General features: G+C 41.9%; 1 protein-coding gene across 4 annotated transcripts; it reads left to right on the forward strand.

Moving 5' to 3' along the window:
- Nucleotides 1-21,249: 21,249 nt before the first annotated feature.
- On the forward strand, nucleotides 21,250-59,831 carry ZNF507 (zinc finger protein 507). 4 transcript variants are annotated; one of them, XM_005588730.5, is made up of 7 exons: nucleotides 21,250-21,414; nucleotides 22,869-22,962; nucleotides 28,448-30,573; nucleotides 32,238-32,355; nucleotides 36,142-36,256; nucleotides 57,297-57,431; nucleotides 57,547-59,831. In XM_005588730.5, the coding sequence occupies exons 3-7, from the start codon at nucleotides 28,450-28,452 to the stop codon at nucleotides 57,911-57,913; spliced, it is 2,859 nt and encodes a 952-aa protein (XP_005588787.1). In that variant the 5' UTR covers nucleotides 21,250-21,414; nucleotides 22,869-22,962; nucleotides 28,448-28,449; the 3' UTR covers nucleotides 57,914-59,831. The 4 variants fall into 4 exon arrangements, 2 of the variants coding, with proteins under 2 accessions (XP_005588787.1, XP_005588788.1); XR_012427399.1 differs by lacking the exon at nucleotides 36,142-36,256; XM_005588731.5 differs by lacking the exon at nucleotides 22,869-22,962.
- The last annotated feature ends 1,117 nt before the right edge of the window (nucleotides 59,832-60,948 follow it).

Here is a 60,948-nt window from a genome sequence, read left to right on the forward strand (position 1 = left end):
TAGGAGGCTGAGGTGGGCGAATCACTTGAGGTCAGGAGTTCAAGACCAACTTCCCCAACATGGTGAAACCCTGTCTCTACTAAAAATATAAAAATTAGCCGGGCATGGTGGCGGGCGCCTGTAGTCCCAGCTACTTGGAAGGCTGAGGCACGAGAATTGTTTCAGCTGGAGAGGTGGAGGTTGCAGTTAGCCAAGATCACACCTCTGCACTCCAGCCTGGGCAACAGAGTGAGACACCATCTGAAAAAAAAAAAAAAAAAAGAAAAGTCTGCAAAAGAAAATTTTTACAAAGCAAAAATCAAAAGAGAATTTAGTTTTACTACAGCATGAGTTAAATCTCAGCTTTTGCACCATTTATCCACGATTTCTTCATTTTGTTGTTTTAAGCATGCTTTTAAGACATACTGAATAACTAGTAAAAATTGTATACAATTTCAAATGACATTTCAGATAAGTTTTATGGACTTAATGCTCTGATAATAAAATTATAACAATCAGTATTATTCTGATTGATTGCCATTTTTACTTTCACTTTGTAAAGGACTTGGTGCATCCCAGAATTGAATGTAATGTTGCTGCCATCTCAAGGTCAGTCCCTGAAAATGAGGTGGCTCACTCCAATCTAGTGCACTAAAGCACATAAGTAACTGAGGGCTTTATGGATGAAAATACCACTTTGCGGTCACGTCACGGTAAATCTAAACTTTTATTTGCAATGAAACAATGGGTTTTATACACAATTTTCAATGCAAACATACTCCAGTAATGCTACTATGGCAGTGTGAGTGCTGGATCTGTGAGAGAAAAGGCTTTTACGTCGCAGTCCAGGGGAAGAAATGTCAGTGCATGAAATTGAAGAACCATCTGTGCCACTGGCATATTGACACAGCGTCATCCAGATACAGTGGTTTCTTTAGAAAGAGACCTCGTCCTTGAGTTTATTTTGCGTTCGTAAAGCACGCTTGGCTATTTTCCCTCCCGCTTCAATCTTTCCCAGTTGGTGACCTCCATGACCCTGACACTCTTCCGTCTGGATTTATCAAAACTACCCTTAACATGAACAAACAGTTCACGGAAAAGGAAATGCCAACAAGCCGATTCAAGGAGATACATGTTTTGCCTAACAGATTGTCAAAGATCAACTCTCGATCACACTGGTTTGGCAAGGTAGTGCTGTAAATTAGAAAAGAGGAATATGTGGTGATAGTTTCCAAATTTTAAAATGCATATACCTTCTGACCAGCGATCTCATCTCTAAAAATGTATCTGTCAGATCTATACATACGTGTGCACACAGAGATGTATGTACGAGGAAATGTATCACAGCAAAAGACTGGAAACAAACTAAATGTCCATCAACGGAAGACATGTAAATTATGGTAAATCCATAAAATGGAATACTGTACAGCCTTTGAAATCAACAAGGCAGCTCTATATGTACCAATATGGCACAATTTCCGAGATCATACGGTTAAGTTAAAAAAAAAAGCAATGTGCAAAACGTTGTGTATAGTGTGCTTAGAGTGTATGTATTTGCATAGAATCTCTGTGGAAAAACACAATCAACCACTAACAATGGTTCCTTTGTAGGAAGAACTAGGGGACTGGTAACAGGGTGGGAGACACTTCAAATTCACTATACACTCGTTTTTGTCTTGAATGTATACCGTATATATGTATTAACTACTTGAAATGTATACATAAAAATAAAACACTTCAAAAACTGCTTTGGATTGTAATTCAAATAAAAAGTCAATATTTACGAAGAAAAGACCGGCCAGGCTCAGTGGCTCACATTTGTAATCCCAGTCTGTTGGGAGGCTGAGGCAGGAGGATCACTTGAGCCCAAGAGTTCAAGATTAGCCTGGACAACAAAGTGAGATCCATCTCTACAAAAATATAAAAATTAGCTGAGCCGGTGGTGCACACCAGTAGTCCTAGCTACTCAGGAGGCTGAGGCAGGAGAACTGCTTCAGCCAAGGAGGTCGAGGCTGCAGTGAGCTATGATCACACCACTGCACTCCAGCCTGGGCAACAGAGCAAGATCCTGTCTCAAAACAAAAAAAAAGAAAGAAAGAAAAAATAAAATAAAGAAGGAAGGGAGGGAGGGAGGGAGCAGAGAGGGAGGGAAGGAAGGAGGGAGTCGGGGGAGGGAAAGAAGCCACAGAGGAGAGGACAGAAGTAGAAGGATACAAGAAGGGCGGGTGAGGGCTGCCACTGGGGGCCAGGGATTTGCTTCCCTCCACCATCCTTCCCACATCCCCCCCTTGACAGTTTCTCTGTTCTAATCCAGCCTGAATTCACATTTCTTTTTCTTTCTTTCTTTTCTTTTTCTTTTTTTTTTTTTTTTTTTTTTTTTTGAGACAGAGTCTCACTCTGTCACCCAGGCTGGAGTGCTATGGCATAATTTCGGCTCACTGCAACCTCTGCCTCCCAGGTTCAAGCAATTCTCTTGTCTCAGCCTCCTGAGTAGGTGGGATTACAGGCATGTGCCACCATGCCCAGCTAATTTTTGTATTTTTAGTAGAGATTGGGTTTCTCCATGTTGACCAGGCTGAGGCTAGTCTCAAACTCCTGACCTCAGGTGATCCACCCGCCTCAGCCTCCCAGAGTGCTGGGATTACAAGCATGAACCACCACACCCAGCCTGAATTTGCATTTCTTCCCTAATCTCGCCCCTTCTTCCATTCTCCTCTCACTTCCCATTTACTCTCCTCTGCATTTCTATTCACTCTCCTAGTGGTCAATTCTCATTTCAGTTTCCCTGGTTTCTCACGTTCTGCCTGTCTCTGAGGATTCTCCCCAGCCCCCTCCATGAGGAGGACCAGAGCCAGCCCTTCTGTGCTGGTGCCAGTATACGACCGGGCTTGCCAGGTACACACTGCGTGCACCCGGGACGCCCGAACAGTGTGAACAAGCTGCGTTGCGGTTAACAGCCCCATCTGTCATCTGCCCTCTTCTGGGCCTCAAAGTGCTCAGCAGAGAGTTGTCTGTTTATCTTCTTCTCTAAGTTCAGATACCACAGTGATGAACAATATATCTGCCCCTTGGACAGCACTGGTCAACATGTAGAAGAAAGGCATCCGGGATGGGGTCTAGAAATCTGGAGATATTTCACGCATTTGGGGTGGGGATTCCACCCACAGTCTTTCAGACAGGGACCCAGGAAAACCCAGTACTAGCTGAATGTGCTGAATACGTCAGCAGAGGTGGTAAGAGAATGCCACACACAGAGGAGAAAACGGAGCCGGTGGTAAGAGAACGCCACACACAGAGGAGAAAACGGAGCCGAAGGAAGGAGGCGAGGACCTCCAACTGTTCCGCATCATGCGTTTACTGCACTTAACTTGCCTTTCCCTTTTTCCTCCTTTATTAAAGCAAATCACCCGCTATGTTTATAACTCCTTTCCACAGTACATCATTAACAGTGAAGCGAAAATTCTGTTTAACATTGCTCAATAATTCAAATTCCATCAACCATCCATCAAAATACTTTTATAAGCCACTGATATGAGGCATTTCAAAAAGGTGCACATTTCATCTATCCAAACCCACATAAAAACCGGTTGGTTTTCTTTTGATATTAATTTGAAATGCTAGAGTTCAAAAGATTAGGATTCCTGCACCAACTCAGTGAGTTTTCCAACTTGATCCACCTTGAAAACAGACACATTGTTTTTATTCTATTTGACGGTTATTGAAAAAGCTACAAGCAAACCAATACACACTTTATTTCCTCTTAAAGAGATGCCTTGGTAGATGTCTGGCCTATGGAAATCCTTCTCCATTTTTCTCACAGAGATCCTCCAAGAGAAGGTGAACATGCTAAGCCCTGCCACACCATGTTACAGCGGTCCTCCAGAACGGAAAATGGTGCAGAAACTGGGTCCTTGGCAGGATGGTTGAGTCCAGGCCTCTGCTCCGTGGGCCCCCAGCTGCACCACCTCTCTGCTTTTCCCATCCCTGAGATCCTTCCAGCTCTAAAATTCTACAACATTAACTCTGAGATAAACAATAGAAGAAGAGCAGGACAGCAAAAATGGAGAGCAATGAAAAATACGGCCAGGCACGGTGGCTCACACCTGCAATCCCAGAACTTTGAGAGGTGGAGGCAGGAGGATCGCTTGAGCCCAGGAGTTCAAGACCAGCCTGGTCAACATAATGAGCTCCTGTCTCTACAAGAATATTTTTTTAAATAGGCAGGCATGGTGGTACCTGCCAACAGTCCCAGCCACCTGGGAGACTGAGGCAGGAGGATCACTTGGGCCCAGGAGTTTGAGACCAGCCTGGGCAAGATAGTGAGATCCATATCTCTACCAAAAAAAAAAAAAAAAATTAAAAATTAGCCAGGCGTGGTGGCACATGCCTGTAATCCCAGCTACTCGTGATGCTGAGGTGGGAGGATCACTTGAGCCCGGCAACTGGAAGCTACAGTGAGCTATGTCATGTCACTGCGTTCCAGCCTGGAGGACAAAGCAAGACCCCAACTCTGAAAAAAGAAAATAAGAGTATAGAATGCATGCAGGGCTTAAAACCTAGATGACAGGTTGATAAGTGCTGCAAACCACCATAGCACATGTATACCTATGTAACAAACCTGCATGTTCTGCACATGTATCCCAGAACTTAAAGTAAAATAAATAAATAAATAAATAAATAAATAAATAAATAAATAAATAAATGGAACTGTGTTATAATAAAAGAGACTTGAGGGACTGGAAAACTCTGGAAAAAAAAAAAAAAGAAAGAAAGAAAGAAAATTTAATCAAGCCTGAGTCCCAGTCAGAGACAGGAAATGGGCTTCCATTGTCTTCCCAATTTTAGGGGTTTTACACAGATATGAATTAAGAGAGACTATTTTTCTTTTGCCTCCAGGTCCCTTTTTCCACCTTCTGTGTGATCATCTGCAATCATCTCAATCATATATAACAGACACTTTTTAAAGTACCCCCACCTCAGGAGGTGTCAAACTGGGCTCTGAGATGGCACTCTAGAAATCCAAGATCTCCCTCCTTAAGACGCAAGGCATGTCATGAAACGAGGGCGCAATGGCAGATGTGACTTCTGAGTAACGGCTGGGGCTTCAGGAAACTGACCCCTGAACCAAACAAGCAAGCATGGTGGCTGAAGAATTAAGGCCCGTGAAAGAACCAAAGGGTGGGATTAAGAGACAGATGGACTCCTGGCTGGGTGCAGTGGCTCATGCCTATAATCCCAAAACTTTAGGAGGCTGCGGTGGGAAGATCCCTTGGGCTCAGGAGTTCAAGACCAGCCTGGACAACATAGTGAGAGAACCCCATCCCTACAAAAAAAATAAAAATAAAAATTATCTGAGCACAGTGGACCATTCCTATAGTACTAGCTACTCTGGAGGCTGAGGCAAGAGAATCACTTGAGCCCAGGAATTCAAGACTGCAGTGAGCCATAATTGCCCCACTGAACTCCAGCCTAAACAACAGAGCAAGACCCTGTTCCAAACTGGGTTTTGAGATGGCACTCTAGAACTCCAAGAAATTTTGTTTGTTTGTTTGTTTTTGTTTTTGAGAGAGAGATAGATGGACTCCTAAAGACAGTACTTGGGAGTGGAGAAGGAATTATCTAGAAGGGAACAAATTAAGAGAATGAATGCATTGTAGGGCACCGACCTCATCAACCAAGGAATCTGAGATGAGGCCTGCCGTGAACAACACTGGTAACCACCAATCTGATGTGGGGTCTCCCCGTTGACTCTATCCCAGCATTGTACAGAAGTGGATTGGACAGAATTACTGCAACCACCGGTGTTACAGGGTTTCGCAGACTTTTATTCTGCATTTAAGAGATTTACAGGAAATCTCCAGGCAGTTAAGCTGAGGGGCTGAGCGTGCCTCTCAGCTGGCTGGAAGCCAGTCATTTGGAGGGTCATTCTAATTCCTGGGATATGCAGTCATACAGTCAGGAAGCAGCCCTGACCCCACTAAGGTCAGTGTCGTGGCCAACTACCCTGAGCTCAATTTAGAGACATAACTATGGCAACGACTGTGCCCAATCGGTTATTAGAGGAGATTTATTGACGGATATGCTTGAATAGCAGAGCCATTAATTGCAATTACCAGACAAGACACTTTGTTCATCTCAGGGAACTGAATGCCAAAATGCCCTAACAACTTTAAAATCCCATTTGCTCTTGGGCGCTCCGCTGGTGTCACTGCACCTGCCCAGCTTTCCAATCCTCAGATGGGGAAGATAAGGGGCTGAGCCTGACATGGCACCAGCTGGAGAAACCCACAATGTTGGGTCCTGAGGCACCAGGCAGAGGAACCTTCCATAGACCCTGCAAGGCCCTTCACAGAGGTGAGGGAAGTATGAGCTGTCCCGCTCCACCCAACGCCCCTTCTCCTGGCCTGTTCTCACACTGCTATAAAGACATACCTGAGACTGGGTCATTTACAAAGAAAAGAAGTTTAATTGGCTCATGGTTTTGCAGGCTGTACAGGCTTCTGCTTCTGGGGAGGCCTCAGGAAACTTACAATCATGGTGGAAGATGAAGGGGAAGCAGCCATGGGAGCAGAAGGAAGAGAGCAGACTGGGTGCGGTGGCTCACTACTATAATCCCAGCACTCTGAGAGGCCAAGGCGGGCAGATCACTTGAGGTCAGGAGTTCAAGACCAGTCTGGCCAAAATGGCGAAACCCCGTCTGTACTAAAAGTACAAAAACTAGCTGAGCATGGTGGCGGGCGCCTGTAATCCCAGCTACTCAGGAGACTGAGGCAGAGGAATCGCTTGAACCCAAGAGGAGGAGGTTACAGTGAGCCGAGACTGCGCCATTGCACTCCAGCCTGGGCGACGGCGAGACTCCATCCCCTCCCAAAAAAAAAAAAAAAAAAGAAGGAAGAAAGCAAAGGGGAAAGTGCCACATACCTTTTTTTTTTTTTTTTTTGAGATGGAGTCTTGCTCTGTCGCCCAGGCTGGAATGCAATGGCGCGATCTCGGCTCTCTGCAAGCTCCGCCTCCCGGGTTCAAGCAATTCTCCTGCCTCAGCCTCCCAAGTAGCTGGGATTACAGGCAGGCACCACCATGCCTGGGTGAATTTTGTATTTTCAGTAAAGATGGGGTTTCACCATGTTGGCCAGGCTGGTCTCAAACTCCTGACCTCAGGTAATCCACCCACCTCGGCCTCCCAAAATGCTAGGGTTACAGGCACGAGCCACCACACCCAGCCCAAAGTGCCACACACTTCTAAACAACAGACAGTGCTGGGGGATGGTGCTAAACCATTAGGTACCACCCCCAGGATCCAATCACCTCCCACCAGGCCCCACCTCCAGCACCTGGGAATACAAAGGAGCATGAGATGTGGGTGGGGACACAGAGCCAAACCATATCAGATCTCACCAACAGAGCACTGAAATATCTTCTGCCTTTCCTCTGCCAATCCACACCTGTCATTTCCTTTGAGATTTCCCCGAGTGGCCCTGCTGTGTTTGGTGGTGTTCCGCCCTGGCTCTAATCACTTCGTGGTCCCCTGAGCCTGGAAGAGTCCAGTCCCTGGATACCAGCCTTCTGGTCTTCCTCAGTGCTGCCTCCTCTGAACACCCCATTTCTCTAAAACAGAACCTCCACCTCCCTCATGTACCTTCCATCCCCTCACTCTGTTCTAGTTTCTTCCAGCACTGAAATTACACTTTGCATTGGTCTGCCTCTTTGCCTGTTTATTTTCGTCTCTTTCACTAGATTCTAAGGTCTAGGAGAGCAGAAATTTGGTCTATTCCTTCCACCACTGTATCCTTGGCGCCAAGTACAGTAGCCGGCACACGGCTGATACTCAAGAAACATTTATTTTTTGTTTGTCTGTTTTTCTCTGTTGTGTTCTTGTTTTTGAGACAGTGTCTCGTTCTGTCGTCAAGGCTAGAATGCAGTGACATGATCATAACTCACTGCAGTCTCGAACTCCTGGCCTCATGCAATCCTCCCACCTCTGCCTCCAAAAGTGCTGGGATTACAGGCATGAGCCACTTCTCCCCATTCATATTTGTTGCATGAATGAATGGACTCGGCACATTCTGAAGTTGTGCTTACAGGGACCTTCTCTATCCAACTAGATCATGGCTTCTGTGAAAGCATCCCTTCTCCCTCAGCACTGTGCACATCTTAGATGCTTTAAAACTTAAGTAAGTGGGGCCAGGCGCGGTGGTTCATGCCTGTAATCCCAGCACTTTGGGAGGCCAAGGCAGGCGGATCACCTGAAGTTGGAAGTTCGAGACCAGCCTGGCCAATGTGGTGAAAACCTGTCTCTACTAAAAACACAAAAAAACAAAAACAAACAAACAAACAAAAAAACTCTAGCCGGGTGTGGTGGCAGGCCCCTGTAATCCCAGCTACTCATAAAATTCACAAGACAACACTAGGAGGTAGGAAATAGAATTCTCTGCTCGTGACAGGTGAGGACTTGGGGTTACACAGTTAGCAAGTGACAGTGATGGAAATAGGTCCAGGCACTCCAGACAGAATCTCTGTCCTTAACCCCCGTGCTAGGCTTTCTCTTTCTCCCGACTTTGAAAACTAGGATAAATTCAAAAATAATTAGAAAAACATCTCAAGAGAGGACTTTGGGTGCTAACCCTCTGCTCTACAACCTTGAGTTTATTTTTTATTTTTTCTTTCCAAGTAGATTGCAAGTGACAAATCCCTGCTCCAAATTAAGATGTCACATGATAATCTCTCCCTTACAGGTAAAACTTCAAGACTATGCTTAACCTGCGGTTAGTGAGGCACATGAAGTTCTTTCCAAGAGAGAGTTGAATGCAGCTCTTCCCTGAGCTGTAAGAACGCAACCCCAGGTTAAATTGGCAGAGCGAAGGCGGGAGCAGGCAGAAACAGCTTGGACTCTCTGCCAAGGGTGTAGAGTACAAGAATTTCCAGCTAACAAAGATGAACTTCTCCACTGATGCAAAACTGGCCCCCTCAGGTGTCCCTGTGATTTACAACATTTCAGTGTCAACATGCAGGGGGGCCTTTGATAAACGAGACCCCTTAAGTAACTGGAATTTTCTATACTCAACACTGATGCCCGCTAATGTTAATTAAGTATTCATTGAAATAAAAATTTCTGGCCTGGTGTGGTGGCTCATGCCTGTAATCCCAGCACTTTGGGAGGCTGAGGCAGGCGGATCACTTGAGCCCAGGAATTCAAGATCAGTCTGGGCAACATGACAAAACTCTGCCTCTACTAAAAATACAAAAAAATTAACCAGGCATGGGGATGCACACCTGTGATCCCAGCAAGGGAGGCTGAGATGGGAGGATTGCTTGAGCCTGGGAGGTGGAGGTTGCAGTGAGGCAAGATCACACCACTGCACTCCAGCCTGGGCAACAGAGTGAGACCCTATCTCAAAAAAAGAAAAAAGAAAACAAAAAGAAAAGAAAAAGAAAATCAAGATTTCCTCAGTGGATCCAACAACCCACATAAATATAACCCTTGATAACCCAACCAGTCTACCATGGATGTCTACCATCCAGTTCTCTATTTTACACAGTTAAATGGAGCAATGTGATATTGGGTAGACAGATCTGAAGCACTACAAGAATCTACTAGCACCATGCCAGATGCTGATACAACATTGTGGATGACCCCACAGAATCCCCAGTCTATAGAAGGGGATGGCCATTCATCCCCAAACTACACAGATAAACTGCAACTATAGCAAGGGGCACACGGTGTTAAGAGCGGGTAAAGAGATTTAAATCCGGTCACAGAGGTCAATGAAGGCATCCCTGAGAAAATAGCTCTTTCATTAAGACCTGAAGGAAGAGTAAGAGAATGAATGGGGAGTGGGGAGAGACAGTGAGGACACGGAACTTGGTCTGGTTGGAAAACCGAAGTGTAGATTGGTGAAGATGGGCAGGTGTGATGGCGCGGAGGCTGGGGCAGTGCCTAGGGACATCAGGCTGGACCTCGAAGATGAGATGAAGGTCTGGATCTTTATGAGTAGCCACTGGGAACCTTTAGGCTCCTTCAGAAAGGCACAGATTCGAGGACTATGTAGAAGTTGAAACTGACAACCTGCTATGCATCCGTTCGGCACACTCTGCTTGCTGAGGCAGGAGACTAGACAGACACACTAAAGAGAGAAAAAGAAAGGTCAACAGCAAAGGCTGAATGAAAAGGACTTCCTGGCCCATCTTAAGGTAAACAGAAAATTAAACACTGAGGGCACACATCTCCAGAGTGGTACAGTCAGGCCAAGTTTCGCTACTCTCAGTTAACTGCAAACGTACACTTCTGCAAATGGCCCAGAAACAAATCTCGGAGCTTAATAACAATGAGAATCAACCCATCTTCAACCACGGAGATGGGTTCTATTTTGCACTGCTCTCACTAAAACAAAACAAAACTCTAGGCAGACGTGAGGTCTGTAATCCCAGCACTTTGGGAGGCCAAGGCGGGCAGATCACCTGAGATCAGGAGTTCGAGGCCAGCCTGGCAAACATGGTGAAACTCCATCTCTACTAAAAATACAAAAAAAAAAAAAAATAGCCAGGCGTTGGTGGCACAGTCCTGTAATCCAAGATACTCAGGAGGCTGAGGCAGGAGAATTGATTGAAACCGGGAGGCGGAGGTTGCAGTGAGCCGAGATCGGGCCACTGCTCTCCAGTCTGAGTGACAGAGTGAGACTCGGTCTCAAAAAACAAAACAAAACAAAAAATTCAAAAATCTATAACATAGCTATTCTTGTGATGACACCAACATTATTATGCATCCATAGAGCAGGGTACTGGTCTTAATCTGCACAAAAATCATGGAATGTTCATGCTGGAAGGAAACTTAAACATTATCTGAATATTTGTGAACTTTTCCAGTATTCTCACATATGTTTTCATATATAGCTTATTTTCTGTTAACATGTATGTTTGGTATCCTCTAATTAAACTATGTGTTTTTCATGTGGGCTATACCATGTGTACTGCCTTTCAGGTTACCCTCATTCCCATCTAAGCACCAGTGGAACACACATACCCCCACCCACCCACTCCCTTCCCCCCACCCCCACCCCCCTACACGACTGTACTCAGAGGAGCTTAATCAACACTGTTAGTTGACTGACTTACTGACAACAGACCAAAGGCTGCCTCTGCGACCGATGGTCAAAGACATAAAGTCAAGAGATTTATTTAGTCTCCATTTAAAAGAATCTGATTCGGCTGAGCTCAGTGGCTCACGCCTATAATCCTAACAATTTGGGAGGCCAAGGAAGGCAGATCACCTGGGGTTAGGAGTTCAAGACTGGCCAACATGGTAAAAGCCTGTCTCCACTAAAAATATAAAAATCAGCCGGGCATGGTGGTATGCACCTGTAATTCCAGCTACTCGGGAGGCTGAGGCAGGAGAATCGCTTGAACCCAGGAGGCAGAGGTTGCAGGGAGCTGAGACCATGCCACTGCACTCCAGCCTGGGCAATAGAGCAAGATTCTGTCTCAAAAAAATAAAAATGAAAATGAAAGAATCTGATAAAAATATAAGGGAGCCAGGCACGGTGGCTCATACCTGTAATCCCAGCACTCTGGGAGACCGAGTCAGAAGGTTTGCTTGAAATCAGCAGTTTGAGACCAGGGTGGGCAACATAGCAAGACTCTCATCTCTACCAAAAAAAAAAAAATTAATTAGCCAGGTGCAGTAGCGTGCACCTGTAGTCCTGGCTACTCTGGAGGCTAAGGTGGGAGGGTCACTTGAGTACAGGAGTTGGAGGCTCAGCTAAGAGTCAGTAGCTAGGATCATGCCATTGAATTCCAGCCTGGGCCACAGAGAGAGACCCTGTGTCAAAAACAAACAAACAAACAAACAACCACAGGGGAGAGATGAAATGAACCACCAAAGACTTGCTCCACCGGCTCTTCAAAGGATGGGAAAAACCAAAAGGGGCTAGAACCTGAGGCCCCAGCCCCTCTCCGTGCAGGAAAGTTGGTTCTGTCACTCATGGAAAGAGTGGACCTGGATTAAACAGGAAAGCTGAGAGGGATGCCACATCCCTGGTTAAAAGGTCAGGGGGAAAATGAGTATATCAAGCAAACTGAGAGGTGTTGCAATTTCAGAAGGAAAGTAATTTTCTTAGATGACAGCAGAAGCCACTTTCAGCTTTTTCTTTTCTTTGATCCATCAGCGTTGCCCTGGCCACCAACCAAGTTCACACAGTCCAAGCAGACATTCTGGATTGCATCAACATGTTAGCACTCTTCATTTTCAAAATGTAGACCATATATAGCTAAGATTAAACCTGTAGCAACCAACCCCTAGATGTCATTGTTGCTGCTGAAATATCAACTCTTGAGTCTTGGAATTTTTACATCTGAAGAGATAGCAGTGTTCATCTGAATAAGCCCCTTAAATAATGCAAATTCAATTCACTTTCGGTTTTTCAAAGCCAAGTCCAAAGTCTTCTGGACTTCTTAACCAAAATGCAACTAAATCTTAGGGTGTTAGCACACATTCAGTTGCCAACAAAATCCGCATTCAGGAAAAATAGGCTGAAAAACCCACGTAGTCGTATGTGACATTCCTAACGTGCTCACATCAAATTCCACGACATAAGCTGATTATGGAGTCGCTGGGCGATTCTGCCCTTCTTCTTTTCGTGTGTTGTCTGACTTCTGTGCCTGCCTCTGTCATCGGTGTCTGGAGCTCAGAGCCGTCTGTGCCTTGCGAACAGCAGCTTCCAATCAAGGGCGTGTGGAAGAGCAGAAGCGCCCACCCTGTTTCCAACAAGCCATCGAATGCGACATATTCTTTGTTCATAGTGTCCTTCAACTCCAACTTTTCCTTCCATTTCATATCATTCCAGTCCCAGTCTTTGCAATAACAATACTTTATTGCTTATTGATTGCTTTCTATGAGTCAGACATACATTCGGTTCTTTAAACTTTTCAGCAGCCCTGTTAAGGTAGGTATGAAGTAACTGAGGCACAGAGAAGTACAGTATCTTGCCCAGGACACACAGCTAATGAGTGCTAACAGGTTTTGAAGCACAGGGTAAGTGAAAACCAGTCCACAGACTGGATTCTTAGGACCTTTCTGTGGCCAACTCCCTTGTCTCTAACCGGGTGCCATGTTTATTCTCTTTCCAAGCCTCCGGCCCTCAATCTCACGCCCTGTCTTCCCAAAAGATGATTTTGAGTGGCTCCTCCAATAAACTTTATGCTTGGGAGTATGTCTGCTAAATGAAATCACTTTTTTCTTTGATCACTCAGTGTTTACTGAATGTAGCTAAATTTTAGGCCCTGTTCTAGGCCGGGAGGGTAGGAGAGATATTGATGAACAAAACTGACAAGCTCTCCTGGGCTCTTGAAGCTCATCTCCCACCAGGGTAGACAGATGTTGAGACAGTGATTACACACAGAATTAATGACAAGAGAGTGAAGTCCACAAAGATGCAGTATATCACACAAGCAGAGCCCCTAACATGGGCCCTCCATCGGAAGGCCCTCAACAGAGGCCTGCTGCCTGTCTCCGTCTGGCTCAGTCTCAGCCCCAATCTGCCTTTCTGGTCAGAGCTCTTCCTGCTCCCCATACTGAGTCCTTCAACCCCAGCAGAGGGGTCTCCACGATCCAAATAGATGCCCTCTGTCCATGTGCACCTCCCTGCTCCATTCAGGTTGGTCCACTTTCTTCCACATGCCAAGGTGACCCATTCTTGAACTTAGCTAGCTCAGGTTTTGCCTTCCCATTACCTGGTCCTAGAGATGTCCCTGCAGGTGGCCTAGAGATATGAGCTGAAGGAGGAGACCTGATGCAAGAGAGATGGATGGCATGGCAGCCTGACCACCTACTCATGAAGCTTCATGCACCTCATAGCTCCACTCATGCCTAATTCGGGATGCACCACTTATACCTGGTGATAGATTTCTACTGGGCCCTCCTGCCTTATGGCCTTGTGGAGCTGATGAAGAGGCCAGAAGGGGCATGCAATTTGCTATTTGCAGTGTGAATAATACGGTTTGGCTCTGTGTCCCCACCCAAATCTCATCTCAAATTGTAATCCCCACGTGTTGGGGAAGGTGCTGGTGGGGGGTGATTGAATCACGTGGGCGGACTTCCCCCTTGCTGTTCTCACGATAGTGAGTGAGTTCTCACGAGATCTGGTTGTTTGAAAGTGTGTGGCATGGCCGGGCGCGGTGGCTCAAGCCTGTAATCCCAGCACTCTGGGAGGCCGAGGCAGGTGGATCAGGAGGTCAGGAGATCGAGACTATCCTGGCTAACATGGTGAAACCCCGTCTCTACTAAAAATACAAAAAATTAGCCGGGCGTGGTGGCGGGCGGGCGCCTGTAGTCCCAGCGACTCAGGAGGCTGAGGTGGGAGAATGGCGTGAACCCGGGAGGCGGAGCTTGTAGTGAGCCGAGATTGTGCCACTGCACTCCAGCCTGGGCAACACAGCGAGACTCCATCTCAAAAAAAAAAAAAAAGAAAGAAAGTGTGTGGCACTTTCCTCCTCACTCTGTCTCTCTCCTGCTCCAACCATGGTAAAATGTGCTTGCTTCCCCTTGCCTTATGCCATGATTGTAAGTCTCCAGAAGCCTTTCAGTCATGCTTCCTGTTAAGCCTGCAGAACTGTGAGTCAATTAAACCTCTTTTCTTCATAAGTTACCCAGTCTCAGATAGCTCTTTAGAGCAGTGTGAGAATGGACTAATATAGTGAACTTTCTCTGGGTACGACATGCATTTTTTTCCTCTTCTTTCTCACTCATGTCTCTCTCTCAGTAAAAGAAACATCCCAGGCTGGGCACAGTGGCTCACGCTTGTAATCCCAGCACTTTGGGAGGCCAAGATGGGTGGATCACTTGAGGTCAGGCATTCAAGACCAGCCTGGGCAACGTGGTAAAACCCTGTCTCTACTAAAAATACAAAAATTAGCCAGGCATGGTGCCACACGCCTGTATTCCCAGCTACTCGGGAGGCTGAGGCAAGAGAATCGTTGGAACCCAGGAGGCAGAGGTTGAAATAAGCTGATTCAGGATCGCGCCACTGCACTCCAGCCTGGGTGACAGAGCGAGAGTCAGTGTCAAAAAAACAAATATAAATAAATAAATAAATATTTAAAATAAAATGAAGCAACATCCCAGAAGGTCAAATACTATGTTCCCTCTGCTTGGTCTTCCCCAGTATGAAGAGCTCAAGCTGGGAACCTTAGAGGACAGACTCCTTGCAATCTACAGTTATCCATTTGCTGATGTCTTAAAGAAGCAAGAAGTAGAACTCCCAGCCAGTCAGTGATGATGCCAGCAGCTCCTCCTAGTCTATCACCTCAAGAGGAGCTGTCAAAATAACAAATGACATATTTTTAAGTTGCAGGATTACCCCTTAGCTGGGCTCTCTTGGTTTGATTAGCAGTTACTCTTTCTTTTAGTGTCTTTCTTCATCTTCTCCTCCTTCTTCTTTTCATTTTCTTCCTCTGCTCCACTCATCAATAAAGGCCACTGTTTTCAGGAAACTGCTTCTCTAGGAAGAATTGAACAGTATCCTATTACAATCACATTGTCTTGTTCAGAAGCAGGTGGTATTACCTGTCAACAGGGGTTTGGGGCAGAGCAAATAGCTCCCACCCAGCTCGGTGGAGCCACTCCCTGGCTACTGGGGAGAGAAAAATGGCCAAAGGAGAGAGCTCTTTGGAGGCCTCAAAATCTCATTTTCATTCCCCTTGCAGAGAAGAGACTGACTTTATTGACAAAGACGACTGAAAATTGCTTGAGCGTTCCAATAACCAGTCTGCGTTGAGGCAGAAAGACAGTCTGGCGGAGGCAAGCTCCCTGCTCCACCACTAGCTCCGCCGAGCCACGCTTTCCTGCAGCACCAGTCTGTGGCATATGCAGACTAGACTGAAAGGAGCCTCCTGTCGGCCTCAAAAGCAGCCCCCCTCCACCTCCACTCCCAGCCTGCTGGTGCGTTTCCTGGATCCCAATCACAAATCAACACGAATGCAGGGAATCTCTGCCAGACACCAAACTCTTAGGCTGATTCAGGAGCTTGGGGTCAGGCCTCAGTTGGCTTGGACCAGGCACAGGTCCCACTTTCCACTGGAGTGCCCTGTGGCTTGGCTGCACATTGCAGGTGGGCCGCTAGATGTCACCATTATTGATTCTTGTCCTTATACCCAGGTCCTGAGTCTAAGACAGGGTCTCAGGGCTAGGGGAACTCTGGAGAGAATTCTGTCCCAGTGTTGACTGCAGGACTGCTATATTTGCTATGTCTGAGTTCCTCGGTGGGCCTTTTCTAAATAAGTTAGCATCTCAGCCCCAAAACAGCAGAGCTGCAAATTAAGCAAAGTCCAGTGTTAGCCAGAGCCAACTTTCACAATCACGTCCCCTGCCCTTTCTCCTCCTCTTCGTCGTCATGGTTGATCATTATGTATCCTTCTGGTTTACTTGGGCCCTCAATAAGAAATCAATTAATATGTATGCCTCATAGCACCAGGGATTTTAGATGTCGATGTGCTGTTGAAAAAACGTAGGTCTGTGGCTTTTAGCAGAGAATGAATGACAGATGGATAGTTTATGATGGTCCTTGAGACCTGAACTATAATTATGAAGTATTTCTAGGTGTATATTCAGGATGCAAAGTATAAGGAATCCAGAGCTAATGTTAATTTATTACTGACAGCTGTATATATAATAATATATCACATCTTTTCATCTTACATTCCTTCTGACTTATATCAAGCAATCTTTTCATTCATTAATAAAATCAAGTCTTGCCATTATTCTTAATGATAGAGTTCCATCTTGAACCCAGAGGACTCCTATCATTAAACTCTGTGCTTCTATATACCAGTCACCTGGAGCTCAAAAAAAGGATAAATTGAACTTCTTGTTTTACAAGCAAGGTGAAAACATCGGAAAGACGGAGCCCACTTGCTCACAGTCCCACAAGAGCTAAGTAGCAAAGTCAGGGACAATTTTTGGGTTTATTTTTCTCAGCTCACACTACCACATCCTTTTTTCCCTTTTAGCTCTTTTGCCTCCTCTCACCCTTGTACCATCTCTCCTTTTTTGAGGCAGTGTATTTTTAAAGGTCACGATAAAAATTACAGCTTAAAGAAATACGGGCCACACGTCTCGTCCAATTTTCTGTGCTGTGCCAAAGACTTACATGATTAATTCCTTCAAAAGAAATCTAATCTTATTACACCAAAGACAAGGTGTCCTTCATAAGTATTGTGGCTGGAAACAAGTAGGTCTTCCTCCAGTTTCAACTGGTTCATTGTCTCATTCAGTTTACAACCAGTCATCACCTTGGCAACTTACTCGAGGCACTGTCTTCAGTGTTCCCAAAATGTAAGCAGTGCTCCAGTTCAACTTGTAAAGCACTATGTGTCATCAAATTCCATGGTGACTTTAGGAGATACGGAGACCTATGATACTTGTAGGAGAAGCGAAACCTTTAGCCTCATCAACTAATTAATGGCCTCAAAGTAAAATAATGAGGTGTGTGGAGATAGGGATTCAGTTACCGGGTCATCTCTCATCTGGAGACACAATCAGATTCCACTGAATAGGCGCTAGATAACTGAGTAAGCGAGTTTCCTATCTATAATACTAAATCTTACTAGGATTGTTTAATTAAATCATGATAAATAACACTCTGTGGCAGGTGAGAGGTGCTGAGAAGAGTTTAGGTGAGATGTCCACAAGTTCAGTGGAACTACATCTGAACGCCTTTGCATTCTTCTGACTTAAAAATGGTGACTGTAATTTTCCAGCAAATTCTTTTCTAGGAAAAACAAATACTGAGGTTCTGTGTCCCAGGCTTTTTGAAGTTGACTTGGTTTTCCTATCAGATTCTGCACTGTATACTTTCTCAGTCTTCAGGAATTAAGGCCCTAATTCTTTCATTATCATTCCTTTCTGCCTATAATGATTTCTTCTTAATGGCTCTGGCTGTTGCAGGTACATCAGAGTAGGGAGTGGGTATCAGTGGCTGTGTCATGCTACAGTAACAAACAGAGTTCTCAAAGAACTAACATTAGAATTACCATTCCACCCAACAATCCCACTACTGGGTGCATACCCAAAGGAAGATAAATCATTTTACCGAAAAGACACCTGCACTCCTATATTTACTGAAGCACTATGCACAATTGCAAAGACACGGAATCAACCGAAATGCCCATCAATGGTAGACTGGATAAAGAAAAAGCAATACATATTAACAGCAAGGAATACTATGCAGCCATAAAAAAGAACAAAATCATGTCCCTTGCAGCAACATGGATGCAGCTGGAGGCCATTATCCTAAGCAAATTAATAGAGAAACAGAAAGCCCAATACTGCATGTTTTCACTTATAAGTGGGAGCTAAACATGGGGTATACATGGACATAAAGAAGGGAAAAATGAACACTGGGGACCCCAAAATGGGAGAGGCATGGACGGGGGAAAGCTTTGAAAAACTACCTGTAGGGTACCATGTTCACTATTCGGGTGAGGGAATCAATGGAAGCCCATATCTCAGTATCACGTAATATACCATGTAACAAATCTGCACATGGACCTCCCAAATCTAAAATTGAAGAAAAGGAAAAAAAAAAAAAAAAAAAAGGCCAGGCCAGGTGTGGTGGCTCACGCCTGTAATCCCAGCACTTTGGGAGGCCAAGGTGGGTAGATCATCTGAGGTTGGGAGTTTGAGATCAGCCTGGCTGACATGGTGAAACCTCGTCTACTAAAAATACAAAATTATCTGGGAGTGGTGGCATGCACCTATAATCCCAGCTACTCAGGAGGCTGAGGCAGGAGAATCGCTTGAACCCAGCACGGGGAGGTTGCAGTGAGATGGAATCGCACCACTGCACTCCAGCCTGGGCCACAGAGTGAGACTCCGTCTCAAAAAACAACAACAAAAAATCAGCTCCAAAATCATCAGAGACTTGCTCACCCTACATATCCACCACCATGGGTCAGCTGGGGACTTAGTTCATCGTTGTCCCTCTAAGATGCTGGCTGACGGGGTGGCCGCCACCTGAAACATTGCCAGTCATCAAGGCCAAAGGGAAATGTATTCTGGAGGGAACTGCACTGGCAATTAAATGCTCCAGCATGAAGGGAATGCCCTCACTCCCACACACCATCCATTCACCAACACCAGTACTGGCCACACCCCCAAGCCACAGGGCCAAGAAGTTCTATCTAACCTTATGCCAGAAGAGGGACAATGGGAACTAGCTGGTGAATACCAGTAATGACCACCACAGGAACTTCAGACAAAGATACACTTTAGTTCGCTTGTTGTGGAAGTTCTTTATTTCCCTGGATTATATTATACTGTGTTTCTGCACTCTCCCTTGATCAAATAATTCTGTCATTTTGTCTACCTACTTTCAGATTCATGGACATTACGCTTAAGACATGAGTAATGAAAAGGCTCTCTTCAGATAATGATAAGCTAAGATGGTTTGTGCCAATAGCCCTAGGGAAGGAATTGTTCATCTTACTTGTTTGTTCTCCCTTTCAACACTGCGTATTTCTGGTTTTCCTTGACTGTTTTTTCCTTCCACCCTTCTATGCTAGTCTCCTGCTCAATCTCTTACCTTTTATTGAAAAAAAATTACTCAACATTTTATTTTTATTTCTTCATAGCTCTTTGGTCTAATTGGCAAAGGATTCTGTGGAACGGCAGAATTCTAACTTTGCGGACTGGTGCGGTGGCTCACGCCCATAACCCCAGTACTTTGGGAGGCTGAGGCGGGTGGATCCTGAGGTCAAGAGCTTGAGACCATCCTGGCCAATATGGCGAAACCCCATCTCTACTAAAAATACAAAAAAATGGCCGGGGGCGGTGGCTCACGCCTGTAATCCCAACACTTTGGGAGGCCGAGGCGGGCGGATCACGAGGTCAGGAGATCGAGACCATCCTGGCTAACATGGTGAAACCCCATCTCTACTAAAAATACAAAAAGTTAGCCGGGTGTGGTGGCGGGCGCCTGTAGTCCCAGCTACTCGGGAGGCTGAGGCAGGAGAATGGCGGGAACCCGGGAGGCGGAGCTTGTGATGAGCCGAGATCACACCATTGCACTCCAGCCTGGGTGACAGAGTGAGACTCCGTCTCAAAAAAAAAAAAAAAGAAAGAAAAAAATTAGATGGGCCTGGTGGGGCACGCCCTGTAGTGCCAGCTACTGGGGAGGCTGAGGCAGGACAATCACTTGAACCTGGGAGGCGGAGGCTGCAGTGAGCCGAGATTGCGCCACTGCACTCCAGCCTGGGGAGAGAGTGAGACTCTGTTTCAAAAAAATAAAAATAAAAATTCTAACTTTGCTGGTTTCCTAACCCCCAAATTCAGATGAATTTGTATTCCGAAATACAGTAACAGGAATTATCAGCCTTTCTGATTCTAAATTTTGTTGGCTCTTCCTCCCAGGACCGTGGACAGCCCAGCCAGCTGTAAAGGCTTCTAAAAGATCTGGAATAGATCCCCAAGAGGTATCTCACCAAACGAGTCCATTCCATTACAATGGCCAGAATCTTCAGTTTTACTTCCTTGCTCATGTCCACCGCTCACCCAGAGTCCAGAACCAAGCACCACGCTGAGTAGTTCCTAATACGGCAAAACTATCCAGCATTTTTGGTGAAATTGGCTGGAAAGCTTCACTCAGTCCGTTTTTCACTGTTAGCAGGGGAACCACCCTAGTATCTTTCATAAAACAGATCCGAATGACAAACACCATCGTGCCCTCGGAGGGCTGAGGTTGTGTTACTGGGTCTGGTCCTACAAACCCTGAAAATTCTGAATCTCTCAAGCAAAGAGATTTCCCCCCCAGCCCTTGTCCTTAACAGGCACCCCTTAAAGCCAAGCTGCGAATCTGGCTAGGACCTCTATATTTTAGCCAAGAACACCTCAAAATGTACAGTCCTACCAAAAGAACTAATACAAATCTAGAAGCGCAAGTCTAAAGAAAAAAAAAAAAAACAATGCTCATTGTTGAAAACCAATTGCGGGGTGAGTGGGGTGATAAGGCTAGCCCAGAGCGGATTTAGGCGACATGGGGAGATGCCAAAGTGAATACAAGGTGACTTCTAAACCTAGACGTCTGGAAGGGGCCGTAAGAGCCAGACAACTGGGCCTGAACCCCGCCTGAGAGCCGGGATTTGCAAGGGCCTAAGCCGCCTAGGAAGCCTCCCTCTCGCAGGTCCAGCCTCAGCGGCCCGGGTTGCCCGGGGGCGGGGCCTGAGCCTCGCCCCGCCCCCGCTGCCCGCCATTCGGGTCACCTGACCCACTGGCGGCTCACGTGATCCATCCCCAGCGCCGCCATTTTGGAGCTCCGGATGAGGAGGGGGAAAGCGGGGGAAAAGAGGGAAAAGAGCCGGGAGAGAGGTGGGCAAGGACGAGGGCGAGGGCACGGCCGGGTCCTGGCTGGCCAAACGAGGCTCGCGGAAGCAGCAGCCGCCGCCTGACTGCAGGTACCGCGCCCCGGGGCCGCCCCTCCGCCCGCTGTTAGCGCCGCCGCCGGCCATGTGCATCCTCCCCTCAGGCCTCTGCCGGCGCTCGCTTCCTCCTCAGCCGGCCGAGCCCCTCCCGGTGCTAGCCACAAGCCCCAAGTTCCGTGTCCCGGTTCTGTCTTCTGTGCAGCAAGGCCTGCGGAGACTCCGGGCTTGCCCTGCAGCTGGGGGTGGGGGGAACCCGCTGCTCCCCGCATACTGTCACCAGCCCTGCCCGCTTGCAGGCCCGCCCGCAGGCGTTGCTTCCTTCTGCGGACGTGAGATCGTTTAGGCTAGCCGGGATGGACCCAGCAGCGATGTTCTCACAGCATCTTTTGATTAATTTTCTAAGCCCCCTCATTCCCCACCCATCACCTCAGTCCTTTAGCCAGTGTGTGGTGTAGAAAAAGCTAGTACGGAAACGCAGTCCTGGTCTTCTGCATTTATTACAGTCCTCTGGAGATAGAATGATATCTCCAGAGATCACGGAGACCATCAGGGAAAGTTCCCACCTCTTAAGACCTGGGGCATCGGAATGAATGGTTTGTGTAGAAGGCCGGGATGATTAATAAGGTGGAGGCCACTTTCCCAACCCCAAGGCGGTCTTTTTAAGTTTCTGCAGTGGGCTGTAATTTGCTATCAGTCTGCATCGCTCTTCTCAGGCAATTACTGGATTTATCACCTCTTCGAGTTTGCACTTCCTCCAGTACTCTGCTCTCACTCAGAGTATGGGTTGCATTATTGATTAAAAGAAAGCCTGGCCCTTCATTCCTTTACCTCACTAACTCGTTGAAAATTAACTTCAGGGGAGCCCTAAAGATGTTTTTTCTGCCCTGGCAGTGAGCTATTTTACTTAACTGTAATCGATAAGGTAGTTGCATTGTAGGTGAAACGAATAAGCATTTTTTTATCTTTTAGATTTATTCTAGCCAGTATAAGAAACAGTGGCAAAGAAATGTAGGACCAGAGTAGGAAACTGCATTAGAAGATATATAGGTCACACCACTGTGTCATATCTTTTTACGCTGTTTTTCTGCCTATTGTGCTTGCAAAATTTGCAGAATCACTCGTTAGATTGTGTTTTTAGTTTAGATTAAAATAGCAATGTGCAATTTATTGTTCCATTCTCATTAGAAAATGGTGTCAGTAAAAGCAATCGTGTAGAGTCCAGTACGTAAATTCTGAGGTAAAACAAAACACACAATTATTGGGAGAAGTTTCTAGAGCTATTTTTTCCTAACTTTTGCAAAACCCTCAAGTCGGCTCGTTAGATAAATTATTTAAATTTGCATTACATAATGGGGTTGCATGAACATTCCTCTGAATTTCTTTTTACATGGAATATTGAGACATTTTTCACTGCCAAAAAAAATCGTTACTTTGTTTCACCAAGAAAGAAATGTTTTGATACTATATACTTTCGTTCTTGGCCACAGCTGGATTTTGAAGATTGATCCAAGGGACTGTGTTAATATCAGGAATTGATTTGAAAGACACTGGCTCTGCCACTTAACAGCCATGTAACCTTGGGTAAGTCACTTAAACCACACTGAGTGTTTCCTTATTTATAAGATTGTATAACCCACCTAGCCTGTCCCAAAGAGTTATGAGGATCAGATACCACTAACATGTTTGATAGAGCCTAGCTGTAAGGAGCTGTTACTCTTTTCAGTATTGATATTTTGTACATGTTTAGTCTCATTGAGCATTAAGAGGAAAATTGGTGTATTAGAGAAAGCATGGCTTTAGAATGAGATCGGCCTGGATTCCTGTTCTTAAACCAGTTACCACTTTGTGTCTGTGAGTCTCAGGTTCCTCATCTGCAAAAAAAAACCCACAAAATTTGAATATTACACAAAATCTACAGAGGCATTACTCCCTAGACTTGCACCTCATGAGCGAGGATTTCCTCAGTCATTTTTGTAGTCTCCAGCACTCTGGTTGGCACATTATAGGTGCTCAATAAATGATAGTAAATCTGAATATTGGTTAATGTTAGTTAGACCTTATGTCTTCATTGCAGCTGCCAAATTAGAATATTCTCTCAGGCTATGTGCCAACTAAGAAACTCTAGACTATGAAACTCCGTATACTTGTGATATTTATACTCATTTTTTTCTTAGTGGTAATTAATAATTACCTTGGACTCAGAAGATTTTAAATCAGATAAATTATAGCCAATATAGTGAGTTAAATCTATAAATAATGTGTAAGCAGTTTCCAGGTAACTTTATAGACAGTTTATAATTCAGGGACCTGAAAGTTCATCTAGCTTCACCCTCTTGTTTTACATCTGAGCAATCTAAAACTCACAGAGACAGTGACTTGCCTAAGGTCACACAGCTAATTGAGGGCACTTTAGGGGAGGGACCCTTGAGCTTATGTCCCCTGCCTTCTTTTGGCTGGAGCAAAATAAATGTGTCATATTTTAGAATTACAATAATCTGGAAGAATGGGGAATTTATTGGCCATTACTTCTATAGCACAATTTTTTTTTTTTTTTTTTCATTTTGGAAAAAAATTCTTGTTCTGAAAGAGAAGGTTCTTTTGTATTGTATTGTACTGTTCTTCATATATACACAGAAAATTATAGCCTTTTCTCCAGGCCCAGATAGATTGTTCACCTTGATTTTACTCATGATAACCATACTACTGTAACTATAAGGAACTAATTAGATACACAAATCACCAAATAGCAAATTATAAGGAAATGAAGACAACTGAAATAATTTGGCTCCTAACTTTTTGTGAGAAAGATATTAATCAGAAGCGTTTGCCTGTGGAATACTGTTGTCAAGGAAAGATTTGAGAGAGTTGGTGGAAAGGGTTATAGAACTTTTCTGGTTTGGGATAAAACTTTTGTTTATTACTTATTTATTTGTAACAATTTAATATATTTAATGTTGTTATGTCTAAACATTCCAAACAAGAAATCTCCTGTTTTGCTAATGCCTGTCGTCGTCTTTCCTCCTAGTGAACTTTCATATTCAGCCGTATCGATCTTTTCACTCACCCCCAGATAGCATGCTTATTCTCACTTCTAAAAATACAGTCACGTCATGGCTGCTTTTCTGGTCACTGCTAACCTTGTGTCAACTTGTATCAGCAGTATTCCAAGGAAGCAAATGGCACGTTGAAATGAGGATAATTCAAGGAAGGTATATTTACAAAGATATTAGTAATAAAGGTGTTGGACTTCAATAAGCAAACCACAGCATAATGCAGTTATCTGGAGCTAGCAGCATTAGGAGAGGGAGAGGTATCAGAATCCGAAGAAGGGTCTTGGAGAGCAGCCTACCTGGAAAGAAATAGCCTTCTATTGAGGAACATGGCCAATCCAAGGTGACTTAGAGATAGAGAACCAGGACAATGAATATTCTGATCTCACTCTGCTACCTCCCTCTGATCTGTCATGGTTCTTCATTGGCTGACCTCAACCAGAAAGCAGAGGGCAGGGGAGCCTAGTGATGTAATCCCTCTGACACAGAGCAGAATGGAAAGGAGGATACAGTGAGCCTGGAGGGCAAATGGATGATGTTTGGCATGCTACCCATCCTTTGGGAACCAGTGGACATTTTAACCTCTCCACGAAGCTTTTGCTTACCTTGCTAGCCCAAAGGAGCTCTTCAGTCTCTTTCGGGATTTAGTCATTGACTGTTGCCTTTTATTTTACCTTGTGTACTATTGCATTGTTTAAACGCCGTTACTTTTTAACTTCCAAATGTTTGCCTTATCCATTCAACTCAGTTTTAAACTACAAGTATGAAGAATATAAAATTTTTCCTGATACTTTGCCTTGCGCCTTGCATGTAACAATTTGCTTGTTACATGCACACACATATTTGTATTTCTGCATTAGTGGTCTAAGTAAAATTTCTGGGATTCTAAGTAATCAAGAAATTTGAAGAGTTGGCCATAAGGTAACTTGCCCTCTGTGTATACTTTATTATGAGCTGTTTAGCCTTTTTATTATGAAAAATGTTAAACATTTATATAAGTAGAAAGAACAGTGAATTCCTAGGTACTCATCATTCAACTTTAATTACAGAATTAGTCATTCTTACTTTATTCTCATCCTCTCCACCCTACCACTGCACTATCACCAAGGTAATTGTTTTACATGGATCTCTTGGAGGCCAAGGAAAGTATGCAGATTGTCATAGTTTATGTTGTCATCACTATTGAGCCACTGACATTGTGTGTGTACTCCTTATCTCATCTCTTTTGTTCAGATTTACTTCACTTGACACGCAATCTCATATATATGTGTATGTGTGTCACACACACACATACATATCATACATATATGTATTTCTGCATTAGTGGTCTAAGTAAAATTTTTGTGAAAATTGGAAGAGTTGGACTTAGAGTAGCTTCCCCTCTGTGTATACTTTATTATGAGCTGTTTAACCTTTTTTTTTTTTTTTAAACAGAGACTCGTTTTTATGAGATTAACCTGTGCATTGGTTTTGCATGTGGACCCAAACTGGTTTTTCAGGTGTTTCCTGACGTATTTTATGTTGTCATATCTGTTTTATAGCTGCCATTACTGTACTTATCCCCAAATGTATGCAGCCTTTAAAATGAGATACTTACATAAATGTTCAGGGAAAATTGGAGCATCTGCTGCAAATTTCCATTAGCTCTTAATGCCTGAGCAGACACAACTTTAAAAATCTGAATGTTTTGTCAGATTCTTTTGTATTAGTCTTTTTCTTGAGTTCAGATGAACTCCTCCTTTTCTTCATTTCACTTTCTTTTTAAGGTACACACTGAAATATCCACAGGGAGCAATTTGCACTGGTCTGTGTCACTTCTCTTATATCATTAAGTAGAAGAGAGATAACATGAGTCACCTTCGTAACCCTATGGGTGTGCAAAGTCTCTTGAACAAACATTCACTTGTTAACCTCCAGATGATCAGTCAGCCTACGTGGGTGTTACATTTCATGGGGAAGGAGACCTTAGATCTACAGTAGAGAGCCGTATCATGTTCAGAAAATTGAATGTTTGGGGATTCCTATTATTAAACTTATTATTTAACCAATTTGCATTTAACCATTGAACTGACAGAAATAAGGCCTTAAGTTAATCACCTTAAAGGGAAATCAGTAGTCACATGAAGAGCCCCAGCTCCCCTTGGCCTAAAAATGTGGAATTGTAAGACAATAAAGCAACTTAGGAAGTCACAAAAGGGTTTTTCTAAGGAAACAAATTGTTCCCCCATTGGTCTCCTCTTTAATGACTTGCAGCTGAGCGAAGAGATCTAAAAAGACTTTTGTTCCTTTTACCTGAGAAAGATGAAACAGAACTAGTATTTTGAGAGATTGTTTAAGGGAGAGTGGCTGAAGGACCACAGGCCTTTGGGAGCCAGGGTAGCTGTCATTGTTGGAATGGCCATGGAATGCATTTTCTGCTGTGAGGGCAGCAAGAGACAGCTAGTAGCAAAGAGAAAAAAGCTGATGCCATAGGGCAGAGTATTGTTAGGAAGAAGGGAAGAAGTAGTACTGAAGAAGCCAAGAGTAAAGTGTTTGCATTTTTGCCTGATGTGGACATAGATCTAGAAAGCTGGCTTGCCAGAAGGAGTAGAAAATGAAGAAAAGCCATAGCTGCTGCCCAGAGTTGTGGGCGACCTGGCACTGAAGCTGGTCAGCACTGTGTGTGTGGGGGGGGGGGGCGGTGGGGAGGAAGGGCGGAGCCTGGCAGGACATTAGGTATCATCTTGGCAGGGCCTGAAGGGCCCTTATATGTTGATTCAGCCATGCGGGGAAGAACAGCCATGATTCACCACCTAAAATAAGAATTCAGAGCCTGGGACTGAAGTTTAAGAATAGTGTGGTCTCTGGTCTATAGCTAGTGCCACTAAAAATTTTTGTTGGCATTTATTGAATGTTGTGAGTAAGATTCCAGAATGCACCTAAAATGTGGAAAAACAAAACTTGTTGCTGGAAAAAAGCCTAAACTTAAAAATGTGATCCAAGTCAACAAATTAATCTCACTTTAAGCCAAAGGAAATGTTTGAGATGAAAGTACTGCCAGGAAATATAAAGAGTATTCTAGACTTAGGCAGGAAGATTTATGGGTATTTTATGTTTAGTGACTTCCTCAGCCATAATGCATTATTAGAACGAACAAATAACCCCTTCTAAGGAAACTCTGTTCATATCTGGACCTGAAACACAACTGGGATATCAATTTTTTCCTTCTCTGATGTCCCTTACCCTTTCAGGAAAAAAAAAAAACAAGAGAAAACAAAAAAAACCCCCATATATGTGGATATGAGTAACAGTTGGCCACTAATATGACCTCTAGAAAAAAACCACAGGATAGTTTGTGGTTTATCTTCAGGAAGATGAAGGAAGTAAAAGTAGGAACTAGATCACTGCTTTTATTTAATTTCATTTATATAGTACTTTCCCAAATTCACTATGCCCTGTACAAACTACATGACTGTAGTTTCACAATTCCAAAGATTTAGGGAGAAAATAAACAAATCTGTGATTTTAGTAATAAAACTGCAGCTGTATTTAGTATAAGAAATAGTCTCTCAAGAATTGTATCAGTCATTGACTTTACAGAGTGATATTTCACAGTAACTGGAGGGGTTTCACATGCCTTGAGAATGGCTATGCTCCTTTAATCAAGGAATAGGAGTCTTTTTTTTTTTCTTTCTTTCTTTCTTGGCATTGTGCAAAAGGGAGCGAGTCCTTTTAGTCCTGCTGGATGCTGAAGGCAAAGAAAGTGAAGAAAAATGGAGAAAAAGATCATCATTTCCAAAGAAATAAGTGATAGAGGGGAGTATCTTTATCATTAGTCTTGATAGAAGATTGCATTCTAAAGAGAAATTCTAACCAATTTAAATCTATACTGGGGATCGCCAGGTGTGTGGACGTGGAGCTTCCAGCGTGGAAAATACTTAGGTTAGATTTGACACTAAAATTCGCTTATATTTCCTAAATACATGCCTGTAATTATCCTGTAACCTGGAATTTTTGTTTTACATTATCCTTTTTAGATATGGAAGAAAGTAGCAGTGTTGCCATGTTGGTGCCAGATATTGGGGAACAGGAAGCTGTATTGACTGCTGAAAGTATCATCAGTCCTTCATTGGAAATTGATGAACAAAGAAAAACTAAACCAGATCCATTAATCCACGTTATCCAGAAGTTAAGCAAGATAGTGGAAAATGAGAAGTCACAAAAATGTCTTTTAATTGGGAAGAAACGCCCACGTTCAAGTGCTGCAACGCACTCTCTTGAAACACAAGAACTTTGTGAGATTCCGGCTAAAGTAACCCAATCACCTGCTGCTGATACTAGAAGAGCTGAGATGTCACAAACAAATTTTAACCCTGACACTCTTGCCCAGAATGAGGGGAAGGCTATGTCTTATCAGTGTAGCCTTTGTAAGTTTCTGTCATCATCTTTTTCCGTGTTAAAAGATCATATTAAGCAGCATGGTCAGCAGAATGAAGTGATATTAATGTGCTCAGAGTGCCATATTACATCTAGAAGCCAGGAGGAACTTGAAGCTCATGTGGTGAATGACCATGACGATGCCAATAGCCACACCCCATCCAAAGCCCAACAGTGCGTAAGCCCCTCCAACTCTTTATGTCGGAAAACCACAGAAAGAAATGAAACCATTCCAGACATCCCAGTAAGTGTGGACAATCTACAGACTCATACTGTCCAAACTGCATCTGTGGCAGAAATGGGTAAGAGGAAATGGTATGCATACGAACAGTACGGCATGTATCGATGCTTGTTTTGTAGTTATACTTGTGGCCAGCAGAGAATGTTGAAAACACATGCTTGGAAACATGCTGGGGAGGTTGATTGCTCTTATCCAATCTTTGAAAATGAAAATGAGCCCCTAGGCCTGCTGGATTCTTCAGCAGCCACTGCGCCTGGTGGGGTCGATGCAGTGGTCATTGCTATTGGAGACAGTGAACTGAGTATCCACAATGGGCCATCAGTGCAAGTGCAGATTTGCAGCTCAGAGCAATTATCATCTTCATCTCCTTTAGAACAGAGTGCAGAAAGAGGAATACACCTAAGTCAATCAGTTACCCTGGACCCCAATGAGGAAGAAATGCTGGAAGTGATTTCTGATGCAGAGGAGAATCTGATTGCTGATAGCCTACTTACATCAGCACAGAAAATCATCAGCAGCAGCCCCAATAAAAAAGGGCATGTTAACGTGATAGTAGAGCGATTGCCAAGTGCTGAAGAAACCCTTTCACAGAAGCGCTTCCTCATGAACACTGAAATGGAGGAAGGGAAGGACCTGAGCCCGACAGAAGCCCAGATTAGGTGCGAAGGAACGGATGATGTTTATCGTGCTGATAAATGTACTGTTGATATTGGGGGATTGATCATAGGCTGGAGCAGTTCAGAGGAGAAAGATGAGTTAATAAATAAAGGACTGGCCACTGATGAGAATGCTCCACCAGGCCGGAGAAGGACAAATTCTGAGTCTCTTCGATTACACTCATTAGCTGCAGAAGCCCTTGTCACAATGCCTATAAGAGCTGCAGAGTTGACAAGAGCCAACCTGGGGCACTATGGAGATATAAACCTTTTAGATCCAGATACTAGTCAAAGGCAAGTAGATAGTACATTGGCAGCATACTCAAAAATTATGTCGCCACTTAAAAACTCTTCAGATGGATTAACTAGTCTTAACCAAAGCAACTCCACCTTGGTAGCACTCCCAGAGGGTAGGCAGGAATTGTCAGATGGGCAAGTTAAGACAGGCATCAGCATGTCCTTACTCACTGTCATTGAAAAATTGAGAGAGAGGACAGATCAAAACGCTTCAGACGACGACATTTTGAAAGAGTTGCAGGACAACGCCCAGTGCCAACCCAACAGCGATACAAGTTTGTCCGGAAACAACGTGGTGGAATACATCCCGAATGCTGAACGACCCTACCGTTGCCGCCTGTGTCATTACACAAGTGGCAACAAGGGCTACATCAAGCAGCACTTACGAGTCCATCGACAGAGACAGCCTTATCAGTGTCCTATCTGTGAGCACATAGCAGACAACAGCAAAGATTTGGAGAGCCACATGATCCACCACTGTAAGACAAGAATATACCAGTGCAAGCAGTGTGAAGAATCCTTCCATTATAAGGTAAGCATTGGTTCAGGAAGTCTTTCAGAGGACCTTAGCATCTTAGAGTGAGAAGGGAACTTTGTAGATCTAGTCCAACCACCTCATTTTATAGATAAGGAAACTGGGTCCCAGAAAAGTTGGATAATTTGCCCAAGGGGATCCCAACTTATCAGTATTAAAGTTGGGACTGAAATCTAGGTCTTCAGAATTTCTGCTGTAGAATCCTTTGCCCTGCCTGCTGCCTCCTTAACAGCCTCTGTGTTTTGAGTGTGTATAGTTTATTTAAAGTGTTGATTTTCTGTTGCAAGAGAATTATAGGGAGTGTGTAGTGGATTGACATCATACATACGTTTGACTTAAATTTAACCGTACATCATCACGACAAAAAAATACGTATTTTTCATCTTATATGGCCCCAAAATAACAGGCATTCAGTTCAGCTTCTGCACAACCAACAGTGATGTGTGTCATTGCAGAAGGAAAAATGGGCTATAGTGGACCTATTGAAAGGCACTGTCATGGAAATAGAATCGTGTGTCATGTTTTATGGGCAGGGTAAAGAACTTTCAAAGTTATTTTGACTGTCTGATTTTTATCAAGTGCTGACCTTATCAAAACCAACATCCTGTATGAAGTGCTATTTTGTAAAGGAAACTCGTTGAATCATTGGTTTAGAACTTTTCTTCTTCAGTGGGCCAGGTGACTCCTTGAAAATGTATTACAAGTGTTATCCTAAGGGCTAATTAGAAGGTAGACTTTTTCCCTCAGATTACCGAGAGCTGGGGTCTAGCTGTAATAAAAAGGTAACAGGAGGGAGGCCGAGGCGGGCGGAGCACAAGGTCAGGAGATCGAGACCATCCTTGCTAACACTGTGAAACCCCGTCTCTGCTAAAAATACAAAACCTTAGCCAGGCATGGTGGTGGGTACCTGTAGTCCCAGCTCCTCGGGAGGCTGAGGCAAGAGAGTGGCGTGAGCCCGGGAGATGGAGCTTGCAGTGAGCTGAGATCGTGCCACTGCACTCCAGCCTGGGCAACAGAGCGAAACTGCGTCTCTAAACAACCAGACAAACAAACAAAAAGGTAACAGGAATAAAAAAGCCCTTGAGTCTGAGGTTCACTGCTTCTCAGATTACACTCATGAAATTCCAAGGAGGACATCCACATAGGCTGCAAAGACAAGTTCCACAAGTCTCCAGGAGTTTCTTTTGCTGCTGAGCTCTTCATTCGTGGGAATGGAAGTAGAGGAGACAGGATGTCCTTGGAGGAGCACTTCCAGTTAGGTCTCTTACACATTAAGATATTTAAATGAAAAATTAGGAGTCTGGCGATTACAGATTGGATTTATTTTTGTGAAGTTGCATTATTCTGAACACTGCTGGTTCCTCTGGGCCTACCAGTGTTTCAGTAAATACGGACACGCCCTGCGTAATCACTTAAGAAAGCGGTGACTTCCTTTCAGAGAATATGAAGAGGAACTGTCCATTGCATGATGTTATGATTTGCTAATGTACCTCTTTCTATAAATTGTCAAATGTGTCAAATGATCTTTTAGCAGACTTGATTTTAAAATACGGTAATTCGTTGTACTAGGCCATGAAAGCAATGAACTCGTTCTTCTACAGCCTCCTAAGAGTTGGACATGTATATTTATTGAAAATTACATATTTCTTTCCACTTTTTAGAGTCAGTTGAGGAATCATGAGAGAGAACAGCACAGTCTTCCAGATACCTTGTCAATAGCAACTTCTAATGAGCCAAGAATTTCCAGTGATACAGCTGATGGAAAATGTGTCCAGGAAGGTATCTATGTATTTTGTTATATAGGCTGCAGTGACTCGCACATGATGTAAAAGTGCCCTTAGTTGTCATGACTGGTTATTTTCAGGGCAAAAGCCTATATTCTTCTCCATTTTTGTACCATGGATGTGAGTGAATCTGATCTCTGTTTCTGACGAAATGCCAAGTACTGAATGAAGCAGATGATTACTAGGTCCTAGGTGAGAAGCCCTAGATAGTAAGGATTCATCTTCAGCTTTGTAGGTAGATATTGCAGTTGAAACTTAAGCGCCCCTTAGAAGGTGAGTACCAGAAAGCCAGAAAAGCTACAACATGGAAAACAGGCCTCCCTTCCCTCTCTCGGCACCAGTTGACCTACTGAGAACAGAGCTTTTGCAGATGGTAGGCCCCCACCCCAAACTTTAACTGGGGCTTCCCGCTGTGATCTTATTCTTACCCAAGTATGACTGCCAGATTTCATCTGCATTATTTAAAAAAAAAAAATACTCACACATAGACACACAAGATCTTTTTATGTACTAGTTAGGTAGCAGTCTACCGAGTTTCTGGTAATAGGAATATTAGAATCAAAAGATTTAATTAGAGCTCCATGAAAAGGCGGATGCCACATCCAGAGAATTAAGTATAAAGTGTACTAAGCTGTGCCGCTTTGGTTCAGCTCACTTAAATTGATATACTTTAAATGTCTCCAGTGTGGCGCATAATGTTTATGGGAGATAAAACATATTGGGGTGACTTTCCTTTTTAGATTTACTAAGAATTAAAGTTAGAAACGACTACAGAGTGAAATGTTTTACCATAATGTTTCATTAAATTATACCCCAGAAAGCATAACTGATTCTAGAATGTTTCTGAAAGAACTGATTTTGACACCACTGTAGCACCAAAATTCTCATGTCAAACAGATGTCATCCCTGTAAAACTCTCCAAAACAAAAGGAGTTTATGGCGTAGCATCTGTTTCTGCAGTAGATGGCTGAGCTAAAACAGTTTTGTTTCCTTTTTACAAAATAGCCCTCAATGCCTCCTTTTATTTTAATTCATTATGTTTCCATATCTCCTTTAGAGGAGACATTAAAACGTTTGATATGATTGGACTATAAATCCCTAATGAAGGGATGAAGTAAATACTACTCAGTAGCACCACCTGCAGTTAATATCAGTGTTGGAAGATGTCTTTTTTAGCACCGTCCTAAAAAGCAAACATTTCAAACTGTCCAAATGAGTTAACAGGTTAAAATTCACAATTTTAATAAAAAGATTAAAGCGTCAGCTCAAGATTAAAATAACCACTTCAGACTTTACAGTATTGATGTATGTTTACTATATTTTATGTTGCAGCATCTTTTCTTTGTGGCTCATGCCTTTTTTTAAGGGTTACATGTATGGATTTTTAAATTGCCTGCCATGCCTCTTTTCCTCCACCTGGCTCCATTTGCTTTTTTCTCTCAGTACTGTAGCAGTTCAGATGACTGCATATTTATACCTGGATGGGTACTTTATTAGCTCACTATTAGATATTTTGAAATCTGGTTGTCAGGTCAAAGAAAAAATTTTTAGCTCACAAATAAGGTAATAATAATTCATGCTTTGTTAAAACTTCTTTAACCATTTAGTAAACTTGTTAAACAAGAAGAGAGATGTGTGCCTCTGTGATCCCCAGTCTCTGCCATTCTGACAGCACAGATACCTTAGGGCATGTTTCAGCTTAACATTTGCTTGGCCAAAAGGTGTGCCTGCCTCTCTTGAGCTAGATACTGTGCTAGGTGCTGGGAGTGCAGTGAAAGGCATCACTGCCCTTCAGGAACCCAACTCAGTGAAGAAGACAGAACGAGGCTGATGGTATGTCAGCAGATACCACAGGAGCTCAAATAGAGCCGCAAGCAAAGCCCTTTCGTATGGTGTTACTCCATGAAACCTAATTAAATTGGTTTTTATTGGAAACCTATAATTTGCCAAGCCCTGGGGATTCAGTCTAAACAAAATAAGCAGATCCCTTATCGTCAGAGAATAGACATTTAGTGACAGGGCAGAGATTTTACCGAGACATGCAGGTACAGTACAGACTTTGCTAAAGGAAAAATGTAGGACTTACTAAACTATGCTGTGAGGTTCTAGCATTTCCAATTTGTAGATGAGAAAACTGAGACTTCAAGAGGCAAAATAATTTACCCATGATCATACTAGTAGAAAGTGGCAGAGCGAGGACTAAGCCCAAGTTTTTGAACTTTAAATCCAATATTCTTTCCATTGGAAACAGTTGCTTGAAGTATCACAGGCTCTCATTCTGTGCTATATTAAGTTTTTCCATCTGTCAGTTTTATTAGTTGTCATTGATCTGTAATATTTCTCACACAAAACCATTATCCAATATTTCACACTTCATTTTTTAGGGTTTTTTAAAAACTGTATGTGGAACAGTGCCATTTATAATCAAGTCCAAGTTTTTAACCTACCAATTAAGAGCAATACTTAGATTATAATTATGATTAGTGTGTATATTAATGTTATAGATTTATACCAGGAAATTAGGACATTTTGTTCTGCCTGGCAGTAGTTATTAGCAAAAGAAAATTTCAATTTCAGAAGCTGTAAATTTAACTTAAGGATTTTCTTTGTTGAAATTTCAGTGTGGGTTTCCCTTTGTATAATACCACGGATTTTACTTTTATGCAGTGTATACAGGTGTTCTACCTAAGCTTTCTTCCTGCCAAGAGATACACAGTTCTTCCTGCTCTGCCTTTTTCATGAGCTTCCATGCTTGTTTTGTTTCTGAATATAAAGCAGAGTGTGAATAGCCTGTGGACTGTATGCTGACAGACAAGTACATGAAGCGTTGAATATCTTCAGGAAATCGTTTTATATGATCAAGTCACTCAACTCGTGTTGACATAAGCTTACCCCAACTTGAATTACTCAGCCCTGTTGTTGCAGAGTGAGTTTAGTAACATGGCTTCTTTTCATTGGATCCATGTTTCCTGCGTTTCGGAGAGCTGCATATTCATGTCAGTCATAACCTTTGTCCCTGTAACCTGTCAGTTAACTAGAAAGAATTATACATTGCATAGCACTTAAAAATTTGCGGCTGCTTTTCCTTTCTTGTTGCATTGATAGCTAACGTTTAGTGGTAAACAAAGAAAATGCACTGGGTGAAAAGGCCTTAGGCTTTTTTTTGCAGGGTGAGAGTGGGGGAGAGATCTGTTGCTCTGTTGCCCAGGCTGGTCTCCAACTCCTGGCCTCAAGCGATCCTCCCACCTTGGCCTTCCAGAGTGCTAGGATTATGGGCATGAGCCACCACACCCAGCCAGCCAGGCTTTTTATATTGAGTTGGTTATATATGCTTCATAGCTACACTTTATAATATTGGAGTATGGTATTAAATTACAGCTTGTTGGCAAGTCAGTGTTTCTTTAAGACAGTATATCCAGTATTGGTTAGAGTAACACCTATTTGGTGATACAGATCGACAGGGTGTCTCTGATTAATTTAGCTCCTACACAGTCAGCCGGAAGCAAGTTCATTATGATTTAGAATATTGTACACGGTTATGCAGAAATCATCCCAACCTATCTGTGTTTATAGGTCAGATGATGTTCAGTTTATATCTGCTGATAGTGTATATGCAGGAAAACCTATAAAACCACTTCAGACTTGTTAAAACAGCAAGAAAGCCGTAATTGAAATACTAATACAACTATGTGGTATAAATTTTCATTTACAATGGAATGTAAATGCTGTCATTTGAATCTTGTCAAAGCCTGCTACTAAAACTCTGAAATACCTTGTCTAGGGAATAAGTCTTCAGTCCAGAAACAGTATAGATGTGATGTGTGTGATTATACAAGCACAACATATGTTGGTGTCAGAAACCACAGGCGAATCCATAACTCTGATAAGCCGTACAGGTAAGTGTTATGATTCTAGAATTTTAATGCTTGTATTAAAATATTTTATAGTAAAAAAATAAAATGAAATCATTAAAAATGTATAGCACTTATTGAAACACAGGTTAAGAAGTAAGAAATTTCCACTAATTGGTTTTATATTTTGTTGTTTATATATTTACTTATTTTTTAAGTCAGGGTCTTGCTGTATTGCCCAGGCTGGAGTGCAGTGGTGTGATCATAGCTCATTGCAGTCTCGAACTCCTAGCCTCAAGGGATCCTCCCACATCAGCCTCCCAAAGTGCTGGAATTGCAGGCGTGAGCCACTGCACCTGGCCGCTTTTATAAGTATTGTTTGGTTTGTTAAGATGTGAACTTTAAGCTTGAATCTTAGGACAGTAGGCATTTTGTCTAGTTGATATATAGGAAATTGTCTTTATCTGTCAATTTTATGTTTTCATTTCATATGGGTATAAATTTCATAGCAATTTTCAGTGCCTTAGAGTTCATTTCAGTAATTTGGCAGTAAGGTACTCAGTATTCCAGCAAAAGATCCTTAAAACTTAAAGGCAATAAAATTTCCTATTAAAGAGTCCATTTTTCAAAATTAAGCTAGTATGTATAGAATAAGTCATTTAATGTTGTTACTTGATTTTTCCCAAAAGCCAATTCAAATATGTATTTCAGAAAATATAGGCATTCTCAGTGATAGTGCTAGGCCATGGGCATGAACTCTTTCACCCCCTTATCAGAACTTTTGCAGGTTTTAACTCTCTCCCCAGAATTTATAGATATACAAGTGAGTGTGGGAAAGTTATTCTATTAATCTCAATGAAAACCCGATAGACTGTGCCATAAAAGGTCATTGTTTAATCCCATAGTGTGGTGATCTGTGTATGGTTTCGAATATTTAATACGTGCTTAGTTTGCAAACCAGCAGATTTACTTATAATCACTCTTGAGACAGTACATCTGTTTGCAGAGTCTTAAAACTGTGGAAGATGTTTGACCTTGCCTCAGTCTTCATCAGTGTCTTTCTTTCTTTCCTTCTTTCCTTCTTTTCTTTCTTTTCTTTCTTTCTTTCTTTCTTTCTCTTTCTCTCTTTTCTCTTTTCTTTTCTTTTCTTTTCTTTTCTTTTCTTTTCTTTTCTTTTCTTTTCTTTTCTTTCCTCCCTCCCTCCCTCCCTCCCTCCCTCCCTCCCTCCCCCCCCCGGGCCGGATTGCAGTGGCGTGATCTTGCCTCCTGACAACCTCCGCCTCCTGGGTTCAAGTGATTCTCATGCCTCAGCCTCCCAAGTAGCTGGGACCACAGGCATGCTAATTAGAGACGGAGTTTCACCAGGTCTTAAACTCCTGGCCTCAAGTGTCTACCCACCTCAGCCTCCTAAAGTGCTGGGATTACATGGTTACACCATGTCCAATCAGTCTATTTAATTGGTGGGACTGAGTATGTATACATTCGTGATTTATACTGGGAAATGATTAGGAGAATGTGATGGAAACAGGGAACACTAGTTTACCTGATAGGAGGAGAAAGCTTTGCCTTTATATTTTTGGTATCCTTGAATTTAGACGTACTATGCCAGATTCATGTGATTTAAGTAAGAAGAAAATAACATTTCTCTGGGTCCAGAATTAGATTGTTCTTTCATTCATGGAGAAATATTTATTGAGCAAATATTATGCTTCAGGGGCCATGCTAGATTCTTGGACTACAGTCATAACAAAACAGACATCATCTTTGCTGTCATGGAACTTGTAGACAAACAGTATGCAAGTAGACCCACAAATACTTAGGATAAATGTATGCAATAGGTGAGTGATTCCGGTTCTGTTGAAGGTTTCACATCTACTTTATTAGGTCAGTCTTGCAGCTTAAAGATTCATGTTGATAGCTGTCAGTGCCTCAGGGATGTTTTCTTATGTTCTCAAAATATTCACAGATTCATAGGATTCGTTGCAGTTGTCCTAGGGTCTTCCTACTAACGGGCAACATCCTGTGAGAATCCTCTTTGTGTAACATCAGAGAAGTCTCAGTCTGTTATTTTCCAAATTTATTCACACTGCACTTTGTCACTGGGTTTGGTGTGTTTATGCCTTAGAAACAATTTTGTCATACCTCCCTCTTTGTACTTATTATCAGTTTTTCCTCGTAAGTCTGATTTTGTAATGTCATGGCTCTCCTTTTAACCTTCTTTAAATACTCGCTATCCTTTGTCTTTATGGGATTTCTGGTCACAGAGCATTATGGATTAACATGTTCTATTCCAGGATGTTTCTAGGACTTTGTCCTTACTGTCCTATACTCTGTACCTTAAGCTGAGCTGGTAAGTGTAGGCTTTATAATGCCTGACTTAATTCAAGGATCACAGGAGTTTCTCTGGCTCCTTGTGCGTCTGCTTCATTCAGTTTCGTTGCCTGGTGCACTTATGGTCAGAGTTTGGGCTTGGTTTCTCAGAGTTCATGCCATACTCTATGCATTTCTGATTCCCTACATTTCGTTAGGAAACATGCTCACAAGCAGCAGTAACGAGTTCTTATAGAGCTGCAAGGTCTTGTTGCACAACTTCTAAATTTTGCAGAAGGGCACAAAAGGTTTATTGTTTATTTTAGTGTGCCTGTTACATAATAGGTTTTCTGTAGTGGTGAAACCTGTTCCTTTCTCATGCTTTTGTTTTTTATGCTGTCATTCCAGTCCTTCAATGACCCCATCTTTGTGGTCTGGGCAGTACGGCTTCATGGATCCCTAGTTCTAGGGGCAGATAGTCCTGAGATTGAATCTGAGCGCTCTCACTTGTGGGATTTGTTTCACCTCTCTGTGCTTGGTTTTGTCGGTAATAGAGTGAGGATATTAAGGTTGTGAGGATGAAATGAAATACCATATAAGGTACCAGCACATAATAAGCAGCCAGTAAGTGGTAGCCGGTAGTTACTGGGCCCAGCTTTTATCTTCTCAATAATTCATTATCTAAACAAAGAAAAGTACTAAAAGGCTGATGACCTCTAAACACTAGGGAAACGAAGAATGAATTCTGTGCCAGGGTAGGCAGGCAGAGCTCATTTTACCGGAGAGATGCTGGGCCCAGGCAGAGTGCTGTCCCTGCTGAGGTCCCCGTTCTATGTCTGGCTGCTTTGGAGTCACTCTAGTGTCTTGGGAGCATCCCAGGCCTGGACCACACACTTCCTGTGCCCGACTGGTGGCCTTGGGAATGTTATGCTACACTAAGCCTCTTTTCCCATACAAAACCGGGGAGAATACTTCCCTGCTCATAAAGCTTTGTGAAGATTAAGTGAAATTATATTTATGAAGTACCCAGCGTGTTACTTGGTTCATTGAAGGGGCTTGTTCCCATTTTCTGCTCATGAAGTTGTCAGATTATCTCAGAAGCCCTGTTCTTACCCAGAAAAAAGAGAGCTGTTTTCCATTCCTGTGGAAGGCAGGTAAAGATTAAAATGACATCATTCCATCCCAGTCCCTACTAATGCAGCTATTAATAACTTTGTTTTTATTCTGTGTAAACCATACACCAATTATAGTTATACCTGACATTTCTTTTTTTTCTTTTTTAAATTTTATTTTTCCATAAGTTATTGGGGTCCAGGTGGTATTTGGTTACATGAGTAAGTTCTCTAATGGTGATTTATGAGAACCTGGTGCACCCATCACCCGAGCAGTATACACAGCACCATATTTGTTGTCTTTTATCTTTTGCCCTCCTCCCTCTCTTTCCCCCCAAGTCCCCAAAGTCCATTTTATCATTGTTATGCCTTTGCATCCTCATAGCTTAGCTCCCACATATCAGTGAGAACATATAATGTTTGGTTTTCCATTCCTAAGTTACTTCACTTGGAATAATAGTCTCTAATCTCATCCAGGTCACTGCAAACGCTGTTAATTCATTCCTTTTTATAGCTGACTAGTATTCCATCGTATATATGCATATATCACAGAGTTCTTTATCCACTTGTTGATTGATGGGCATTTGGGTTGGTTCCACAATTTTGCTATCGTGAATTATGCTGCTGTAAACTTGCGTGTGCAAGTATCTTTTTCAAATAATGACTTCTTTTCCTCTGGGTAGATCCCCAGTAGTGGGATTGCTGGATCAAATGGTAGTTCTACTTTAGTTCTTTAAGGAACCTCTGCACTGTTCCATAGTGGCTGTACTAGTTTACATTCCCACCAGCAGTGTAGACGTGTTCCCTTCTTGCCACATCCACACCAACGTCTACTGTCGATTGATTCTTTGATTATGGCCATTCTTCCAGGAGTAAGGTGGTATCACACTGTGGTTTTGATTTACATTTCCCTGATCATTAGTGATGTTGCATTTGATTTGCATTTCCCTGATCATTAGTGATTTTTTCATATGTTTGTTGGCCATTTGCATATCTTCTTTTGAGAATTGTCTATGTCCTTAGCCCACTTTTTGATGGGATTGATTGTTTTTTTCCTACTGATTTGAGTTTGTTATAGATTCTGGATATTAGTCCTTTGTGAGATGTATAGATTGTGAAGATTTTCTCCCACTCAGTGGGTTGTCTGTTTACTCTCTTGACTGTTCCTTATGCAGAAGCTCTTTAGTTTAATTAGATACAGCTATTTATCTCTGTTTTTATTGCAATTGCTTTTGTGGTTTTGGTCATGAAATCCTTGCCTAAGCCAGTGTCTAGAAGGGTTTTTCCAATGTTATCTTCTAGAATTTTTATAGTTTCAGGTCTTAGGTTTAAGTCCTTGATCTATTTTGATTTGATTTTTGTATAAGGTGAGAGATTATACCTGACATTTACAACATTGACCCCAAAGTTTTACCGAAAAGTTCCAGTCAAAATTTTTCATAATAGATGGTCATCGATTTAGTTTAATATTGCACTGCTGGACCTGCTCTGATTTACATCTCCCAGTACCACTTTTGTAGAGAACAAGATGGGAGAACAAAACGTTGTCCTGAGAGTATCAGTTTCTTTTTAACCATATGGCATGGAACCCATTTTCCCTCAGAAACACAGCTGTACTGTGCTTAGGTTCTGAAACTACACTGTGGCAGGGGGACAGTGTGATGTCAAGGGAAGTACAGGGGCTTTGGGCTCAAGTACTCCACACACTGCCCAGGACATAGTACGTACACAGTAAATGTTGACTGATAGTTGTCCATATCCCTCAGTTTTTCCTATCTATAAAATGGGTCTGATTCTTTAAGTTTTTTGTATAAGTTTAATTTATTCTTGAAAATAAATGTGTAGTGGTATTATTATACCTTTTTTTCCTTAAGTAGAATAACTGCCCAAATAATATAAGATGATTTTTTTTAATACCCAGTCCAAAAATACCCATTTTTCCCTAATTTTTTCAAAATGTACTTTTAGAGGTAGCTTTTTCATATCGAGAACCAAACAAGGTCCAGCCACTCTATTAAGAGAGTCTCTTAAGTCTCTGTCTCCCTCCTTCCCTCTAAATTTTTTAAATAGATTTTATACTTGATGTTCCTATGCCTCCTGAAAACTGCGTAAATCATAACGGTACAGCTGATGAATAATGACAAATTAAACTCATGCTCGTAACACAAACCATTATCAGCTCTTCAGCAGCACCCCTTCGTGGGCCTTCCAGTCTTTAACTACCCCTCCCCTCTTTCTGGTAACCACTATCTTGACTTGTAACATTATCAATTAGTTTTTTCTGTTTCTGAACTTAATAAAAATGGAATCATACAGGACATGTTCTACTTTATGTTTAGATTTTTTCACTCAACGTGTGTGTGTATAGTTCCACTTAGCACAAATGCATTTCATTGCTGTATAGTATTCCAGTGTTAAGACCACCACAATTTATTCATTGTGCTATGGATAGACATTTGGGTTATTGCAAGGTTTTCCTCCCTGACATGATCTGATACCAGTTTGAACATTGTTTTACATGTTTTGGGGCGTATATATGAAATGAGTCCATTTCCATTGGGTTTATACCTAGGGGTGGAATTTCGTGGTAATTGGACATGTATATGTATTCAGCTCTGGTAGACAGTGTCAGTAGTTTTCCAAAATGGTTGTACCTATTCACATCCTCAGCAGCACTTTGTGTTGTCAGTCTTTAATCTCTATTGTTTTGGTAGATGTATAGCAGTGTATTATTGTGCTTTCGTTTGCATTTCCCTGATAATTTCTGAGTTTGAGCATCTTTTCATTTATGGGCTATTACCCACTTCTTTTTTGCTTTGTCTGTTGTATTTAGCATTGTTATGAGGGAATACGTATTCTCAGGCTGGGTAGTTTATAAAGAAGAGGTTTATTTGGCTCGTGGTTCTGCAGGCTGTCCTCTGCTTCTGGTGAGGGCCTCAGGAGGCTTCCAGTCATGACAGAGGTGAAGCAGGAGCAGATATGTCACATTGTGAGACATGGAGTAAGAGAGAGGGAAGGAGGTACCAGGCTCTTCTTAACAGTCAGATCTTGCAGTAACAGAGAGAACTCATTATTCATGAATGGCTACACCAAGCCACGTTCCTAAGGGATCCGTCCCCATGACCCAGTCGCCTCTCCCCAGGCTTTACCTCCAACATTGGGGATCAAATTTCGACATGAGACTTGGAAGGACAAATATCCAAACTATCATCTGCTGTTTTCTTACTGATTTGCAGGAGCTCTTTATGTATTCTGAGTACAAGGCCTTTGTGGGACATATTGCAGATGTCATCTAAACTATGGCTTGCCTTTCTACTTTCTTAATGATGTCTTTTGATGAACAGACATTTCCAGTTTAATATAGTCAAATGTATTAATCTTTGTGTTTAGGACTTTTTTGTCTTTATATTCTGAAACTAGTTTTGATTTTTTGAAATAGTCTGTTGAGTAAGGTAGATGATGATACAGAAACAAAAATGTGTGCTGATTTTCAGGGATGGTGCATCAACTATGTGTGCTTAGGTATTACTGAGCCTGGTTTACTATAATATGGCACTAAAGCTAAAAAAAAATCTAAACAGAAAACATTTCAGAAAGGCTTTCAGCAGTGGGAATGACAGTTTGGAATGGAAATAATAAGGTTGCCTCTCAGTGTAGTCAGTTATTGTATGGGATTTGTATAAATATAAGTATATTAGAAATGATAATAACAGCTGATATTTTTGAGAAGATTGTTTTTGGGCCAGGCCTGGTGTGCTAAGCATTCAATACATGTCAGTTCAGTCCTCACAGCAGCCCAGTACTTAGGAATATTACTACCCCAATTTTATAGACATGGAAACAGAGGCTGGGCTAGCTTAAACAACTTTCCCCGTGTCTCAGAGCTGGGGCTTGAACTCTTGCTTCTAATAACTGTGTCATCCTGTCTGTCTGTGCTACACCAGGGAGATCTCTTTATGAAGTGTGCTGCTGCTGCATGCCAGCAGCCCACACCAAATCAGGGTGTGAAACAGAAGCAATTTCATTATGCTCAGGGATTCTGTGGGTCGGTCAGGAATTTGGAAAGGACACAGTAGAGACGGCTTGTCTTTGTCCCATACCGTCTGGGGTCTCATCAGAGAAAGCTTGAAGGCTGGAAGTGACCCAGACAGCTGGGGGTTACAGTCCTCTGAAGGCTGCCTCAGCACAGGCTGGTGCTGTGCTAGGCATTGGTTGGGCCCCAGCTGGAAAACACACATGATTTCTCCTTGTGGACTTTGCAGGTCTGCTAGTCCCCAAAATGAGCTTCTTAGATAGGTAGGCAAAAGCTGTGTTTCCTTTTATGACCTAACCTTGGAAGTCACAGCCCATCACTTCCACCAGAGTTACAGGCTTCAGTCTTTTTTCATCTGTAGGCATCGTGATTCTTTAGTCAATGTGTTGGCTTGGGGAAAAACTTAAGTCTTTAAAAAGCTTCAGTTTAAGGAAAACAGTGAAGGAGATAGTTTCATCAGGAGGAAAAAAATGTATATTTTGTTTTGAAGAGATGAACTGAAAGAGTTTGTTTTTCTCAGTGGCATAAAGATCTCTCAGGTTCATCACAAAATTTGAAGTGGCTGTTTTGTGGGGGCCTTAGTTATTTCTTTAAAAGCGTAGAAAATGAATGGAAGGTCATAAGATAAGCCCTATTGCAGAATTTCTGTTGAAATCATTGTGTATGTGTTCAAGCCAGACTCAAGTCACCCCAAATCTTGTAGGACATCCAGCTACTTTCTTCCATCTAAGCCCTCAAGGCATTTGACCTGGAAAGTAACCAAGTAAGGTCCCAGGCCAGGGAAGTGGGGGTTTTTAAACCAGCATCCTTATCTCCTTAGGGTTCTGAGACCAAAGTAACTGACTAACAGTGGGAGAAAGTCTGTAGAAAAATTCAGTCTCAGGCTTTTTAGCCAAGTTGTAAGAAGCCTTGAGTTTCTACACTGGCTTTCTTTGGGTTGCCGAAGTAGCTTCTTTGCATTGGGAAGAAATCATTTTTTATACAGATACATATCGGGTTTTATTGGGTAACATAGAAATTGTGCTTCTTTGGACATTCCAAAGCCTGCATTCAGCAATGGCCATATTTACAGGCCACTCTAGGAGTCCAGCAATCACACTGTTAGGGTGTTCACTTCTTTCCTCATGTCATGTGTATGGCTTTGCCTTGGTAGAGGAGTCCCAAATGGCTCTGTCATCAGGAGCATCCAGCAGTTCCACCAAGGAAGCAAAGCAGAATCATGAGAGGTGGTGTCATGATCAGTGTGCTCTTTTGTCAGTGTGGTTTCGTTTTGGTTTAAGACTTTTTTTGCCCAATGGATGGGGCGGGATAGGAAGGAGCAGTTTACCCTACGTGGAAATATGGTTGGTGCTGGTCTGTTGGTGAGGTGGTTAGAAATGATTTGTTAGACATAACCTCTGTTTCAAAACATATTTTCTTTTTTTTTAGTGTTTTTGTTTGTTTGTTTGTTTGTTTGTTTGTTTGTTTTTTTGAGACGGAGTCTCGCTCTGTCGCCCGGGCTGGAGTGCAGTGGCCGGATCTCAGCTCACTGCAAGCTCCGCCTCCCGGGTTTACGCCATTCTCCTGCCTCAGCCTCCCGAGTAGCTGGGACTACAGGCGCCCGCCACCTCGCCCGGCTAGTTTTTTGTATTTTTTTTAGTAGAGACGGGGTTTCACCGTGTTAGCCAGGATGGTCTCGATCTCCTGACCTCGTGATCCGCCCGCCTCGGCCTCCCAGAGTGCTGGGATTACAGGCTTGAGCCACCGCGCCCGGCCTTTGTTTGTTTTTTAATAAATCTTATTGTATATATTGGAGGTTAACAATATGATGTATAGAATATAGATAGTAAAATGGTTACTATAGTGAAGCAAATTAGCGTATCTATCATCTTACATACTTTTTTGTGGCAAGAGCAGCTAAAATCTACTTATTTAACAAAAATTCCTAATACAGTACATTTTGATTATAGTCCTTATGCTGTGTATTAGATCTCTAGACAAGTTCATCCTATATACATGCTGCTTTGTATGCCAGAATCTTCTCTCCCTCCCCACCCCCAGCCCCTTGTAACCACTCCTTCCTTCTCTCTGTGTGTGTGTATTGGACTTTTAAGTAACATTGAGCAATACTTGTCTTTCTGTGTCTGGCTTATTAGCATGAGGCCTCCAGGCCCATCCATGTTGTGGCAAAAGGCAGGATCTCCCTTTTTAAGGTGGAATGATTGTGTGTGTGTGTGTGTGTGTGTGTGTGTGTGTGTGTGTGTGTGTGTTGCGCGCAAGCCACGTTTTCTTTATCCATTTGTCCGTCAGTGGACACTTAGGTCGTTTCCATACCTTGGTTTTTGTGAGGAATGCTGCACTGAGCATGGAAATGCAGATACCTGGTAAGGTGGCGATTTCATCTCCTACACAGAAGAGGGATTTCTGGGTCATGTGGTAGTTCTATTTTTAATTTCTTTAGGAACCTCCATACTAGTTTTCATGGCTGTACCAATCTACATTATCACCAACAGTGTAGTAGGATTTCCTTTTCCCTACACCCTTGCCAACATTTGTTCTCTCTTTTGTCTTTGATAATAGTCATCCTAACAGGTTATCATTTCATAGTGATTTTAATTTGTGTTTCTCTGATGATTCGTGATGTTGAGTACATTTTCATATCACTGTTGCAGTTTTTATGTCTTTGGAGAAATATCTTTTCAGGTCCTTTGCTCATTTTTTAATCAAGTTATAAGTGTTGATTATAGATTTTGGATATTAACCCCTTATCAGATATGTGGTTTGCAAATTTTTTTTGCAGTCCTTAGGTTGCTCTTTCCTTTTGTTGATTGTTTTCTTTGCTGTACAGAAGTTTTTTGGTTTGATGTTGTCCCTTTTATTTGTACTTTTGTAGCCTGAGCTTTTGGTGTCATATCCAAAAAATCATTGCCACTGCAGCGAGATTTTTCCCTGTACTCTCTTCTAGGAGTTTGATAGTTTCTGATATTCCATTCAGCTATTTTATCCATTTTGAGTTGATTTTTGTGGATGATGTAAGATATGGATCCACTTTAATTCTTTTGCATGTGGATATCCAGTATTCCCAGCACCATTTATTGAAGAGACTATTCTTCTTCATTATGTCCTCTTGGTGCCCTTGTCAAATATTCATTGACTGTGTATGTTTAGATTGATTTCTGGGCCATTTATTCTGTTCCATGGATCTGCATTTCTGTTTTTATGTCCTTACCATACTGTCAAAACATATTTTCTGTCATTTCTCCTTTTTCTGGGTACTACATTTATAGATCAGAGCCTTAAAAATGGCTGTGCCTGGCCAGGCGCAGTGGCTCATGCCTGTAATCCCAGCACTTTGAGAGGCCGAGGCGGGTGGATCACCTGAGGCCAATAGTTGGAGGCCAGCCTGACCAACATGGAGAAATCCTGTCTCTACTGAAAATACAAAATTAGTCAGGTGTAGTGGCACGTGCCTGTAATCCCAGCTACTCAGGAGGCTGAGGCAGGAGAATCACCTGAATCTGGGAGGGGGAGCTTACGGTGAGCCAAGATTGATTGCGCCATTGTACTCCAGCCTGGGCAACAAGAGTGAAACTCCGTGTCAAAAAAACAAACAAACAAACAAAAAAACGCTGTGCCCCACAGCCCAGGAACGTTCTTATCTCTGGAAAGGAAGGGGAGGCAATTGAGGTGAGGCACACAGGGAGTCTCAAAGGTATATTGGTAATGTTCTGTGTCTCAACTAGGAGTGTTCATTGTTTATCATTATTATTATTATTATTATTATTATTATTATTTTTGTTTTTGTTTTGAGATGGAGTCTCGCTCTGTCGCCCAGGCTGGAGTGCAGTGACGTGATCTTGGCTCACTGCAAGCTCTGCCTCCCAGGTTCATGCCATTCTCCTGCCTCAACCTCCCAAGTAGCTGGGATTACAGGCGTCCACTACCGTGCCTGGCTAATTTTTTATATTTTTAGTAGAGACGGGGTTTCACCGTGTTACCCAGGATGGTCTCAATCTCCTGACCTTGTAATCCGCCCGCCTCGGCCTCCCGAAGTGCTGGATTACAGGCATGAGGCACCGTGCCCGGCCCATTCTTTATTATTCTTAAGGAGTCTTGGGGGGAAATGAGCTCTGCCCTAAAGAATAATCTGCAATGCATTTATATTGATGTACAAGATAATTTGTTATAGCATTGCTTATAATGTCAGAAATATCAAAAACCTCTAGCTCTATGCTACTTAGTAGAGTGGTTAAATTAGGATATTTTCGTAGGACGGAACGTTATACCCCATTGAAAATGCATAATTTTTAACTTGAGAAAATACTCATGGAACATTGTCAAAAGTAGGATTAAAAATCGATAGTATGATTCTACTTTTGCTTCAGATCTACATATGTACATTTAAAAAGACCAGAAAGCTATGCAAGTAATTTTTTAGAATTTGTCTTTATACTTGCCTATATTCCATTTTTATGCAAGGAATATAGATTATATAATCAGAAAAGGGTTTAAATAAAGAGATAGCATTTGCTGACCAGTTGAGTGGACAGGAATTGGCTCAGTAATTTAAAACAACAATCCATAAGCAAAGGGCTCTGATAGCATGGCAAATCAGATAACCCACAATGCTCCAAATGAAGAAAAGGCGTTTTTTTCAGCTGTCAGTTCTGCAGGCCGAAAAGTTTGAGGGCCTGGCCCTGGCTTCTAGTGAAGGTTTTTGTGCTACAACACAACATGGCGGAGAAAGTCACAAAAGGGGGGACACATGCGAAGAACCAAAGAACTGAGGGGTGTCTTGGCTTCATAACACCCCACTCTCAAGAGAACTAATTCATTCCGAGAGCCAGTCCGGTCTTGGAAGAGCAGGAACTCACCTACCACTGAGAGAACACCACCAACATCCCATTTATAAGGGATCCACCCCCAAACACAGAAACCTCCCACGAGGCCCTTCCTCCCAGTACAGCCATATTGGGGATCAAATTTCAATGTTAGTTTTGGTATTGACAGACAGACCATATCTAAACTGTGGTGCTGTGTCTTAGTCCATTCAGGCTGCTATAACAAAATGCCTTAGACTGGGTAATTTATGAACAACAGAAATGTGTTGCTTACGGTTCTGGAGGCTGGGAAGTCCAAGCTCAAGGTGTCAGAAGCTTTGATGTCTGATGAGGGCCTGCTCCCTACTTCATAAATAACACCTTTTTGCAGCATCCTGACACTGGAAGGGGCAATAAAGCTCCCCTGAGCCTCTTTTATAAGGGCACTAATCCCATTCACAAGGCCTCTGCCCTCATGACCTAGTCACCTTCCAAAGGCCCCACCTCTTAATACTGTCCCTTTGAGGATTAAGTTTCCACATAGGAATTTCAGCAGGGGCACGAACACATACATTCAGATCATACCACTCACATTCACAAGGCCTCTGCCCTCATGACCTAGTCACCTTCCAAAGGCCCCACCTTAATACTATCCCTTTGGAGGTTAAAGTTTCCACACAAGAATTTCAGGCAGGCAGGGGCGGGGGTGGGAGGCGGGGGACACGTAAATTCAGATCATACGACACTTAGAAACTTTGAGAAATAAAATGTTTTGTCTCTTTGTAAGAGACTTATCGAGTGGTTTGAATAGTGCTTGCCTTCTCATTGTGTCCTTTACAGTCTAGAATGAGCATCTTTCCTATGCTTTGGCAAGTGGTCAGTTGTCCTTTCTAAGAAATTGTCTCCAAGAGTTCATTTAATGCAGACTTTTTTGCTGCCATAACTTCCTTCAGGAACTACATACCTCGTTAAATTCACTTTCAGTAAGATCCTCTGGCTGCATATCCCAAGTTTCCTTCAGTGTCAGCAGTGTCAGCATTCCTGTGGCCAATTATTTATTTGTTCTAGAATTCATTTACATTTATGTCTAATTTTGCTTCCAGCATTATCACTTTGTGGGTTTTTGCTGCACTTCAATTTTGTTGGCCAGTTCTTCTCTTGTGACTATCCATTTTCATAACATGTCCTGCAGGTTTAACGTTGGGAGATAAGGATGCAGCATAACTACATGCTTTGCTGTCGGGGAATGAACTGCATAGCACAGTGACCAGTCACCAGCTTTGAAAGGCTTGCTTGGTCACTGGGCATGATACATCTCTGTTTACATAGCAGACAGAAGAGCTGCCAGTGAAGTTTGTTCTCTGCAGTTACTCACAGTTCATATTCCCATAGTAGTTAATAACTGAAATTTGAACCATGCTGTTGGGGGACTGATAATGTTTAACTAAGCCATAGTAACTGAAATTCATGCAGCTCGGAACCGTGCAACGCAAGGACCACACACACACACACACACACACACACACACACACACACACACTCTCACTCACTCATTGTTAGGCTTGTTCTTGTATATTTTATTTTTTCCATTGCTATTATAAATTGTTTTTTCCTTCTAGCATTTTGCTAGCATTTTAATATTGTTTCTGTATAAGAAAGTTGTTGATCTGTACACAATGTTAGATTTGTGGCTTTACTTAGTTAACAGTTTTTAATTTTCTATTGGATTGTTAAGATATATCATTACATTATCTGCAAATCATTTTCTCATACTTTCTGTTTATAGCTTTTCTTTCTTTCTTTTTTTTTTTTTATTTTTTATTTTTTCTTGAGACAGAGTCTTGTCTGTCACCCAGGCTGGAGTGCGTTGGTGCAGTGGTATGATCTCGGCTCACTGCAGCCTCCATCTCCTGGGTTCAAGAGATTCTCATGCCTCAGTCTCCCAAGTAGCTGGGATTCCAGGCACCCGCGACCATGCGTGGCTCATTTTTGTATTTTTGGTAGAGATGGGGTTTTACCATGTTGGCCAGGCTGGTCTCAAACTCACGACCTCAGGTGATCCGCCCACCTAATCTTCCCACAGTGCTAGGATTACAGGTGTGAGCCACCACACTCGGCGTATACCTCTTCTTTCTTTCCCTCGTCTGATTGTCCTAGCTGGTACCTCCACAACACTGCATAACAGTGGGGATAGTAAATGTCCTTGTTCTGTTCTTGAATTTAATAGAAATGCTTCTGGTGGTTCCTAATTAAGCTTGACACTAGTTTTGTAGTTGAGAAAGTTATATTTTGATGATACTGAAGAATTACCCATCTACCTTATTTTGTAGAGAAGTTTTATTAAGAATGTGTATTGGGTTAGGTGTTGTTGGTTTAAGTGCCTCCTGAGTATGGCAGTAGGAAATACACAGCTATACCCATGGAGTATATTTGTTAAAAAAAGAAAAGAAAGAAAAAGAAAGAAAATTAAATATGACCTTGAATCTAATGAAATGAAATCTGTAGATCATTGGTTCCCAACTAAGGGTGCTTTTGCCCCCTCAGAGGACATTTGCCAGTGTCTGGAGACATTACTGTGTTTGTCACAATTGACGGAGAAAGCGCTAATGGCATTTAGTGAGTAGAGGCCAGCGATGCTGCTGGACAACCTGCAGTGCCCCAGACAGCTGTCACAGTGAAGAATTACCTAGCCCCAAATGTCAGGAATGCAGAAGCTGAGAAACTTTTTTCTAGATCTCACTTCCAGTTCACAAGCAACATGAAGGACACAGGGACATGATAAACGACATCACCAGAAAGTCCTCAGTGTAGTCCATGTGGTGAGAGATTCTGCAAGACAGATGGCCTGATATCTTCAACAGATACATGCATGAGGGGTGACGGGAAAGAAAGAAGAGATATTATAGATTAAAAGAGACTTAAGAGACTTACCAACCAAATATGAAATGTAGATCTCATTTGGATCCTAATTTGAATAAGACATGTCTGCAAAAATCAAGCAACTTTTTAAGTTAGGAGACTACATGAAACAAGATTAGCAAAATGCCAACAATCAGTTATTGAAACTGGATGGTACGGATTCGTCACATTTTTATTTATAATTTTGCCTTTGTTTAACGATTTCCATAATCAGAAATTTAAAAATGAATATTGATTTTTTTAGATTTAGTCTCAGCAACACCAGCGAAAATATGCCTTTTCTCTTCCAATCCTTTCAAATGGTGACTCATAATAATGAAGCTCCTAATACTGAACTGTCTGTATTCCTAGAATAAGTCTCCCCTAGAAGAATGAGCACATGCTGGTGCACAAATTAAAGTTTATAGACTGTGTTCCTAGAAGCTTTAAGTGCCAAAAATTTTTATGCAAAGATGATTGTCAATTGTCAGAATTATATATTCTGCATAAAATAGAGAATTAAATGGAATTCCACCAATTCCATCCAATGTGAAATGCTAGGCAGCTTATTGTGGTCAATAAATACTTTATTGTAGAAAGTTTAAATTGTAACAGTAGCCTTCCATAATTCAAATTTTATAAAAATATATGTATTTTTAAATACTGGAAAATAAATATCAAAATAATAATAATGGTTATATCTAGTGAAAAGGCTATGATTGATTTTTATTTTATTTTTTTTCCTGTATATTTCTCATTTTCTAGAGTGAATTTTTGAAATCAGGAAAAAAGTTATTTACAAAATTAAAGCAGTTCACCTATCACCCAAATCTTGGTTTCTGATACCTTTTTCCAATAGAAAGAACTAGAGAAATTATCAGTCTAGTCTAGGACTGGTGGGGAATATGCAAGGTGATCTTGGAGCGTCTCATAGGACCAGCAAGTAAGGAAGTGCTTAAGAAACAAAACTCGGGGTGTGGCAGAAGGACATGGGAGCCAACCACAGAGGCCCGGGGGCAAGGCTGGAGGAGTTTGAGCAACAAAATAAATAGTGCAATACAGAATTATACCCCAAAGTATAAAATACCCATGTGTCCATACTGATGTACATAAATGGTTGAATAAATAGGTGGGTGAGAATAGACACATCCCGTGCAGAAGAATTCCACATAATTGACGTAGATACCCCTCCCTCGAGGAGGCGGGTGATCATCCCAGCTCTTAAGTGTGGGCTGCACACAGTGACCACCTTCCCAGTGGTATGCTATGGAAACAGGGTTGAGAAAGAGGAGCTTGTCCCTGGAAAAACCTGAGCTCAGCCAGGGGAGGAATGTCAGGGGCAAGTTCTCCTGAGAGTGGGATGTCGGGAGGACGGCCCTTTTCCTTTGTGGCCTTTCTCCCAAGAACTAATCAGCTTAGTCTAACCGTGAAAAAAACAGCAGACAGCCCCAACTTGAGGGACATTTACAAAATATCTGACCCATGTTCCTCAGATCTGTCAAGGGCATTAAAAACAAGGAAAGTTAGCCAGACTTGGTGGCTCAACGCCTGTAATCCCAGCACTTTGGGAGGCTGAGGCAGGCGGATCATCTGAGGTCAGGAGTTAGAAACCAGCCTGGCTAACGTGACGAAACCCTGTCTCTACTAAAAACGCAAAAATTAGCCAGGCGTGGTGGCGCACGCCTGTAATCCCAGCTACTCCGGAGGCTGAGGCAGGAGAATCGCTTGAACCTGGGAGGCGGAGGTTGCAGTTTGCCGAGACCACACCACCGCACTGCAGCCTGGGCGCCAGAGTGAAAATGCGTCTCAAAAGAGACAAGGCAAGTAGGAGAAACAATTGCAGTCTAGAAGATCCTAAGGAGACGTGAGGACTAAAAGCCATGTTGTGTCCTGGATGGGGTCGTGGAACAGAAACAGGATGTTAAGTACAAACCAGGGAAATCCGAATAAAGTGTGGACTTCAGTTAATAATGCTGTAAGGAACATTGGCTCCTGATTTGTGACAGATGTACCCCAGGAATGTAACATGTTAACAGTAAGGGAAATAACTTTTCTATGTATCTGTATCTATATCTGTAACTATTCTAAAATGAGAAGCTTTTTTTTTCTTTCTTTTTTTTTAAGGAAAACAGTAAACAGTTCTCTCTTATTTTTAAAAGGTTGGAATAACATTAGAGATGTTCTATAGGATACATTTGCGATTTCTGGTGTTTACTTTCTGACCCAGTTTTCGCAAAAGTATGAAATTCTTGTTGCATAAGTCTGACTTGTCATTGGGGGATCATTCCGGATAAAGAATTTTCAGGTGAGGCCTCAGGACCACAGTCTGAATGTAAGTTAGGAGGCAGGTGTCTGAAGAGCCAGCATTTCGTGTCTGTTTCCCCTTAGCATAACATAAAAATTAACGTATGAGAGCCCGACATGTAAAGGCACCTTGGTAGAGGCACTAGGTGGAAGGGAGTGGGCATCTCTTGGCTGGCATCGAGCTGGGTGCCCAGCCACCATGGCGCAGGGCAGTTGCCCTTCTCAAGCAACTGATCCAGAGACATTTGAGCAGGGGACTGTAACCACACTATAGTACACACCACCACCGTGTGACAGTCACAGATACAGACACTGAGTTTAATGGTTTGGGGGTGGAAAAGTTGCCAGCTGCCCACCCTCTGATAAAGATGTTAGTGAAAATATTATAGATTTATTGAGGTTTGTCAAAAAATGGCTGCATCTCAGATATCAATGGGCAAAGTAAAATGAATTAAGATTAGTTTTTTTTTTTTTTTGTAGATAACCAAGAATAAAATGTAGTGATTTTATTTTATTATACCAGCTGTAATAAAGTTTTAAGGAGAATGCAGGCTGTAAAAGCTTAAAAGAGGAACAATTTTTTAAATATTTAAATAATGAAACGTCAAACATTTTACCACATTTTGAAGAAATAAAACATTGTAGATATAGCTAAAGCTTCAATGTCTTACTTCTTCAACCCTTCCTCCTGAGAGGTATCCCATTGTCTTGATAGTGATGTGTATCATTTCAGGTATTCGTGAATAACTTTTCTATGTACATAACATATATGTATGTGTATATACATATATATGGATGTATTAAGCAATACATTCTGTTGGTTTTGGTGTTTCAACTATTTAAGTTAAAAGCCTAACAGGTCTTTTTATTTTTCTTTTCACTGATCATTATTGACATTGGTTCCTGGTGCTAAGTGTAGATCTCTATGGGGATTTTTTGGTTGTTTTTTTTTTCAACCCCACTTCATAACATTCCACTATATGAAAATAAACCAATTTGTTTTCATATCCTTGTGGAAGAACAGGGGCTGTGGGTTGTATCCTTTTTTGCTGTTCATGGCTAGGATGATTCTTGTATGTGTTTCCTTGTGAACACCAGAATTGTGGGGCTACAGGTGTGTGCCACTTCAGCCTTAATAGATATTGCCAAATTGTTCTTCAGAGTGCCATACATAAAATTTGTACATTTCCATTTTTCCACATCTCTGAAAAATCTTACCAGATTTATCAGATTCCACATCTTATCAGACTTACTTATCTTTGCCAATCTGAGGGGTGTGATACATTTCCCTGATTGTTAGTGATGAGATTGAACATCTTTTCATATAGTTGAGTTTATTAGAAGTTCTATCAAGAATTGCCTATTTGGGCCGGATATGGTAGCTCATGCCTGTAATCCTAGCACTTAAGGAGTATGAGGCGGGAGGATCACTTGAGCCCAGGAGGCCAAGACTGCAGTGAGCCATGATCGCACCACTGCACTCAAGCCTGGGCAACAGAGCAAGACCCTGTCTCAAAAAAAAAAAAAAAAAAAAAAAAGAACTGCCTGTGTATTGCCTGTAAGTGGGCTGGTATTTCTTGAGATCAGAGGCCTTTGGCCTTGGGCCTGATTCCTCAGGGTGTATAAAAAAAGAATACTGCTGCATGCTATCACAAAGTTAAATTGGAGGTGGGTCAGAATAAGAGTTTAGTCTTTGCCCGTATTTAATTGTTTTATTTACTCCTATGCCGTTTGATTTTCTTTGTGCCTCGTTATTGCTGACTGTGTCTCTTATTGGTGTAGGAAAGAGTTCAGGTAAGTTACCTGATTTTGTTAGGTTTGTAATTAAGTATTTAACAAAAATGTCTTTGGAAAAGTGCATTTGCAGTTTCCTAAAAAGATGACAGTTTTACAGTACGACCCAGTAATTATGCTCCTAGGTATTTGCCCAAATGATGACAACTTTTATCCTTATAAAAACTTGCGCTTTCCTTATAAAAACCTGCGCTTGCTGGGAAGCTAACGCAGGAGGATTGCTTGAGCCCAGGAGTTTGAGACTACAGTGAGCTCTGGTCATGCCACTAGACTCCAATCTGGGCAACAGAGTAAGACCCAGTCTCAAAAGCAAAACAAAACAACTTCGCACATCAATGTTCATATCATCAATTATTCGTATTTGCAAAAAACTGGAAGCAACCAAGATATTGTTCAGCAGGTGAGTGAACAAACTATGGTACATCCACACAATGTAATATTACTCAGCAATAAGAATGATCAACCCCTGACAGACATGGAAAAACCGTACATGCATATTGCTATGATTCCAATTATGTGATGTTCTGGGAAAGGCAAAACTATGGAGTCAATAAAAAAATCAGTGGTTGCCAGGGATTCAGGGGCAGGAAGGAAGGATGAAAAGGTGGAGTACAGGGCATTTTTAGGGCAGTGAAACTATTCATATGACACTGGAATGGTGGATTCATGGCATTATACCTTTGTCAAAACACAGAATTGGCTGGGCATGGTGGCTCACACCTGTAATCTCAGCACTTTGGGAGGTTGGGCAGATCACTTGAGTCCAGGAGTTCGAGACCAGCCTGGACGACATAGTGAAACCCCATCTCTATCAAAAATATAAAAATTAGTCAGGCATGGAAGTGCACGCCTGTAATCCCAGCTGCTCAGGAGTTTGAGGCACGAGAATCACTTGAATCCAGGAGGCAGAGGTTGCAGTGAGCCAAGATTGCAACAGAGCAAGACTGCACTCCAGCCTGGGCAACAGAGCAAGACTCTGTCTCAAAAAACAAAAACAAAACAACCCACAGAATTGTACAACACAAATAGCGGACCCTAATGTAAACTATGGACTTTTGTTAATAAAAAATGTATCAATATAGATTCATCATTTATAACCAATATAGCACACTGATATTAATAATGGGAGGAATTTGGAGCAGGGGAGGAGGAGGCATGTGAGAACTCAGTTCTATCTGACCAGTTTTTCTTGTAAACCTAAAGACATCTAAAAAATAAAGTATATTAATTTTTCTAAAAATCCTTCATTGTTAAATTCAGATTTTACCAAGTGTACCCAACTATGTGGAACAATTGTTTTTTAATAGAAACTTTTTAAGATTATTTGTTTTATTTATGAAATCTAAATTGTTGAAGCTTTTTCAAGATGACTGCTTCCATTTTTTGTGGGTCTGTAAAGAGTACAGAGTTCATGTTGAAAATCATTTCATTCCTTTTTGCTTTCTCAAGTAGTAGAGTGGTATAAAGTATTAATTGTGTAAGTTTTTCTTTGTGTGTGTGATTAATTTAGAGCAAATATTTTGCATATTACTACATCAAAAATCTTTCCAAATATTGTAATAGCTAAAGTAATCTGGAATGTTTGTCTTGATTGTTACTCATTCTTTATCATATAAAACACCTTCTTTCATTGATTCCAGGACATCTATTCTAGGACCTCTCTGAAATCAGTGTACCTCTTAGAATGATTCTAAGTAACATCTTAGATTCAGTGAAATACGATATGTCTAATAAGGGTCCGGAAGAAGGGCTATAATGATTGTTACAGAATCATGATAATTTTTCACTGGTGTTATGGGACCGTTCTTATTTTCCTTTGCCTGCGTGTCTTCCAGATGCTCTCTGTGTGGGTATGTGTGTAGCCATCCTCCTTCTTTGAAGTCTCATATGTGGAAACATGCAAGTGACCAAAATTACAACTACGAACAAGTAAACAAGGCTATTAACGACGCAATTTCACAAAGTGGCAGGTATTTCATCCTACCCCCTCCCTTTATTGCTATATGTAAATTAAAGCCAGGATTAAATCTACTAGTTCTACATTATAGCCTCCTCACGGTGTGGTGTGTTTGTTTTGTTTTTAAGAGTTCTGGGGAAATCCCCTGGAAAGACTCCATTAAAGAGCAGTGAAGAGAGTTCTGATCCCATCACTGGAAGTTCGGAAAATGCAGTGTCATCTGCAGAACTGATTTCCCAGACTCCCACTGAAGTTCTGGGTCCCAGCGAGAATGAAAAACTGAGCCCTACAAGTAATACCTCATATAGTTTAGAAAAAATCTCCAGTCTGGCCCCTCCTGGTATGGAGTACTGCGTTTTACTCTTCTGCTGTTGTATTTGTGGTTTTGAATCAACCAGCAAAGAAAACCTCTTGGATCATATGAAAGAGCACGAGGGTGAAATTGTAAACATCATCCTGAATAAGGACCACAACACAGCTCTAAACACAAATTAGGTGGAATAATGACTCAAACACGAAAGCAGTAGAAGAGGATTCCTTCACCACAGTTTCACATTTGCGCTGTCAAACAACTTCCTAGCCACAGAAGAAATCATTGATGTGATTTTTGAGAAAATGACAGATGTGACTTTGGAACCAAACTTGTAATAAAAGGAATTCCAAATGGACAAGCAGTAATGATATTTAAATATTTTGAGTGAGGGGGAGTGGGTCGAAGAGGAAGCAGAGGTGTAATCCTGTATTAACCCTCTGTCACCCCTTCTTAGTGTTGAGTGTATTTATTAAAGCTTATTAGAGTGTAGAAATGCAAGCAAAAGAGTTAAGAAAGGGCTTTTCAGGAACCATTCTAAAAGTCATAAAAAGGTCACAGTCTGAAGCAGAGCTTAGTTTTCTTCTCACTTCTCAAATGCAGACTGTGAGGCCTCCAGTGAGAAATGGGAGGCACTTCTGGGAGGGGTGTTTTCAGTGTCACCAACAGAGTCAACAAGGAAACATCATTAGAGGGCTTTGAAATGATCTACTGAAATCCCTAAATTGATAGAAATGCATCATACTCAATCTAGGACATGTTTTAAGGAATAACCTTAAAAAAGAAAAGACCTCTCAATTCAAAACTAGATTGTAAATAGGCATTCAAGAAGTGTTGTCTTAAATTCACAATGAATTTCTTGTGAGCCGAGGGCGAAACAGGTGAATTCCCACCAGACTCAAACCAGATCTCAGTTCATAGTAATGCTAAATCGTCTTGCGTGTCCTCAGAGGTTCTTTTCAGTGTCTGTTAGAATTTGGCATACTTTCTCCATAGTGCATAGACCTTCTAATACTCTCTGCTAAATGAGACCACACTTGTTATCTGAAAGTGTAAAAGAAACCATGTATGAAAATTTACATTTGATCATCCTGCACTGGAAATAGTTGGAACTATTTCCAAAAATCCCTTAGGGGATGAGGGGTGAAATTTAGAAGCTGCTGAAAATGAGTACTGCTGTGTTGAGCTTTTCCTTCCTGGGATATATTAATTTAGTTATATTTAGCAGAAGAGGAATATAACCAAATGTGACTAAAATTAATAGCAAAAATTCAGGTTGTTTGTAAAAATTTTAATAACAAATAGCATTTGGCAAGTCTATATAGGATTCCTCCTATCTGGGAAATTCTATTTTGTTAAGAGTGCGACAGGACATATGGAAAACCAATGCAAAGTGCTTAAGCATTAAAACTCACCATCAAATAGATGTAGTCTTATTAATTACACATTTTGTGATTTAATTATTTCAAGGAGTGAAGAAAACAGGGTGTTTTTGTTTTTGTAGTTCTGATTACTCATTTAGGCATTGTTTTGTTAAAGTAAATTCTGCCTACAAGTGAAAAGGTCGGTGCGCTCTTCCATGCACCATCCTCATGGTGCTATTTCCGAATATCTGAATATTGATTTCTAACACCTGAGATGAGGCTGTGACCGATCAACTTGGAACACTGTGAAGGTTTTCGAATGGGATACGCTGTAGGCACATTTTAGGAAGAATTCTGTTCCCAAAGTCCAGGTATGATTGGATTAATATTTATAAAATTATTACTAGGAATTATTTAAGTGGGGCCAGGCATCTTGCAACATTTTCTGATTTGTTGGTTTTTTTTTTTTTTTCTTTCTAATCTCATTTTGGTGATATTTAAGCAAACATAAATGATTGTAACTTTGCAGCCTTTTTATTTAGGTAGCTTTAATTTATTTATGAAAGTTAATCCATTTCTGATACATGGTTTTTAAAAATATGAAATGGATTTATATATACTGTATTCCTCAAATCCACTGAATGTGGACTTATATGCATTTTCTCCTTTTTTCAGAATGGAAACATTTTAATTTCAAATTCAAATAAAACATTTAAAATGGCTTCATTATTATTACCCATACTGTTGCCACTCATATTGTAAGTCAGTTTTTTCATTGCTGGTACAATGACTCAGTATTTCTTTATAAAGATATGTTGTTCTGAAAATCAACAACCTTAGAAGAATTTTGTTTTATAATATTTCCTTGGCTTTAGTTTTATGTCATTTTTAGAAAATAATAATAAGCATCCCCAAAATTTCAAAGATGTGAACTTTTAAATTACCTTTCTTTCTTTCTTTAAACTAATTCCATTGATTGTTACTTAAATTTTCCACTTGGAATCATGGATTTAAAATTTCCCCACCTCATGGGGAAAAAACTAACCCAGAAGTTCAAAGCCTCTAAAGTTTCGTTTGATTCTGGCCTTAGAATTGTCCTTAAAAGCTTTCTCCTGGCCCATAGGAGGAAGCATATATCAAGGAGGTTCTTTACCTTCCCATTATCATTTTGTGGCAAGCCTTAAGTTAACAAATGTGTCTACCAAGAACAATTGAGTTTTCTAAAAGTGATAATGAAGATTATGCAATTATAATTGTAGCAGAGATAGCTATTAAAATAATCAGTAGCCTGGGCACAGCAGCTCACACCTGTAATCCCAATACTTTAGAAGGCCAAGGCTGGAGGACTGCTTGAGTCCAGAAGTTTAAGACCAGCCTGGGCAACAAGGGGAGACCCCATCTCTACAAGAAATTAAAAATTAGCCAGGCATAGTTAGTTGGCATGTGCCTGTACCCCAGCTACTCAGGAGGCTAAGGTGGGAGGATCACTTGAGCCTGGGAGATAGAGGCTTCCAGTGAGCCATGATGGCACCATTGCACTCCAACTGCGGTAACAGATGAGGTCCTGTTACCCACCACCGCCCCCCACCCCACGAAAAAAAAAATTCAGTAGCAATTCCTTCATAGGAATAACATTTTATTTATTGGTATTAGACTTATTAGACAGAGCTCACAGTATTTGCTTTCTCCTCTGAACACTTAAAAAATTCTAAGATGTGATAGTGAAAATAGCTTTGAAAAGAAACTGCATATGGCAAAGGTGGGGAGGGGGGAAGATGATGCATTCTGATCATTATAAAGAATACTTTTCAGGGCTCTATCATTTTCTCCCTTTCTCTAATCATCCAGAATACGGC

Source organism: Macaca fascicularis, chromosome 19, assembly GCF_037993035.2.
Source record: "Macaca fascicularis isolate 582-1 chromosome 19, T2T-MFA8v1.1".
NCBI lineage: Eukaryota > Metazoa > Chordata > Mammalia > Primates > Cercopithecidae > Macaca > Macaca fascicularis.

Excerpts from the sequence above, each read along its gene's own strand:
- ZNF507 (XM_005588730.5), top strand. The coding sequence starts at position 28,450 with ATGGAAGAAAGTAGCAGTGTTGCCATGTTGGTGCCAGATATTGGGGAA. Across the intron at positions 32,356-36,141 it reads TGGAAAATGTGTCCAGGAAG|GGAATAAGTCTTCAGTCCAG; the intron begins GTATCTATGTAT and ends TACCTTGTCTAG. Across the intron at positions 57,432-57,546 it reads GCAATTTCACAAAGTGGCAG|AGTTCTGGGGAAATCCCCTG; the intron begins GTATTTCATCCT and ends TTTGTTTTTAAG.